The sequence below is a fragment of the Microtus pennsylvanicus genome, chromosome 8, assembly GCF_037038515.1.
Source record: "Microtus pennsylvanicus isolate mMicPen1 chromosome 8, mMicPen1.hap1, whole genome shotgun sequence".
NCBI classification, from domain to species: Eukaryota; Metazoa; Chordata; class Mammalia; order Rodentia; family Cricetidae; genus Microtus; species Microtus pennsylvanicus.
In genome coordinates this window covers 21293406-21365494 of record NC_134586.1, presented here as the reverse complement: position 1 = coordinate 21365494, position 72089 = coordinate 21293406, and positions in this window count along the sequence as shown.

The following is a 72089-nucleotide window of genomic DNA, read 5'->3' as shown; positions in this document are numbered from 1 at the left end:
TAATCCTGTTCTCCAGCATGAACCACACAGAGGAAAAAAACCAACTTTCTCCCCTTACATCAGTAAAGATGAGCAACAATTATTAGCCCAGGCATCTGCCATGGTCCAGGTAGGCACTCATACTGACCAGGTGACGGAGCTGCTGGAGTGGGAACCCAGGACTCACTTTATCACTCACCAGGTATGCCAACCTGGCCAAGTTTTGTTCATGAGTCTCAATCCTTTCATAATGTCATGGTTTTAGCAGAGAAGCCTGATACCTTTGAATGATCAAAATCCATATCATGGGGTCGGGAGACCCCATTCTCCACTGGCAAAGTACTTGGTGTAGTAGGACGAGGACCTAAGTTCTATGCCTCAGAACTCACATAACAAAAATACGGATGTGGTGATGTGCACCTGTAATGCCAGCTTGGGAGGCAGAGACAGTGGATCTCTCGGGCTTGCTTGTTGAAGCAGAGTTCCAGGTTCAGTGAGTGACTCTGTCTCAAAAACCAGGATGAATGGTTCCTCAGGAACAACACTTGAGGTTGTGTGAACGTGCACATATACATAACCAAGCATCAGCAGTAAGGGACAGGTGGCCACTCTCTGTCTGGATGGCCCATCTTCCCAAGAAGGACTTGTGCAGTGTTGACCAAAAGTCTCGATATGGAAAGCATCGGAAAACTGTACTGGAGCCCTGACTTCTAGGGAAGACGTGATGGCTGTTGCCTCCTGAAGTCAGAACATTTGTAATCACCCACAGGAGATACTCATGAGCCGGTACCTATTAACATTTTCTCATAGACGTAGTGGAACACGAGACCTGCGCCCGAGATTCTGGCCTCTATCTGCTTCTGTTCCATTGCCAAGCTGCACGCAGTCTGCCCCAGGTGCCTTTGGGAGATGCTCAAGTGCAAGCCTTTAGAAAGGCTGGGCGAAGTTAAGACTCAGGAATGCAGATGTGAGTCTCCATCCTTGTTGGGTGAACTTTTTATTGATATAGCCTCTTGGGATTTACCCATGCTCCTGTATGCAACCCCAGCAAGCTCGGTGGATCACCCAGCTGGGCGTGGATGGAATACTTTCTGTTCTGCTTGTGCTTTGTTTTTTGGTTTTTGTGGATCTTTCCAGGAAAAGTACCATAGTGTGAGAGTAGTCTGACTTAATGGAAAAGAAAAGAGTGCATGTTTTTAATCCCAGCAGTCAGGAGGCAGAGGCTGATGGATCTCTGTTAGTTCGAGGCCAGCCTGGTCTATATGATGAGTTCTAGGACAGCCAGGGCTATGTAAAGACCTTGTCTCAAACCAACCAACCAACCAACCAACCAACCAACCAACCAACAAACAAACACACAAGCAAAAAAATGAGGATAATATTCTTATTTTCCAGAGGAATTGAAAAACAGCACTGTCCAAAATGGCAGCCATCTGTGGCCATTGGAACAAGTAGAATGTGGTTGGTGAGACAGATATACCAGAAGTTTAAGTACATGCTAGGTTTGAAAGGCTCAGTAAGAAAAAAAAATGTAAATTAGTCCATCAGCAATTTTTATATTGACCCTGTGTTGAAATATGCTTGAGATACGGAATTAAAAAAGCAAAATTACATTCTAAAGTTAATTCCACCTTTCAAAAGGTTCTTAAATATATCTACTAGAAAATTTTGAATTAACTACATGGCTTGCACTGTGAGGTTAATAATATTTCAATGTGAAAGTGTTTCTGTAGGATGAAGGAAGCTGAAGAGACATGACAGCTAAAAGCAAGACCTGACCTAGACTTGACGCTCTGTTAGAGGAGGCAAAAATAGCATATAGGACTTTTGGGGGGTCAGTTGCCCAAACTGGTACTCACGCAGTAGACTAGATCAGAGGATTATGCCAATATTCAATTTCTGCTGTTCTGTCTGTGTGGGATTGAGATAATAGCCCTCCTGTTGGAGATGTATAGCCAGGTATTTAGGTTGAAGGAGTTTGAGAGCAGCTTTGCCCCCCACTGTTTCGGCAAAGGCTGTGATGGTGATGTGTAATGAAGGCTGCTGGAGAAAGCCGGTGATGAGGAAAAGGGGCGCCAGGCGAAGCTGTGTGGAATGTGGATGTGTTCTTGCTACTGCTTTTACCTCTCCAGGGGAGATGCTAAAGGAGGCGCACAGCTGAGCTGCTGTGTTTTCTTCCCTGCGTTTTTTATTCTCACAAAGGGCTCTCCTATCCAGCTCCTGTTTAAGGTGCTGGGCATTGTTTAGTTTCTTCTCCTGGTGCTGTGATAAATTACCCTGACAGAAGCAATTTTGGGGAGAGAAAGGGTTCCTTCTAGCTCACAGTTACAGTTACAGTCCAAGGTGAGGCAGTCAAGGCTGCAGGAGCCCCCTCTGTCTACCGTCAGCAGAAGCTACAGGAGCACACTGTGTCTACAGTCAACAGAGGAGAACAATACACACGCGCATGAACGTGCTCAGCTCACGTTCTCCACCCTTGCATGGTTCAGGACCCTTTAGGTCAGTAGTAGGAAATGTAGGCGTGTCTCCCAACATCAATGGAGACAATCAAGACAATCTGCCTGGGCAGGGTGGAGCCGGGCAGTGGTGGCACAGGCCTTTAGACCCAGCACTTAGAAAGCAGGGCAGTTGGCTATCTGTGAGTTCCAGGCCAGCCTGGTCTCAAAGCAAGGTCTAGGACAGCCAGGACTCTTACACAGAGAAACACTGCCTCAAAAAAACAAAACAAAAACAAAAAAGAAAGAAAGAAAAAACAGAGGGGGGGGGGGAATCCCCATCTTAGCTAGGGCTCCTATTATTATGATGAAACCAAGAGGAGAAAATGATTTATTTGATTTACCCTTCTCTATCAGGACAGGAATTCAATCAGGGCAGGAACCTGGGGACAGGAGCAGATGCAGAGGCTATGGAGGAATGCTGCTTACTGGCTTGCTCATCCTGGCTTTCTCAGCCTGCTTCCTTATAGAACCCATGACCACCAGCCCAGGCCTGCTCTACCCACAATGGGCTGGGCCTCTTGGCTTGTCTACAGCCTGACCTTACGGAAGATTTTCTCAATTGAAGCTCCCTTCTTTCTGCATTACAGGGTGCACCACCACACTTGGCTCCCACACTTGACTCTAGCTTGTGTCAAGTTGACATAAAACTAGCCCGCACATCACCACAGACATGCCTAGTGTCTCATCTCCTAGGCAATGTTACATTTGGATTTGGGTTGATTTTGTTTGTTTTTACACCTATTTGTTGAGTAGAGAGGTCAGAGGACAACTTGTAGCTCCTTTAGGAATTGAAGCCATCAGGCTTGGTGACAAGAGCTTTACCTGCTGAGCCATCTTTCCAGCCCTAGATTTTATTGACAATTAATCTACCCATCACAGGAGTCAATCTAGATTATTCTTTCCCCTCTGTTCAGCCTTCCAGCCATTCACAGCACATTCTTCATCCTTCTTCCTTGTGTCTCTCAGATCGGCCTCTTCCAATTCTCCACTCCTACCCCCGGGGACAGACTCTTTCTATCTCGCACCTAGTCATCTGAACTCACTTCCCAGCTCGCTTCCCTCCTGCAGCTCCCCCATCTCGGGAGTCAGAACCGACTTTTTTAAATCACCAAACTAAACAGGTTAGTCTGCTGCAAACCCACTGGGGGCTTCTCACTGTGTGCTTGCTGTGCTTGCTCCACAAGAGCGCTAAGCCGGACAGGATCCCATGAGGGCTTGGCACTTCTCTCTCTCTTGATTTCCACTTTAACTGATTCTCTCTCTCTCTCTCTCTCTCTCTCTCTCTCTGTCTCTCTCTCTCTCTCTCTGTGTGTGTGTGTGTGAGAGAGAGAGAGAGAGAGAGAGACAGAGAGACAGAGAGAGAGAGAGAGAGAGAGCCAATGTGAGCGTATGAATACACGAATACATGTGAACACACATGTGGGGGCAGAAGGCAAGCTCTAGGGCTGGTCTACTCTTTCCACCTTGTTTGAGGCATGGTCTCTTGTTAGCTACTGTGTGTGCTGGGCAGGCTTCTGGAATCCTCTTGTCTCCGTCTCCCCTCTCCCCTTAGGTGCCCTGAGTTGCTAGCATATCCTGATGCCTCTGGCTTTACACAGGGTTGAGGAGCTGAACTCAGTCCTCACACCTGTACAGCGAGTGCTTTACTGGGCCTGCTCCCCAACCCTTGGCCTTTGGATTCCCCCATCTCAATTATCCGAGAGGCTGGGATTACCCACCTGGCTTCACGCACACAACTGTTGCTGTAAACCACCCCCAAGGAGACCGTCACACTGCAACAGCAGCCTTCCTACACATCAGTACCTTCGCTATGGTGACTCTGTGACCTGGAATGCCCATCCCACTCTGTCCAGGAAGCGCCACTCATCTGCAAGAATCACTTCTCTTAAATGAGCAAGAACAGTAGAAAATGACATAACCAAGGACTTAAAATTGGTTTCTTTACGAGTTTCATTTTATTGCAGCTCATGCTTTGATGGACTTTGTTTAGCTTCCCCCCCCCCACGAGGTTGCTCAGGCTGACCCCTAGCTCCTGAGTTGAAGTATAACCCTCTGGAATCACTGGGCTGTGCCGCCGCCACACCAGATTCAACTTAACTATTTTTATAATGACATTTGCTATAATTTTTAGAATAAAAATTAAAGAATAAACCCTATCCCAGTAGCCAAAACTGAGAAGTGGGTCTTTGAATAATCTCAAAGGCTATTTATGGATTTTGAATGGGAAAAGCAGTAACATTGCAGAAAAAGGAACCTGGAAAACCCTCTTTAGCCAAGTGGAGTCACCTGGAATATTGACAGCCTGCAATCCCAGTACAGTAGGAAGAAGACATTTCTGCTGTGGCACTCTGGCCCGAAATGTATTTCCTTAGTGCGATCACAAGGAAACACCAGATGGATGGAGAGGAAGCACCTTCTACAGAGTAATATGGAGACAGGACAGAAGAGTAGCGATCCCGAAGCTAAAAGAAGAGGCTGAGGAAGTCCATCTGATAAAAGCTGCTTCGGGGCACAGGGTGGGTACTTGCTACACTGAGGCATGTGGAAGCCAGGGTGGTGTCCTCTGCGTGACACAGTCTAGGTACATGCTACACTGTGGGGGTGTGGAAGCCAGTGTGACGTCCTCCACCATCAATAGCGGGAAAAGCTGGGAAAGTCTGATTAAAGTCGGGAGGTCAGACAGTAGTGCTTCATCCATGTGGATTCTTTTGGCTTTAACCATTGTACTGGGGCTGTTAGTATCTAAGAATGCTGGATGAAGAGGATTGGGATCATTGTGCTTATTTGAAACTTTTGTATGAGATTATCTTGAAATTAAGTTAAAGAATAAAGTCTGCTTTGCAACATCACTTGAGAGAGAGAGATGAATTCAAATATCACTTGAAATAAAAGAATGGACTACCTTCTACCAGTAATTTTTCTATACCATGTATAGCACTTTAGAATGCTTACTGATATACTGGCTAGTCTGTCCCAGAGGTCCTGAATACAAGCTTGGTGAGTGTGTGTGTCTGTGTGTGGGTGTGCACACGCATGTGTGTGTGTGTCCGCTCATCTGTGTTGGCACATGTGCATGGAAGTAACTTCAGGGTTTTCTCAGGACATCTGTCTACCTTGTTCACTGACACACAACCTCTCCCTGGGACCTGGCGCTTGCCTACTTGCCTGGGCTGGCTCACCAGCGAGCCCCAGGGATACACCAATCTCTATACCACAACACTGGGGTCACAAGCATGTCACCATCACCGTGTCTGACTTCTTACATGGCTGCTGGGAACCGAACTCAGGTCTTCACACTTTACCAACTGACCATCTCCTCGGCCCCAGCTCTTTGGTGCAAGGTTTTGTGTGAACAGAAGTTTTCAACTCCTTTGGGTAATACCAAGAAATTGATTGAAAAGTGGATCATAGGATAACAGCTTGTTATCACCACCACCACCACCACCACCACCACCACCACCACCACCACCACCATCATCATCATCATCATGACTGGGACAGGGTCTCTCTATGTTTCTCTGGCTGGCCTAGAACTCTCTATGTAGACCAGTCTGGCCTCAAACTCACAGAGATCTGACTGCCCTGGCCTCTTGGGTGCTGGGGTTTAAAGAAAAGCCTGGAGGAAACAGGACGTTTGTAACACACTGCCAGACGATCTCTCAAAGCAGCCATGACGGTTTGCACCCCTACCAGGAGTGAGCAGACATCCAGTTGCATCCTCTCCAGTCCAGTACTTGCTAATGTTAGCTTGGATTTTTGTTGTTGTTTGTTTGTTTTTTGTTTTTTTCAAGACAGGGTTTCTCTCTGTAACAGCCCTGGCTGTTCTTAGAACTCACTCTTCAGGCTGGCTCTGAACTCACAGAGATCCACCTGCCTCTGCCTCTCATGTGCTAGGTGGAATTAAAGGCCTGTGCCACCATTGCTGGGCTAGTTTGGCTGGGCTAGTTTGGCTTTTTAATGGGTATGTATGTATGTGTTAGCATCTCACCGTTATTCTAATTTCTGCTTCCCTAGTGCCTTGCTGTAGAATATCTTTAACTGCCGTGAGTAGATTGCCGACCAAGTGAAAGCCAAGATGAGTTTTTTTTTCATCTTATTTAATTAACATGTTACTTTATTTTTGGGCGGCTTCATATGCACACACTTCCTTTTTTATTTTTACAATAGCCTTTTGAAGCTGCTCTGAGATAAAAATATCATCCTAATTTTATTCCTACTTTGGAAGGGCCAGCAGTGCCTAGCCATGGCTAGCCTGATGTCACACATAAGTATACCCAGGTGGCCAATAGCTCTTGCTTCCTGTTTCCTGCTTCTGGGCTCTTTCAATGGATCACCAGGTGGCCTGTCCCCCAACCCTCCCACTCTAGTCTTGCAGAACACAGCTGAGGACATGATACCAGCTTTCTCATAATCCCAGCCAGGCTTCCTGGAATCAAGGTGGGGAGCCGAAGATACCTCAGAATAGCTCAGGGGCCTGGCTCCACCCACAGGAAATCCCCTGGTCTGTGGCCCCTTGAGTGACAGTTTTGAAGGCTGCACAGTTTTGAAGCTGTGTAGTAGGACCTGCTCAGGACTTTTCTGGACCTTTCTCTTAAGTTGGCTGTGAGCTGGTCATGAGTGGAAGTGGGCCGTAAATTCTCTCAGTGGCCACGGCTTTTGCTTCCGGGGAATTCCACTCTCACCTTATAGGCCCCGTGCTTTCTTTCTTTAAAACTGAGAGGCTCGGCACAACTGTTAGAGTAATGAGTGTCTTGTTTCCCTGTGACTTCATTTTATCCATCCGTGGCCCACTCAGCCCGCTCCCTGTAAGCCAGATTGAGAGTCACCATTAAAGTGTTTTAGTTTCAGTTTCTGGAGGGTGAACGTTGGCTTCTTTTTCATCGTTTTAGATAACTGAGATGCGTGCGAGCAATGCAAAACTAGGTCTTTCTGTAAAGCTGGACGAAGCAGGCGAAGGCCTGTGGCACTCACGGAACCGCCGCTCTGTGAGGCAGGGCCCATCCGGCCTGGCATCTATATTTTGTGGATTACCGAGCCTGGCAGTCTCTACCCTTCATTCCCACACCTCCTCACCTAACCTGCAAGTGGGCAAAATGGTTCACCTGCTGAGAAAATGGATCCAGAGCCCCCACCCCCCCACCCCAGGAGGGAAGAGGGCTCTGGGGTCTTCTCCAGAAGAAGTCTGACTCCCACCTCTTCAGAGTGCGGCCTAGAATTCAGAGAGCGCCTTAGACTCCAGCTAAGCAAAGGAGTCAAGTCAGAGGGGCGGGAGCAGGTGCTTTCAGGGTCACAGTGTTGGGGCCACCTCCCCTCCCCCACATAGAGAGAACCAGTTACCAGGTTCCCTTGAACTTGCAGACATATGGAATATATGAACCTCAGAGAACAACGGTATTGTTTTGAAGGTTATTTCCCCTCCCCCACTCAGTGAATGATATCACACTGTGTGCATCGGTCTGCAACCGGCTGGTGTTAGCTTGGACTGAGGTGGGGGTTTTTCTGTGTTTTTAACTGCCACCTGGTACCCTATAGGTATGACTCTACTGTGGTTTCGTTAAAGAGAAATGACATTGGTTTCGAACGGGGTTTACGCTATCATTTATATGTACATTCATTAAAATAAAAGTTATGTGCTGTAAAATTGCCCACTAAAAATACCAGCATAAAAATCATAGAATCAGGCAGGCCTGTAAAACCCACGTGGCTTGGTTATAGAGGCCCAGTAATTGACACTCCAGGCAAGCAGCTCTAGATGGGAAGGTTGCCTCCGGGGACATTAAAACCTGTGTAGACTGATAACGTGGGCGCTACACATTACCAGTGTGCGGAGCTTCACAGCTGGCGGGATGGTGAGCCAGGTGGGCATAGGAGGAAGTGCAGGCTGCTTCCTAGGATGAGCCTCCCTTGGGGAGGGTAGCCCAGGTGCAAGGCTGCAATTGAGATTGTCTTAAAATAGAGCAAAGGGGTTCTTCCTGCTGCAGGGCGTTGAGCGGATGGCTTTTCCTTCTCTGCTGCTCCATCGCCCCCTCCCCCACCCCAGGCCCCATGCCCACCTCACTTCGAAAGCGCACCATCTCCATCACTACCAAGGTGGACTAGCTCTTTATCCAGAAATAATTTACACAAGTAACAAGAGCATGGTGCATACCTGGGGAGTGTTTGAGAAAAGGCAAGAAGGGAGAGGAAGGAAAGGGAGAGAAATAATCAAATAAGTAAGTGTAAGTATTTTGGGTGGAGTTGGCTGATCTACTGTTTGCCAAAGTCTGGAAACTGCTGAACTCTAAGCTGCTGGGATCTGCAAGTGAAAGATGCTCTGAGCCTCATGGGAATGCGAAGCTTCAGCTGTCCTTGGGCTTGGGGTTCCCGCGTGGGTTCCTCAGGGGCAGGTTGCCATCCTACCTGGTCCGAGCTGAAATTCATATCAGGTGCTTCCCCTGTGTGGACTTCCCTCCCTGTAAGGAAGAAAGATTATTTTAAATCTTGTTTGAATTTTGTGCTGTGGAAATTCCCCTCTGTGTAACTTCTCACTTTGCACAATTTGAAGGGGTGTGTTTGGAGGATTGAGACTTTGAGCACAGAGTGGACTCCAGGTTCCCGGAGCATCCAGCCCATTCTCTGGGCTTCTCTTCTTGTCTCTTTGGGAGGACTTTCGGATTGCTCTAGCTCTAGGAAGGTGAGACCGAGGGAGAAGGCAGTGGTCCTGGTCCTGCGGTTGAGTTCGGAGCCATCCTGTTACTTTGAATCCACCGCACCATTTCCTTCACTCAGCCCCTTCTACCTCTGATCTCTGGAGGTCTCTCAGGGAGTTTGCTTGTATATAGGCTGAGAATGAAGCCTAGCAAGTCTGTATGGCGTTATATCCCCAGTCCCTAAAGTCAGTTCAGTGGTGTTAGGTGTCTTAGGAGGCTTGTGCCCTGCTGGGCAGCAGGGCAAAAGTGACTTAGTTCAATGAGATTTGAGCCTAGATCTTCTGCACTAGGGCAAGTCGAGAGAGGTTAGCAAGCATCTCCACTTCAAAACAAAATGACATTGTCTTTGGTGTCGTGCATACTCAGGTGGAGTTGGGTAAATCAAGGCATGGTGCTAGTAACCCTCCAGGCAAGTTGCCAAATACAAGACCTTCAAGTCCCAGAAAGACTTGGGTAGACCAACAACACTGTCCCATTCTACAGTCTAGAAAAAAGTTCAGAGAATTGGGGGAAACTGTTTAGTCTCACACCAGGATTTGAACCTATGTCCATCCACTTGGAAATATCACGTTTTACTAGGCATAAAGTATGGAGTTAGAAATGGATGTGAAGTTATTCACTGATTCCTGCTCTCAGACTTTATAAATGATGTCACAATGTGTGGTTTAATTGAGTGAAACCAGTCCCTTTCTTGTCTGACCAAGACATCATGATTCTGTCTATGAAAACCTGGGGACTACCAGCAAAATTCCCCTTGAGAGCAGATGCAGAGTCCCTGGACTGGTGGAAGGCGAAAGCAACAGCTAATTCCCAAAACTGAAAACAGAAACATGTGGCCTTTGATGGCCTCAGGACCTGTCACCGCAGCCAATGGTCACGTCCAGTTGTCAAGATTTGTGGCATCCTTGTCCCAGAATCCTGGTATGGAATAATAGATGCCCAGCCCAGAGGCCTGTTTACCTTGGGGCAGCTCCGTCAAAGATTGAACTCAAGGAAATGGTCTTCCCCATGTGATAGTTATATGGTTACCCTACTAGATTCTTTCTCTTGATAAGCGTGATTGCAAGATGTGCAGAGGGTCTTCATCATTGGGCTATCCATCCTGAGTTACTCAACTATGTAAGGCCAAGGAACCACTCAGCATAGCCACTGACTTCCTGCAAGAAGTCCTTATGAATCTTGCTGTGACCTATGCTTCTGAGTCTCCATCCTTGAAGGAACACACTTTGTTCTCCTGCTCCCAGGTTCTGAGGGGCAGCTGGGCCGTTCACATGTTGCTGTTGGGCTCCGGACACCTCTGCCACATGCTTTTTGCTTCCTAGCTCCTATCTTCCTTCACTAGAGCAAAAGAGAAGGAACAAAGAATGCCTACAAGGGGAGCTCATGATTGAGACAGAGTGGAAGACCAGTAAAACAGGGAGACGGGAGTAAGACAGGAAGATTGGTGAGACTGTTGGAATTGAGGATCTAAAGAGGAAGATTAGAAAGATATTAGGTAGAGCTTGATGACAGGAAATTGAATCTATGCTGGGGGTGAAATTACTGGTAGCAATAAAATCTACTGTTTGACCAACCATGGGACTAGGTAGCTAGGAAGGGCAAAAGACAGGGCCATTGGAAAGAGGTGTCCAAGCAGCTATGCTTATTGCATTAAAAACCTTTAAGAATGAGAAGCTATAATAAGGACCAGAGCACAAATGTGAGCAATGAACTAGAATTAGAGAGAAATAACAGAGTGCGTACCAACCAGACCAGAAGGGAGAAAGGAAGATATGGGCACATGTCAGCAAGAACACAGCTCTTTCTTGATTTGAGGGTAGATTAGAAGAAAAGCTTGGCACCTGCCTGATGTGAGTTTTTCACCAAATACCTAACAAAAAAGTAATATGAAGGAAGAAGCTTCCTTTTGGCTCACAGTTGAAAGGAGTATGTTCCCTCCTGGGGAGGGAACATGGTGGTGGTAGTAGTTTGGCCATAGCTTCAACCAGGAAGGAGAAGAGGGGAGTATCAATGTTCAGCTGACTCTCCCTGTGTTTCTATTATTGAAAAGGAAACCAGCCCTGGGCCCAGTCCATTGAATGATGCTGTCCACATTTGATTATTACTTTGGTAAGAGGGGTCTAGTTCACTGGATGTGGCTCTCCTGTATTCCCAGTTTGTTGGAGAACCTGCATCATCCCTTCCTTAAATGTGTTTTGACACCCTTCACAAAGACTAGGAGGCCATAGCACTGCTGGCTCATTTCTGGGTCCTCCACACCACTCCCCTGGGATACATGTCTGTCTCGGTTCCAATACCATGCTGCTTTGTTACATTGGCATTGTTCTTTCTGTAGAAGACTACGTTGTTTAGGGGAGTCTTCTTTGTGTCTATGTGAACTTTAGGATTGTTTTCACTAGTCCTGTAAATCATGTCATTGGAAGATTGATGGGCATTGTTTTGAATCTGTGGACTGCTTTTAGCAACACAGCCATTTCAATAATCTTAATGCTATCGATGAATGAGCATAAGAGACCGTTCCACCTTCTGTTATTTTCTTCAATATCTTCTTTCATCCCAAGGTCCAAATCAGGAGCAGAAGGAGAGAGAGCCCGAGCAAGGAACTCAGGACCGCGAGGGGTGCACCCACACACTGAGACAATGGGGATGTTCTATCAGGAACTCACCAAGGCCAGCTGGCCTGGGTCTGAAAAAGCCTGGGATAAAACCGGACTCGCTGAACATAGCAGACAATGAGGACTACTGAGAACTCAAGAACAATGGCACTGGGTTTTGATCCTACTGCACATACTGGCTTTGTGGGAGCCTAGGCAGTTTGGATGCTCACCTAACTAGACCTGGAAGGAGGTGGGTGGTCCTTGGACTTCCCACAGGGCAGGGAACCCTGATTGCTCTTTGAGCTGACGAGGGAGGGGGACTTGATTGGGGGAGGGGGAGGGTAATGGGAGGTGTGGCAGGGAGGAGGCAGAAATCTTTAATAAATAATGTTATAAATGTTTTAAAGTTTTCAGTATGGAGCTCATACTCTTAAGCTTGTTCCTAGGTGGTTTTTTAAAAAAATTCTTTTGAAGGGTTACAGAGATGTCTCAATGTCAACTGACTGCTCTTCCAGAAGACTTAGGTTTGATTTCTGGCACCCATGGTGGCATGCAGCCACCTGTAAATCTAGTACCAGGGCACTCAATGACCTCTTCTGGCCTCTTTGGGGACTGCATGAATGTGGTGCACAGACAGACAGACATCTAGGCAAAACAGCCATATACATAGAAAATGGAATTTTCCTGGAACTAGCTCTTGTAGACCAGTCTGACCTCAAACTCACAAGGATCTGCCCACCTCTGCCTCTCAATTGGTGGGATTAAAGGTGTGCGCCACCACCATCTGGCTCACACCTGGTTTTTTGTTGTTGTTGTTGCTGTTGACATTTATTTCTCATGTGTGATGCTATATATGGAACCCAGGGCCTCAAGCCTACTAGGCAAGTAGTGGTCCCACTGACTCATCTCCTTAGCGCTCTCTCTCTCTCTCTCTCTCTCTCTCTCTCTCTCTCTCTCTCTCTCTCTCTCTCTGTGTGTGTGTGTGTATGTGTGTGTTCTGTTTCCATGTTTTGACTTGAAGGGTGCTAACTCACCATAGAGTTGACATAATATACACCCAGATATTTAGTCATTATATATGTCTTAAATCAATTTTCCAAGCAGAAGAATTAGTTCTTATTTCATTAGTAGAGTTGTCATAGTAAAAAAGAGTGAGTGTCGATTAGCCAGCTGGAAGCCATCTTTTCCAAAGGGGAGTATCTCCTTCAGGGACTCCTATCTGTGTCTTCTGTGAGGCAATGGAGTGGAAAGAGCAGAGCATCCCTATAAGGCAGGGGGTCTGAGCCCAGGCTTCAGAGAGTTTTGGGTTGGGCTGGGAAGGGTAAGCTCTGGCAGGAACAGCCAAACCCTGGGCTTACTGGGGGAAGCAGGTACGGAAGTAGGCTGGTGTTTCACTTTCAGTTTTCACTTTCAGTCATCTCAAGATGAAACCCAGGCAACAGTCAGAGCCGTCCACCAACAGTGTATCTCAGCCACAGCCCAGGCCTCCAGGAGGAACAGCAGAGTGGGCTGGGCAGTTGTTGTCAGATATTTCTGTCCCACCCTGTCCCACCCAGTCCTGCAGCCGTTCAGTCTCAAAGAAATACACAGAGGTCTACTGCATTAATTATAAACTGGTTGGCCTATTAGCTCAGGTTTCTTATTAACTCTTACATCCTACATTAGCTCATAATTCTTGTCTGTACTAGGCACGTGGCTTGGTACCTTTCATCAGAGAGGGATTCTCATCTGGTGTCCTCTGTGTTTGGGTGATGACTGCAGACTGTCCTTTCTTCTTCCCAGAATTCTCCTGTTCTCATTGACCCATCTATACTTTCTGCCTGGCTACTGGCCAATCAGCATTTTATTAAACAAGCACGAGAAACAAATCTTTACAGGGTAAAACCATTGTCCCACAGTAATCTTGCAGCTTCCTTGTAGCTCCCTTGCAGCACTCTAGCAGCACTCTTACATCTCTCTTGCAGCTCTCTTGCAGCACTCTCTTGCAGCTCTTTTAAGAGGCCCTGTCACCAAACACTTAAATGGTGTTTATGAATAGCCAACAGCATGCTTCTTGGTGGTGGCAAAGACCTTGAAATGCCATAGAGTTATGTCAATAAACATGGCTCTGGCCAGTACCTCCACCATGAGGCTAGACTCTCAGAAAGCTAAGGAATAGGCGAATAGGCTGGATCCAGCTGTCAAAGCCACAGCTTTAATCCTAGCCATATCGCTTAGCAAATTAAAGACTCGAGTAGTCAGAAAAAGAGAGATACAGTAAAGATAGTTTCAGACAAAAAAAGCCAATTTACATTGTGTTAAAAAAATATATGTAGGCTTGGGAGAGAAAAGAAAAAGGATAAAGTCCTTAAAATAGAAAAGAAAGAAAGAGTAGTCAGGTGTGGTGGCACACACCTTTAATCCCGACTCTTGGGAGGCAGAGGCGGACAGATCTCTGTGAGTTCAGGGATCTACAGAATGAGTTCCAGGACAGCCAAAGATACACAGAGAAACCCTGTATCAAAAAACCAAAAATTAAAAAGAAAAAGAAAAGAAATAGAGTTTAAAATAAAGCCACATAAAGATGGAAAATACACAGAAAGTCTGGGTAGTGTATATTATTGTATTGTCTTTGAATTGTTTGAATGCTGAGGAAGGAGCAATAGCTGCTAAAAGACATTTGGTTATAAATGTTGCTGGATTAATCCAACATATATATTTTGAAAATGCCTTGTCTTTAAATTATAAATCAAAACATATACTACTTTGGAGAAGAGGTTTTGCTTTTTTTTTTACACAGGAAATGAGAGGTCTATGGATCCATTCTCTGTTAAGAAAAATCAGGTTTAATCAAGGAAGACCTCCTGAAGAAATCTCCAATAGAAGCAGGTATCCCAGATGTCTAAGTTCTACATCCAGAACAGTTTCAAGACTGTTGCCTGAATGACTAAACCTCACAGAATATTCCAGTCAGGACTTAACCATAATTCAAAATTTTTCTTTAGGCCCTTGTAAGATTATCAGCACCTCCAATCAGCAGGAAGTAGCCTAGAAAACTATGCCCACATTCCCAAAAAAATGGATTATGGATGTTTTTCTTTGTTTAGAGTGTTGGTTACAAGTTGTATGGATAATGGTCAGGAAGAAAGCTAAACAAGGGAGATTCCTTGTTTTAAAAAGGGGGGGGGGAAGTGCTGTGGGACAATGGTTTTACCCTGTAAAGATTTGTTTCTTGTATTTGTTTAATAAAATGTGGATTGGCCAGCAGCCAGGCAGGAAGTAGAGGTGGGGCAATGAGAACAGGAAATTCTGGGAAGAGGAAAGATCAGTCTGCAGTCGTTATCCAGAATTGCAGAGGATGCAAGATGAGAATCCCTCACTGATGAAAGGTACCAAGCCACATGGCTAGCATAGACAAGAATTATGGGCTAATGTAAGATGTAAGAGTTAATAAGAAGCCTGAGCTAATAGGACAACCAGTTTATAATTAATATAATAGACATCTGTGTGTTCCCGGTCTAGGCAGGACAGAAACCTCTGTCAATAGGCAGCTGAGCGCAGGGCAGGAGGATCCGCATGTCAACAAGACTGTCCCAAACAGGCACAGTGGATCTACTTTGACACCAAACCTGGATGACATTGGGCCTGTCTCCAAGACATTCTACCCCTTTTATGCCACTCTGAAAAGGATCTGTACAACCATCATTTGGATCTTAGACACTGGCTGACTGTACTGGGTACCTCTTCCTCTTCCTTTTCATTCTCTGCCTCCTTCAACTCCTCATCCTTCTCTTCTTTCTCCTACTCAGACTTCTCCTCCTTCATTTCCTTCTTCTACTTGTCTGAATCTTCAGGGTGACTCACATAGATCCCCTGGTCCAGTGTCTCCAGGGCTTGGGGGGTGTCTTATTTTGAGTCACTGTCCTCAATCCCTCCCAGGTTTTTAGGATCTAAGATCTTCTACATTACAAGTGGGAATTTGATCTTGGTAGCCTTTAAAAGAAAGAACGAGATGAAAAGAAAAGAAAAGAAAGAAAAAAAGAAAAGAAATTTGAACTCAAAACAAAGAAGTAAGTTGCTCAGGGTCAACCAAGGAAGTTGTAGAAACCTGACTCTAACTCAGGGCCAGGGTGGTCAGTGTGCCCTTTGCCTGGGAAAATCCTGGTTTATGCCTGCTGTCTGTATAATTAATGGCTGACCCTTTCACTCTAGAGAATCTCGGATGGGATAATAAATTATATGGCTTCCTATTCAGACTCCCTAGCCATAGATCTGGCCCACTTTACTGGCCCTTCGCAAAGGTCAGTGAGGTGCAGATGGGAGGGGTCAGGGGAGACAGCCCGTATAGGACCTTTATTGAAGTCTCCCTTCTGCCTTGGACCGTGCAGTAGACCACTGGTAGGCTCAAGAAGGAAACAATAATGGCAGCAGTAACCCTGTGGCAGTTACGGCACCGTTGAATGCTTGACACCGGGTTCCCTATGTACCTGAGCACTGCCCACAGCCCACCCAGATAAGCCCCAACCCTAAGGCAGCCACCAGAGGCATCAGATGGAAGAGGAAGAGCTCTCATGCCTGGGAAACGTGGGGTTGTCAAACAATGCACCAGGACCCTAGGAGGCTAGCCAGCCAGCCTGGTCACACAGTATCAGCAACTTAGCCTCTGAGACTCAAGACATCTCTGAGTGATCTGAGAAAAGTCAACACTAGGATGCCCAGCTAATCATCAGTGTGAAGGAGCCTGCCTGCCTCCTCTAGGGACCTTAGGAACAGAAGGGCTCTATGTCTTGACTGGTTAAGATACAGCCCACCCGGAAGCAGGAGGCTGGAGGGGATGACCTCGGAGGTCCCTGCGAGCCTGAGGAAACTGATCATTGCAACTACATGTCAGGACCTGGAGCCATTCCCATTTCCTCTCTTTCACCTACGGGGCCCTTTCTCTTGTGTGTTTAGTAGGTCATGACCTTTTCCTGGGGCTCCCAAGCTTCTTTCTGAGAGTTACTTCTTCCCACCCACCAGCAAAGTCTTTCTTTTCCTGGACTGAGGGTAGGTGCAGTATAGGGGCTGTGGGTGTGTGCAGTATAGGGGCTGTGGGAGTGTGCAGTATAGGGGCTGTGGGTGTGTGCAGTATAGGGGCTGTGGGTGTGTGCAGTATAGGGGCTGTGGGTGGGCACAGTATAGGAGCTGTGGGTGTGTGCAGTATAGGAGCTGTGGGTGTGTGCAGTATAGGAGCTGTGGGTGTGTGCAGTATAGGAGCTGTGGGTGTGTGCAGTATAGGGGCTGTGGGTGGGCACAGTATAGGGGCTGTGGGTGGGCACAGTATAGGGGCTGTGGGTGTGTGCAGTACAGGGGCTGTGGGTGGGCACAGTATAGGGGCTGTAGGTGGGCACAGTATAGGAGCTGTGGGTGTGTGCAGTATAGGGGCTGTGGGTGGGTACAGTATAGGGGCTGTAGGTGGGCACAGTATAGGGGCTGTATGTGGGTACAGTATAGGAGTTCTGACTGTATACAATATAAGAGCTGTGGGTGGTTTAATATAGAACCTGTAGGTGGATGTAATATGAGACTTCTTTCTCTATATTCTGTATCCTCAACATAAATCTGGGCATTCCAAGACAAGTTAGGATTGTTTGCTGTGTGTTTTTCTGAACAGGGAGCAGAGAACTGTTTTTAACTTAGAGCCCAGATCTTTTCTAAAGCCTACCCCATGCAAATGTGCCTCCCATAACCCTGTAGGTGGAGGATGGGGCCTTAGGTGCTGCCCACCAGGTACTTGCAGATGTTTCTCCATGGCAGAGAATTGGACAAGGGTGTCCCTTGAAGACAATCATTCTCCACATATACCTCTTATGCAGACTGATCAGAATGAGGAGACATCGTGAAGCCAGGGATCGCAGAGGGCCCAGCCAACCGAGGTTCTTGGAGTCTGCCAGAGCAAATCCCACAGTTCAGTGGAGGGAAAGACATCTCTAGCTATAAAGAGAGGAGAAAAGGGTGAAGGGAGATGCTGGGGAGTGTGAGGGAAGAGGAATGCATGAGTGTGCCAAGGAGAGAGAGAGAGAGAGAGAGAGAGAGAGAGAGAGAGAGAGAGAGAGAGAGAGAGAGAGAGACAAGAGGCTGGTGGTGTGTGGACACTAGCTAGACTTGTCTACATTAATCTCGGAGGAGCAGAGAGATTCCTTGGGAGAGCTCCTTGTTGCCCCAAATAGTAAATGGAAGGGTGGAAGCCAGGAGAGGGTAGAGGAAAGGAATACAAACACCATGTTACACTGTTTTTGATTTTAACTGCTAAATATGGACCAGTGTCCTGCATGGTAAACACAGGCTCCACCCTTGGGCTACACCCCCAGCTCGCAACAGGCATTCTTGATTCTTGAATCAACTTCTCCACAGCCTATCTCGTTGAGAGGATCCAGACACAGTCCCCAGAAAGAGGACGGTTGGACAAAGGGAGAAAAGAGTGTTAAAATAACCCGTAAGAGTCTGGAGAGACGACACAATGAGTAAAGCAAGTATCAAGACCCGAGTTCGAATCCCCATAACCCATGCAAAGCTGAACATGGTGGTACACATTTATAATCCGTGTTCCCACCAGGAGGTTGATATTGGAGAGGACCTTGAATCTAGTAGTTCAACTAGTCCTGTGTACATGGTGGTAAACAACAAAGTGAGCCTGACTCGGCCATGGAAGGCAAAGATAGGTAGTGGAACCGGTCTTCTGACGTGTACCTGTGTACACACAACACACATACACACACACCATAGACATACAGACAAGGAAGAACAGATTTAAAAAATAACCCCCAGGGATGTGCATCCAGTTTAACCCACACAGTTATTATCATCATCATTATCATCATCATTTTATTATTATCATCATTATTATTAACATTAATTTATTAAATGTAATGGTGCTGAGAGTGGAAGCAGCCTTTTGTATGTCGAGCACACACTGCTCTGATGATCCACATGGCAGCTCATATCTACTGTTGTATGTGTTCTATACACAGCACCAAGTGTAACTAGGGTGAATGAGATGCAGGGCTAGTCTTGGGGACATGTTAAGTGTGTTCAATAGGCATGCATGGGTGTTTGTGTGTGTGTGTGTGTGTGTGAAGTTCAGGGAGTTTTGACATTCTTTCTAGAAATGTAATTTCTAGAAATGTAATTCATTTTTTAACAATTTGTGTTTATTATTTTAAATTATGTGTGTGTGTGTTTGTGTGTGTGTGTGTGCATGCGTGCAAGTACAGATGATGGCGAAGCTGGAAGCACCAACGGAGCCAGAGGTTCTGATTTCCCCGGTACTGAAATAATAGGAATTTGTGAGCTGCCCAATGTGGGTAGTGAACTCAGGTCCTCTGCAAGAGGAGTAAATACCCTTCACAGTTGAGCCATCTTTCCAGCCCTGCTGTGACTTGTTTTTGAGAGCCACCTGGAAAGTCTAAAGAGCTAGAGGATCTTTGGCAAGCCAGTATGTGATGGTACTTAGACCATCTCAGGCGAAACCGGTCCTATCAGGCCATTCTTGGGGTGGAGGTGGGGGATTGGCTCTACTAGCAGGACATAGCTGGAATTAGCAGGAAACCTCTGTCCCCATCCTCTACAAAGCCACCCTCTGTCACCCAGCACCACGGCAGTGTCAGCAGCAAAGCCCATCCTTGCTCTGCTGTTGAAGGACTTGAGATTTCATTCTTTGTTCCTGATGCTTATATCATTCCTGGAAATGGAGACAAAAAGAATCCCCGGATGAAATAACATGGGATTCAATAAATTCTCCCTTCTCCTATTTTTAAGGAGAATTTTCCTACATTGGGCATTTTGTTTCCTTTTGGTTTTGCCTGCAGGACTTCTCAGAAGCTTTAACATGTAAATTCCTAGAGGGAGGCCATAGGAAACCGTATACTTGCTTACGCTGGTGGAGCTTCTTACTTTTTGCTAGTACTTTGGGCTATTTTGCTCCCATGACGGAGTAAGAAAAGGCCAGGGTGTGAGTGTAGATCTCTGGGACCCTCCTGGGAGGTCTGGATCTCCAGACAGCCATCCCACCTGCTCCCTGAAGCTCTTTGAAAACTCTTCAACTGGATTAAGGATTTGATTAACTCGCCTTTGTCCTTTGGGATTTGACCTGGGGTGAATGGCTCCATTTCTTTTTGGCGCTTCCATTTTCTCCTCATTGAACTGGGATAATGGGCCCCAGTTCATTCGTGTCTTCAGGGGCTCTCTGACCTCAAGCATCTCAGGCCTGTGTTAGAAGCATCCACTTCCTAAACGGCTGTAATGGCTGGAAAGTGCTGTGGGCAGTGCCCTCCTTGGGCACAGACTCTAGGTCGCCTCAGCTTCTTGCTGGAAAGATCACGGAGTCCTAAGTCAGGGGATGTGGCCACTTTTCTCTCTGCCATTTTCTGGTGGCCTGTCCAGCCGCTGAAGCTCACGGGGCCATTTCCTCTTTATTTAAAACAATAGGGTTAACAGGCCGAGGGAAAGTAGTTACAAAAGATGTTTTCATGGACTCTCGGTTTTCTGCATTGACACAACCCTCCACCCACCACCACTCCACATTCCCAGCACACACACATACACACACACACACACACACACACACACACACACACACACACACACACACACTGGCTGAACTCAACGTGGCACAGAGGACCCAAATAATGGTGTTGGTTTTCCATCTGGGGCATGGGTGTGAGCCTAGGAGGTTCTGAAAGCCTACCTGCACTGTGTGGAGAGCCTCGGCCTTCTGAATACTGATATGGACCATTTCAAATGTTGAAAGAGCGTGCACAGGCTGGGGGGGGCGCATTTTATGAGCTAACCAATTCATCCATCATACAGAACAAGCTCATGGGACCACCCCTTTGGATTCTCAATGGAGGGCTTAGAAACACTCATTTTTTACACTAGGTAAGCTGGGGTGGTGGGGGAAGGGGTGCATCTAGGCTGACAGGGAGCCTCGGTGAATGGAGGGTGAAGGAAGCCGGTTGCAGCAGACAGACCCCCCCCCCAACACAGCCCTGGGCAGGAAACAGGAATGCTGTTAAGTGAGGGTCCAGCCGGTGGCTGTCTCCATTCCAGCAGCAGGACCACCCCGAGAAGGTCTAGAGAGCCCCCATCCATCATGGACAATAGTTGGCTTTCTTCCCTCCCCATTCATATCCATAGCACAAAAATGTGCTCTGCTAATGGAAACCTGGTGTGGGCCCTCAGAGGGTCTTGGCAGTGAGCAGCAGGGGACTGTGCCGGTGTGTGAGAAAGAAAGCAGAGAGGGAAGGAGGAGAGGGAGAGGGAAAGAGGCGGAGGAGAGCCTGATCCACCCATCTCTTGTCCAGGGACCCTTATTAATGAGAGCTGAAGTTCTGGCCTATGTGTGGTCCAGTGACTGCTGAAGTCACCCAGGTCCCTTGCTCTCCCCTGGTCCTCACTGATTTCCAGGACGCTGGTGTGCCTGACTGGTTGGTTCTTTGCTGGAGAGAAAAAAAAATGACAGAATATCTGCTCTGGGCTTGTGCAAGCATGCTGCCAACTTTGGGGACACTAGCTTTAGAGCAATGCATTTTCCCTGTTGGAAAGGAGAACTGTCCATCAGCGGCCCCTATCCAGCCACTCTGATGGCCAGCGTAGACTGTCAGGCTGACAGAAGAGACAGCCAGTAGCGCTCGTATATATCTGGATAAAAACCAAGTATGGGGTATGTAGTGAGCTCAGGCCCTAGGCTCAAGACATCTGCCAGGAACTGGCTGTTTGACCTTAGTGAGGTCACTGTACTTCTCTGGCTCGCAGCTCTGCTGGCCGAAGACAAATCTGAAGGTCTCCATCTCGGACCTGGGCTGGGAATTTCATCCATTGTACTTAAGCCTCATGAAGAGCTGAAGAGTCGAATCATGGTGCCTTAACTCTCTCTTTTATCTTCGTTGCTTGTTTTAGTACGCATTTAAACACCCCCAACCTCTGCTCTTTCCCAGCCCCCTCCTTTCTTTGCTTTTAGTCCCTCTCTCTGGTCAGAGCTGAAGAATTTGTGAGGGGTGGTGGTGGTGGGGGGAATTCAAGGAGAAGATGTCTTGGCTGGGGGCAGGGAGGGGAGGGGAAGGAAGGCTGTGGGGCTTGATCCCTCTTAAATCATTCCAATCCCTTCCTTCGTACTAAAAGGTAGATCTGAATAGCCTGCTTCTTACACCAGGTACCGTATTTGCTGGCATAGGCGAAGCTGCGGGAACAGCAGAGGTGTGCGGTTAAACACTAAGCCTCAAGAGAAGCCTCAGGGAGGCCCCTGCTCCCTCTTCTCATTAAGGCACACTTTAGCCTTGAGTTCCAGTCGCTGGGAGTCCTGGGATGGTTAGATGGCCACACATTTGGGGCGGAAGGGACATGGGACTTTCTCGGGACAATAGAAGTGTCATTGTCGCCTGTATGATTCCAGCGTGGCTTGGAGACTCTGCATCTTCTATGACAGCATATACGGTAACAGGCATTCCAGAGGCCCTGGCGAGTCAGTCAGGAGTTTGGCCTTTCTGCTTTTTTCTTTTAAGAGAAGTTTGGGTTCTCTGGGGAACTGCAAATCAGCCACAGTCCCCCCTGCAGTCTTCCCCTTCCTCATCCTCCACCCACAGTGACCTTGGGGGTGACTTAGGTCGGCCTTGGTCCTCATCCTGCTATAGTTCCCCAGGGAGCTGGGCAAGCCGGTGTTGAGCAACACAGACCACTTTGAGGTGAGAGTGGTTGAATTGGGGAGGGGTGTGAAGGAGAGAGGAGAGGGTGAGGAGAGAGAGAAACCTGGCCTGGTGTCTCCCTTCAGAAGGACAGCAGGGGGAAATGGCAGTACACATCTATGAGGCAGGAAGGGAGACGAAGACAAGAAGATCCAGACTGGGTGACCCTCCCACTCAGGCTTCTAAAGTCCCACACAGCGTAGGCAGTCTCCTGTTTTCCTCTTGCTTCGCTGTTACTTTTTCATGGGTGTCTATGCAGTTGCATGCACGGGGGTGGGGGTGATAGGCACATGTGCCCGTGTTCTTGTGGAAGCCAGAGGACAGCCTTAGGTGTCATCCTCAGGAATGATGTCCTCCTCCTTTGAGACGGGGTCACTCACCGTCTAGACTGCTTGGCCAGAGAGCCCCAAGGATCCTCTTATCTATTCTTCCCCAGAGTCTAGATTATAGACAGGCCCTATGCCTGGCATTTTAATATAAAGTCTGGGAACTGAACTCAAATCCTCACACCTGCAAACAAACACTGTACTGAGACCGAAGTGCCCCGCAACCAGCCTCCTCACTCCCCTGTCCTCTACCCGTGCATCCTGGTGCAGGCAAGGTCCTTTGTCCCTTAGAGACTTCCAATGCTGGCCATCCTTGCTTCCTCTAGCTCTGTTTCTTCTTTACTTATCCTTCATTTCCTCTCTTTTGATTTAATGCTAGATTGTCCTAAAAGGCAGTGGGAGAATCAGGCGGGAGTTTTGGAAGGATGGTGTCCATCTTTGGAGGACATTTCTTGATTGGAGCCATAGAAATATTCACCCAATTCCCTTGATGGTGGAGTCCAATCCAGATGTGGACAGAGGTGAGGAGAGGCAGATTAAAGTAGCTCCTAGCTCAAGCACTCACAGGGTTTTCTCCAAGCACCGGCTGTAGGCAGGTGGGGAGCTGTTGCTCTGAAGATAAGTATGACCGTCGAGCTGGATCTCCCATCTCCAGGGCTCCGGTCCACATCAGCATTACATGGGAGTTCTCAGAAAAGCAAGTCCTCAAGTCCCACCTTGGACTTGCTCAGCTAGAAAGGCTGGTGGGGAGTCCAGAGACCTGGGTTACCCCTTCTCCAATCTCTGAGGAGCCCTGCCCTACTCCAGCGGACTTCGTAAGGCTTCCCTGATAGACGAGAACTAAGAGGCTCACAAAACCACTCAAGGTCTATTCTCTGGCTCCAAGCTTCCTCTTTCGATGCTTCTGCTCCAGGAGGAAGTTGTGTATTTGTCCTCAGTAGACCCGAGTGTGGCTGGCTTTCAGAGGCAGTTGTCCTGGTCATTTTGGCCTTTACTTCTCAGAATGAGGATGGTCAATCACAACACATTTTGCTTTCTATTCCTTTTTCTCTCCTAATTGTTTCAAGCTTTTGCATCTTCCTCTCCCTTGGCATCCTGACATAGTGCCCTCCTGACTTCGGAAAACATCTTACGTGGACAAGGGTTTCTATGCTTTGAAGACAGACTAGCGAGAAATGCAGACGGAAGTCATAGTAGGTATTCGTTGGGTACAATGAACATAATGATCTAGACGTTTTAGGGTAGCCTCAATTTTACACACTACACCCCTAAATCCATCATCTCAGCGCTGGTATTGTACTTGTAGGCAAACTTTTTAATTTTTGGCTTTTGCTATGACTCCTGGGAAGGTGATTATTGTATTATTGGAAGACAGCGTGTTGAATTACGGGAGTATATATCTTTAACAACTGGGGAAATTACAACAAGGATATCTTTTCTGGAGGTGGGTTATCCAAGAAATAAGGGACCTTTGGAGCACTGGTGCGTTTTCATTCTGATTATTTCTACCAGTAAGAGGACATTAGCAAGTTCCTTAACGTTTCTGTCATTCAGAAATCAAGACACTTCCTAGCCCCTGTGGGGTAAAGACAGGAACAGTTCAAGGTCACCATTGACTACATATTGAGTTCAAGATCAATCTCAAAAAAAAAAAGTTGGAAAAAAGTTGGACCACATTTTGCTTTTTTTTTTTTTTTCCTCTTCCAGTCTTCAGTTTTGAGATTGGTAGGAGTGGCCTGCTGGCTTTACAAATACAGCAAAGTACTCACTCAGGAATGAGGGGGAGAGGCTGGGTCCAGCTCAGCGGCTTGTGCTGAACACACGCTAGCCCCTGGGTTCCATCTCCAGACCCCAAACCAAACAAACGAAAGAGTGAGGATTAAGGAAATAGAAAATTGTGATTTCATTTATTATTTGAGTGTGTGCGCATGCCATGCATGCGTTACCATGTGTGCATAGGAGACAACTTTTGGGAGTCGGTTTTCAACTCCTACCTGATTGAGGCAAGGTCTGTTTAGTTTCTGCTCTGCTGTGTTATATGCTCTAGGCAAGCTGGCCTTCCGGTTGTTGGGTCATTCTCCCATCTCCACTCCAAATCTCACCACAGGAATATCGGGATTACAGGAGTCCATTACTGAATCCAGCATTTACATATGTGAACTCAGGTCATTGGGGTTGCACACAGCAAGCACTTTTACCCACTGAGTCATCTCACTGGCCCGAACAGAGAGATTTGCAGCAAACAAAAGCCAGGCAACTTTGTTTCAAGAAGATCTATAATAGGGGCTTTCTAGACTGTTCCAGCTAGTTTTATCTCAATTTGACATAAGCTAGAGTCCTCTAAAAGGGGGAAACCTCAGTTGAGAAAATGAGGGACCAGTCAATTGTGGGCAGGACCATTCCTTGGCAGGTGGTCCTGGGTGCTATAAGAAAGCAGGCTGAGCAAGCTATGGGAAGCAAGACAATAAGCAGCACCCCTCCATGGCATCTTCATCGACTCCTGCCTCTAGATTCCTGCCCTGTTTGGGTTCCTGTCCTGTTCCAGTTCCTTCCCTGACTTCCTTTGATGATGAACAGTGATGTGGAAGTATAAGCAAAATAAACCCTCTTGTTCATGGAGTTTCGTCATAGCAATAATAATCCTAAATAAGACATGGACTGAGATGTATTTTCAGAAGGAGGAATGCAGATGCAAGAAAACAGAATGGTGTCTGAAGGAGAAGGGACATGTGAGCATAAAACACAGCGGCGCCAACAATGAGCTGCGGGTAGGGTAGTCAGAGAGCAGATCCAGCGGACCATGGGCGTGTGAACAGCTGGAAAGAACAGGAGCCTTTTCTTGATGGGAATATTGATTTCAAGTTTCAAGTTGAAAATTTACTTAAAGAACAAATGGGCAGGGTGGAAAAATGTTTCAGTGGTTAAGAGCACTGGCTGTTCTTTCCGAGGGCCTGCTTTTGATTCCTAGCACCCACATGGCAGCTCACAGCTGCCTCTGACTCCAGTTCCAGAGGATCTGATGCCCTCTTCTGACCTCCTTGGGCACCAGGCACGTACCTCACACACATACATATATGTGCAGACAAAGCACATAAAATTGAAAGAAGAGGAGGAGGATATATGGAGGCATACAGCTTCCAAAATAACAGAAAAAAATATGGAATCATTTTTGTAATAATACCTTTAAAAAGGGAAGAAATAAAAAAATGAAAGAAATTTGTGATATTATCAGGGATAATGAGATGCAAATAGGTTAAGCACTTTCATTTAAAAATCAGTTGGAACTGTTGGACAGGGTTCTTCTGCAGAAGAGCAAACCCGGCTAGATTTGCTGTGATCATTACATTTCTGCTGTTTTCTAAAGTCACACTGAAAACTTAGACACCAAAGGGTTGAAGGCAAAATCACGGGGAAGGAGGCAGCTGGCAAGTGGCATAGAAAAGGAAGACATGAGTGGTGTTACCACCAGACAAAGCTTACTGCCAGGCAGGAAGGGTTATTAGACAAAGGATTGGAAAAGGGGGTGGAGAGAGGACTCAACAATTAAGAGCAGGGGCTGCTCTTTCCGAGGACCCAGGTTTGGTTCCCAGCACCTACTTTAGGCAACTCTCAACTGTCTGTAACTCTAGTTCCAGGAGACCTACTGTCTTCTTATGACCCTGTGGGCACCCATGCACATTCCTGTAGTCGGTAAACACACACATAAAGCAAAAATAAATCTTTATAACAAAAGATGATCCTGCATGAAGAGCAACATTTAACTTATCAGGATTTAACAATAGTGATCTTGCATGTAACCATTAACACAACTTAAAACATATAACAATAAAAAATGAAGAACCATAAAGAGAAACTAAAAAATCTGTATGGTGGTGGGAAGCCTTAGTGCCGTCTTTCAGTGTTTGATAGAGCGAGCACCAGAAGAAAGACAGAACGTGGGTCATTTAAACAACACAGCTAATGAGCATGAGCTAATGGAAGTGAACTGAATTCTGAGCCTGAGAAATGGAGACGCGTCTGTTCAGGTACATTTGTATGCTGTCTACATGATCCACCTTAAAGCAAGTCTCTGCAACTTTTAATTGCTCTTCTGCAAATGAGAGACTTTGACTATGAAGAAATAAAATAAGGGATCAGCAACAAAAATGGCTCAAAAAGTCCCATACTGGGAAATTTAAAGACAGGCTTTAAAGCAATGCCGATAACTCCCAGTGCTATAATAGAAAAGAGGAAGCAAGCACTGGTGACTGAAAAGGATAACGGTGAAGGCTAAATTTTAGGAAATGCAGGTACAGCAGTGGTCAGAGAAAAGGAACAGCTTTTGAAGACAAGCAGAGGAAGCCTCATAAAAGCATCAGAACGAACAGCATAAGGTTTCAAAAGCAGAAGGCATAGATGAATATTGGTCAGAATGAATGAAGTAAAGAAAAAATAGAGAAGATTACCAAAGCTCAAAGATGTTTCTTTAAAATGGTAAATGTGGGCAGGCCGGATGGCCCAGCAGGATAAAGCACATGTCACTAAGCCCAATGACCCGAGTTTGATCCCCGAGACCCACATGCTGGAAGGAAAGAACCATTCCCTGCAAACTGCCCTCTGACCTCTTCCACATGTGCACGGTGACATACATGTACATGCAAATACACATAAATGAAGTAAATAAATAAGTGTAAGAAAAATTTACATGGTAAATGTGTTCAGTAGCAGGCAGCAACAGCAACTGTGAGTTAAAGAAACAGGGCAAAGGAGAAGAAAGATGTCATTATTCACTCTGAGCTGAAGGGATCGCCCAGACATATGTTGAGGCTTTGACCCTAGTTCCTGTGGAGGAACCTTAGAAGAGGTGAAGAGACCAGATGTAAGCCTAGGAGGTCAGCTGTAGTGATGAGGCGGCGAGCAGGCCTGCTTTTTATCCCGCCCAGCTCCGACATGGTTAGCTTTACACCCAGAATAACAGCACACAAACTGTATTCATTTAAACACTGCCTGGCCCATTAGTTCCAGCTTCTTATTGGCTAATTCTCACATCTTGCTTTAACCCATATCTAGTAATCTGTGTAGCACCAAGAGGCAGTGGCTTACCGGGAAGATTCTAACCTTTGTCCATCTCGGAGAGGAGAGCTATAGCATCTGCCTCACTGCCTTCTTCCTCCCAGCATTCTATTCTGTCTACTCCACCTATCTAAATCCTGCCCTATCAAAAAGCCAAGGCAGTTTCTTTATTAACCAATGAGAGTAACACATAGACAGATGACCCTCCTCCATCAGTCAGCATGTGGAGTTGCAGGGAGGGTCTGGGGGGATGCTCTTGTAAGTCACAGAGCACCGAAGACTGCCAGGTCTCCTCAGGACCAGAAAAGACCAAGCCCAAGGAAGGCAGCGACAACACTGGTCATTTGATTGAGATTTATAATCTCCAGGACCATGACACATTTGTGTCGCTTAAGCCATCTAGCGTCTGTTTCCTTACCACAGGAGTTTTAAGGAATTCATGTGAGAATAAGGCAACCTGGGATTAAAATACGACAGAGTAACGTGCCACCCAAAACTCTCACACACTCAAGGACATATGTACTACACACACGTGCGTGCGCGCGTGCACTAAGAGGAACAAATGGCATCTAGCCAAAGAAAGGATTACTGTTCAGATGTACGAAAGTCTCATCAGAGCCGCAAGGAGCACACAACTTAGCAGGAAACTTTACAGAGCACAGGCCGGAATTTTGTAGGACGTGAAGACTGATTGGCAAAAGAACCAACAAAAAGGATGCAGGTCAGTCGTAGAGTGCTTGCCTGGCGTGTATAAGGGAGGCCTGGCTTCCCTTCCCATCCCTTATCTTGTCTGTCTAAGACTTAACAGGCTCTTGACTGAAGGTGGAAACCGAAGCCGAATGAATTTTCACGATGGGGGTTCATGACTTGTGAGGAAGGACGGAAGCCCTGGCCCTGTACTCTTGGCCTAGAGTTTGAATACCAGTTTCTGATCACTTAGGATGGCCTTTGGGGGTTGCGGTGATCGAAGGTATAGAGACTGTAAGCAGAGGGAGAAAGGCACAGACTCAGTTCATCGTCTCTCAAACACTGTTTTCACACCTACCTTGCGGGACCAGACAGCCGCAACCAGAGGCCAATAGACAGGGCTCATGCTTCCTTTCCATCTCGCCCTCTGATGGGAAGAGGGCAAGTAGTATCACAGGCTCAAGTCTTCCTTATAGGGGAGTCCCAGGCAGGTGGCTGTACTGACCCCTCTACCCCACTGACCTACCAAAGTTGGGGAAAGAATGTGGGCTGTGGAGACAGCCAGTTTGAAATCAAGACAGGGCTTTCCCACTGCATGCCCTTCCGTAATTCCTTGGCATCAGTCTCTCTGGTCTATGTAAATGGGCACAATGCATTGGAGGAAGTGGCTGCACTGTGCTCTGAGTCTGCGCAGAAAGGCAGCCTGGAGGCTTGATGGAGGTGCGGGGAAGCCTGGGCTCCCTGGGAAGCAGCTCGCCCTGATGTGACTTTGTTCTGTGCGAGTCATCCTGCAACCTATCTCTACCTTTAACCCATCTCTACCTAAACGCTGGGTCTCAGCAGAGGCCCCGAATGGATGGGGGTTGGGTGAGGAACAATCACTTACCCCGTGGCCAGCTGTGGCCATACAAATGACTGACATATGGGCTAATACTCATTTCTTCTCGAGGACCAAGTATTTGGGAACTGAATAGAATGACTAGTAACCCAGGGGCTCAGTAGGTCCATAATGACGTCAGGTCTGCGTATCAGAGCGGCTGAGAACCCAGGAAAGACTCAGTCTGTGCTGAGAGCCCAGCCCGCTTCCTTGGTGACATTGGAAGGCTGAAGAATGTGGGGTCTTGTGTCAGCAGAGGCTGGTACGGTAGCCACGGCAGTCTCGCTCAGGAGCACGAGGGGGACAAATCACTGGATGGTCTAGTGCCATGAGAGACACAGCTGACTTCAGCACCAAAGTCCGCTTTGCCAAACAGTGTTCTGGGTCTTCGCTGGGATTCCCTCGTGTATTTTCACTGTGATCCACCTCTTTCTTAGACTGACCTTCTGTCCTGCGCACGAGCTGTCACACCTTCATGTACGTGTCAAGGAATTGTTTGCTCGTGTGGCTGCTCAGGTATGTCAAATGTTCGTTTCTTTGTTTCCCTCTCTAAGAGGGAATGGAACTATTCTTTCATTCCCAAATTCAAATCCTCATTACTGAGTAGATGGAAAAGCGCGTACCTCAGAGTCCAGCACAGGGACCCTCCATCCCTTGGATGTCCTTTGTCAGTGTCCTCTTTCCAAATACAGAAAGGCTTGTTCATTCATCATGCAAGTTATGTTTCAAGTTCACTATGTCACAGTGTGTGTGCATACACATGTGTGTTCTCAGAACCATGCAGGGTGCTGGCACGATGCTGGAGGCTTAGATGTTCCTTGCCCTTGCCATTTTCACCTACACTTGGAGACATGTCCCCAGGTGTCCTCTTAAGAATGGAAAGGGAGCCTGTAATACCCAGTGCATTGCCTGCTGAATATTTATTTTCATCTTTTAATCGGTTAGGGACCAGCACAGCCACCAAGGCCCCAGGACAGCAGGACAAGATGGGATTCAGGAGTTTGCTGGGGATGTCAAAACCAACTTCCTTTCCTCACTGACAAGGGATGGAGCCAGGGCTTTGTACATGCTAGGCAAACACTCTACCATGAGATGCCCACCCCAGTCTTTGGGTTTTAGAGACGGGGTCTCACTATGCAGCCTAGGCAAGCGCCCACCTCACATACCTCTTACCTCTGCCTACAAAGTACCACACCACCATGCTCCCAGAATGTAAAATCCTCGACACATCCAATTCATCAAATTCTTACAATAGCACTTTAAATAAGCAATATGATTCCCAATTTATAGCTAATACAGCAAGACTCAGAAGGATTATATTAAAAAAACCAAGTAGGGCTCACACCTCTGGTAACATCAAACCCTGGAAAGTCAGGCTTGGCCACTTTTCTTCCATTGCTCTGTCCTCATCACCCTAGAGGCAGTGGGACTTGCAGTCTCCGAGATGGGACCCCAAGAGGGGTGCTGAGCCTACTCACCTTTCTCTCTTAGCTCCTTCAAAGGTGATTTCCTGAGGCCATGTGAACTGTGACCTCTCCCTGACCTGCTGGGTCAAGGCTAGTCCAGAGCACCCCCTTACAAGACCCCAATACCTATTTGTAACCCCATCTCCAGTCACAGCAGCTTTCCCGAAAATGGTCTGCCTTCCTTGGCGTCTTGGATTTACTGTCTTCTCTGGCACCAAATGTCAAGTCCTTTCCATCTTTTGGCTGAAGATGGTCACTAGTCATCAATGAAAACCCTGTTAGAGTTCCCCTACCACCTGAAGACCAGGCCTCACCACACAGCCCTCTCTGAGAGGCCAGCATGTCCCCTTGGTACTTACTAGCCACTCAGTTTTTAAAACCACCGAGAGATCTAGACAGCAGAGGTCAGGTGAGGTGTGTGGAAGCAGGAGGTGGAGAGTTCAAAGCTAGCCTTTGGGGTCTCAGCCTCAAAACATGACTAAGTTCCAAACAAATCAAATACGTGTGGTTTTCTCAGTGTGTAGTATATGCCGAGGCAAATGCCTTTTTACGTGAATAAATGATGGAAATGAACAAATGAAGGGGAAGGGTAGCCGTTATGGCAGGGTAGAGATGGCTGCCTGGGTCATGGTCTGGAGTGGAGCAAGGATTCAGGAGCACTTGGAGAGTTTGTAGTTCAACTTACACATTGAGTGGATGAACTTTGGAGTTGGGCGGGCTTGACTCTCATCTCTGCCATTCAGCAGTGTGCTTAACCTCTCTGCAGCCACATCTGTAAGAAACGGATGAACCCCGCTACATGGGGCGCCTATCTATTGTGAGGAGTAAATAGGATGATGTGTGCAAGCATCAGCCAGAGACAGATAAAGATGCTTGGGGTGGGTGGGGGGGCACTTTTATACAGCGCCGTTCCACTCTAACCCTGTGACCATCGATATTGTCATCGCCTGGGTAGAGAGAGGCATTCTGGAACCCCACTTCAGTCAGGAATCCCCCAAGTTTCTGAAACAGAAGGTAACAGCTTGCCGGCTGGGTGGTGGCTGGGTGGGGCGGTTTCATTGAATGTTAATGAGGGGCGGGGAGGACAGTAGCTGGACCGTTGGTTTATTTCAAGGTTGCAAGACCTGCAGCCATCTCTTCCCACAAGCTCCCCTGGCGCTAGCCAGATGTTTCCTCTTTCTCACTGTTGGTGGGCAGCTTGGGGGTGTGGGGGATGGGAGAGGGAGGAAGTGAAGGCAGGGGAGATTCCTTACTGGAAGCCCATCTCTCTCCTCCTGGGGTTTGCTGCCCTCCTGAAATTGTAGGACGCCCTGATGGATGTATATTGCATGGCCAAAGCCAGGGTCAAGGAGAACCTGGGGCAGTGAGGTGGGGTGGCCATTTTCCTGGAGGAGCACCTTGACAGGGATCTTAAGGGATGCTAAGACTTCCTATTTCTGTTTAACCTAGGAAGAATGGGAGAAGATAAATGTAGCTCTGTGTGCGCGCGGACGGACATACACACACGCATGCATGCGCACTCACCCGTGCATTCATGCATGGAAGCCCGAGATCCACGTAGCTTGTCAGGCTTAGCAGAGTCTCTGCTCCTTATTTTTTGAGATGTCTTTCACCAAGCCTGGAGCTCCCTGACTGAGCGGACTGGCTGGTCAGCAAGTCTAGGGATCTGCCGGTCTCTACCCCACACACCAGGGTTAAAGACATTTCACCCCATTTTCTAGGTGCTGGGAGTGGTAACTTGGGTTCTCACACTTGCATCACAAAAATTACCCATTGAGCCATTTCTCCAGACCTCCAAAATGTCTCTTTAAGGTGTCTGTACTTCTTGAACAACCCCAAACATAGGGTAGGGAGCATTCCAGACATTTCTGGCATCACAAGGGCATTGGGCTGGGGTGGGGGTGGGTGGGAGGGTATGGGGGGGTGCTGGAGGTCACCAATGAATTCAGGAGACTGGAACTCATAGAATCCCTTCCCATGCTCCCCGAGAGGTCTTTATGAGTGAAAATCACCACCAGGAAGGTGTAATATCAGCAAGAATGAGGTTTCCCGGGGGCACCATCAGCAGGGGGTGTTAGCTACAGGAGGGGAAAGTACCACAGTGACCCTCCACCTGCTGTGCCCATTGAGGGCACCACCTGCGCCACCTCCGGGATTGCTGTGAAGTTATTGTGGGTGCTCACTACGCATTTCTTGGCTGTGACTGGGGTTTCTGGGAGTTTCACATCTCCATCTCCCTCCCATGGACCCTCTTGACTTTGGGTTAATCATGGCTACTAAGCTCCAGTAACTCAGGGAGTAGGTTCAGCTGTGGCTGGGATTATGGTGGGCCTCCGGCTTTCTAATTCTAACAAAGAGGTGTCTCTACTGCCCCTGAGACCTGAATAGCCCTGCATGATCATGAATTGTTCCCCCTAGGGGAGGCCAATATTTAGCTTCAAAATGACACTATGGAATCAGCCTTTGCCGCCTTCGCTTCTGAGCACCTACTAGGGGCTAATTTTACCATCCCAAGCCCAGAGGGGCTGGAATAGAGAGGGCTGCAGGGTTAGAGAGAAAGACACAGAAGCAGAGAGATAGAGACAGAGAGAGATGGAGATGGAGACACAAAGACACACACACAGACAGAGAGAGGGAGAGAGAGAGACAGAGAGAGACAGAGACAAGGGGAGGGGGGAGGATGGTTTTCAGGCTTAGGAAAGGGAGAATGCTGCTTTTTTTTTTTTTTTTTGCATGAATCTGTCTCTTTTTTTTCTTTCGTTTTTTGGCAAACCACAGACCAGCTACACAGTTTTTGGCAGTTTCCTGAGGATAAGCTTCGTATTTGAGACTGGGGGCGGAAAAAAGGAAGAGTGGGAGTCTGGGGAAGAAATGAGACAGAAAGTAGTTGTTCGCTCTCCCGTGAGCAGACAAGACACACACACACACACACACACACACACACACACACACACACACACACACACTACTCCTGGCAATAAGGAAGTGAGACTAGATCTTTTTCATGAATGGGCTCAGCTCAGCCTTGCTGAGCTTCCGCTCCCCCATTCACCAGCATTCAAATTTCACCTTCTGACCATCCAAGACAGCTGGCTGCTGGCCCAGGCGCTGGGAGCTGTTTGAGATCATCCTCCTGCCCACAGGAAACTGGGCGCTAACAAGAACCTTCCTTCCTGCGCTGCTGAATCCAAAGTGACCGGGATGTTTCCGGAATACCGACCTGAGGGGCACTGGCCCCTGGATGCCCCTGGCCCTCCGCCACTGTCCCCAGGATTTTGCTCATCCCTGGGGAAGCTCAGAAATTCCAGCAGGCTCGCGGAGGAACGCTCTGCAGGCGACTGTAAAGGGCGCAGACTCTCTGAGTCTGTTAATGCCTTCCTTGAAACCAAGCCAGGGGAAATGACAGTCAGCATTCTGGAGGGGACACTCACGGTCCTTCCCATGGCTGTGTGGGGGCAGTTCACTGTGCTGTGGCCTGCCGGTATGCTGCTCTTTCCTGTCAGGTGGGAACCGCATGAAGAGCAGGTAGCAGTGGCTGCCTGAGTCCCTCGAAGTCACCCTGAGTGTCCAAGGGGTGCCTCTATGTTCACACAGTGGGAAAACCCCAGCTGGAGTTTGCCTTATTTTGCTGTGTCTCAGGGTTCTCCTTTCTGAAGGGACAATCATAAAAACCTTCCCAGCAGTTACTACAAACACAAAATGACCTGAGGCAGAAGATTTGGTTTCTAGGGTAGCGTGACATACTGCTATGACATGACATTCACCTTTAGGAAAGACCCTCCCCCACTCCTGCCACTGAGAATGGGCAGACTAGTTGTCCCTATTAAGAATGACGGCTCCCAGCAGGAGTGGTTATTACATATGTGTGGCCAGAAGGGGGCGTCTTCGTTGCCTGTCTGATGCTAGGACAAAATGCCCTGATAAGAACCATTTAAGGAAGGCATCAAGGCAGGGAGGTCGTGAGCTTGAGGCAGCTGGTCACATTGCACCCGCAGTGAGGAACCAGAAAGTCAGGTCAGTGTTAGGTGGATGGTACCCAGAGGATAGTGACACTAACATACAGGGTGGCTCTTCCCACCTCAATTAGCCTGAAGAAGAGCATGCCTCACAGTCAGGCAAAGAGGGTAGCCTAGTCTAGGCGATAGGCGATAGCTCACAGGTGTGCCAGGGGCTAGCCTAATCTAGGGGATAGCTCACAGGTGTGCCAGGGGCTAGCCTAATCTAGGTGATCGTTCACAGGTGTGCCAGGGCTTAACCTAATCTAGGTGAGAGCTCAGAGGTGTGCCAGGGGCCAGCCTGATCTAGGTGACCTCTCACAGGTGTGCCAGGGGCTAACCTGATCTAGGTGACCTCTCACAGGTGTGCCAGGGGCTAACCTGATCTAGGCGATCGTTCACAGGTGTGTCAGGGGCGTGCCTCCTTGGAAATTCCAGAGCCTGTCCATCAACATTAACCATCATCTGAGGAAGATGGCTGGAGTCAAACAAGGATCCGTAGCTTGGAAAAAAAGGAAGAATAAGACACTATGGGGGGGGACGTTTTTCTCTTTCTCCTAGCGTCTCTTCTGTAGTCCTTTGTAGTGGAAGATGAAGAGGACACCAGGTCTCATCCCTTCCTAAATGTGTAATGTCTTACACAGGCTCCTTGGGTCACATCAGATGCATTAGAGAGACTCCTAAACATTCATGTCTTATAATGCTTGGACCAGGAGGCAGGGGTATGGCTGAAAAGATCTTTAGAATGCTTCCCCACTTCTAGACCAGGAGTCTCCTGAAGGCTGGACCCAAGGCAGAGATCTGGGGCTGCCTTCTACCCTGCACAGCTGCGGAGCTGTGGGCCCAGCTCTCGGCACCGTGAATGGACTTGAAAATACCAGGGGCTTTGTTTGACCACATTACTCATAGCAAAGGAACGGCGTCCGTGGCCCTGACCTTCTAGGAATTTGTTGTTGCTGGAGCCATCCTTGTCCCTGGGCCCATCTCCAGTACAGAGAGGCTCGGAACAGAGGCACACTGCAGGGTGAGCCCAGGAGAGATTGGTGCAGCTGTCCCCTCCTCCCTTCTTCCTTCTCTCTCCCTCTCTTCTCTCCTTCCTTCATTTTTCTTCCCTCTCTTTCTACTTTTTTCTCTCTCTTTCTCCCTCCCTCCTTTCCTTCCTTTTCAGGGTCTCCCTATGTAGGGCAGGCTGACCTTGAACTCACGATCCTGTTACCTCAACCTCCTGAGTAGTAGGGCTGTTGATGTGAGACACACTACCCAGTCCGGGTTCTTTTTTTCACCGAGTTATATTCAGCTTGCAGCCCTCTCCGGGCCCAGTGATAACTGGGATGGCTTCAGTCTCATTTCCCTACTCTCTTCCCGCCACCTCTCAAACTGAGAGAGAGGGCAGAACTGCTCCATGACAGAAAGACAGAGGACCAGGGACTGAATGGCCAACACCACTGGTTTACAGCATTCTAAAAGGGTGCCCGCTCCTACTCACCCATGCCAGGGACTCTGCCTTCTCAGCTCCATTCCACTTCCCACTCCCAGCTGCAGGGTGCACAGGGTCTCTTACAGCGCCCTTTGGGGAGCCAACGCCTTAGAGATGATGATGTTATTCCAAGTTTCTGGAGGTGCAGTTGGCAGAACTGGGGATTCAACTTCATGGCTCCATGTGGGTGAAGCTCTCCATCTGGATAAAGCCATTCTTACGTTCTTGTCTGTTGCCACTAGATACCGGGAGCTCATTCTCTAAAGAAGCTGCAAGAAGGTCTAGGATGGGAGAACTTGTGACATTGCCTTTTGAGATCCTAGAGGCCACAGCAGTAGAAGGGACTCTGGGGATGTCTAAAGCCATTCATCCTATAGAAGCACTTTCTCCAGGCCTCTACTCACAGCTATAGAATTCTCCTAGCTGCACGGTGGTGGCTATGGCTACTGGAGGCTGCCTCCCAGGGCTTTTCTTGCTACACGGACCACAGTACTGCTTCTCTCTGGGATGTCTGCACCTACACCCATATCTCCAACCTTCGGGTCAAAACAGCTGTGTTTCCCTCCGCCCTTCTTGCTTCCTAGCCCTGTCTGTTTTGCCCCTGCTTCTCTGCCTGTCTGAGTTCCTAGACCACCTCACAGATAGCAGTGGAGACTCAGACTGCCTCGTGGTTACCTGCTATTGCTATTGAAAGAAAGGTCTCACCTTGCTTTGGGACTGTGGCTTCCTCGTTGCAGGGTGCGTCTCTTTTGCCGATGTCTGCCCTCCACTTACTCGGTTCTACCATTTCTGATATACAGACACAGGGGCCTGAAGCTCTGAGCTGGGAGCTTGCCTGAGGACCAAGCTGCAACGCCCAAGCCTCAGCAACACTCTGGTGTCTTTCAGTAAAGCTTCACCTGTGCTTGTGTGTGGCTTCGTGTGTGTTCAAAGTACCCAATCACATTTTAAATCCTAAGAAAATTAGAATTCCCGTCAGCCAGTCCCTACAGCAGCTGTCTTTAGTCTTGAATAAAAGTAAACAAACTCATCCTACCTCCTAAGGCATCAGAATTTGTGAATAGGCCCTGCAGAGGGCATGAGGGATAGTGAGCCAAGATATTTGATGCCCCATGGCCCCTAGGATAACTTCTCAAAGTTCCCTCTCCCCTTCCGATCAATACCTGGGCCCTCTGTAAGAGCAACAGGTGCTCTTAGTTACTGGCCCATCTCTCCATGAACATCTTCATACCGTATGTTCACTAATCAGTCAGCAGGATGGTTAAGTGTGGGCAATCCCACTGTAAGTTCATCAGGAAGTGGCAAAGGCCATTGTCCCATGATTACTTGTCACTAAAAACCCTCTACCCATCTGGATGAGCCCGCATGACCTAGCTAAGGATACAGGGACAAATCATATTGTCACCCACGGACATGCAGGAACACTGTTTGTCTGGTAGACACGCTTGCCAAGGGGGAAGTTCATTCAGGTTGTACCTGTCCCTCATTGTGAGCGCTCTGGCTACCGGAGAGACCGCTACACTGAGGACCCTCTTTACTCCTAACCCTAGCAGAGACTAAGCAAAGCTGCTTTTGAATGTGAATGGCCTTTCTGAAACATGTAGTTGATAGAGGTCTTGAGTTTCAGGGATTAAGAAGCAGGGGCACGTGAGGGGAAGAGGGTGGGAAAGAGTTTTGCAGGAAGACACTGTAAGAGACTCAGAACAAATGGATACAACTGGTTCCATGGCCCTCCTTCCTTCCCTGGATACGTGGGGGCAGCTCCGGCATTGCCCCTGCCTCCTTACACACCTAGATTGGAAGAACACTGTTTTCACGGGTTTAAGGGTGACGGGATAAAGGTGACACATTTTAAGTCTGAGAGGAAGGAAACAGAGCGCAGGTCCCGAGGGGTCAGTGAAGAAGTGGGGGACCCAGGGTAGACAGTGGCTCCTGGGTCAGTCTCCCAGCTTTTTTAGAGGTTTGTTGGTCTTGCAGCTGGCTGGATCTGCAGCAAGTACAGCCTCACAATCTCTTCTGTACCCTGTCCTCATCTGGGCCTCTGTGGCCTTCAGCTTCTCACACCTTCCCCTTGCCTGGTGGGAACAAAGCAAGAGTGTGGACAGTGTGGAGGTGCACCCCGGGGTAACAGGAAGACCAGGCAACCCCAGAATTGCTGGATGGAAGAACAGAGCCCTTCCACAGCTGAAGGGGCGGCTCCCAACCCTGCCTTCTCTCTCTTCCTTGTCTCCTTCCTTTTGGGAAGACTTTACCCTACCCAGTAATGAAGGTGGGACCAGAGAACCACCGGAAAGAGGGCAGTTTTCTGACGTGCCATCTCCTCGTTGACCTTGCAGCTCTTACCCACCCTCCATCCCAGGCTCCACACAGCCATTGAGAGGGTGTGGAAGACACTGAGGCCCGTCCTGTACCCAGGAAGCTGCTCCTGCTCTGCAACATCTATGCTAGCTCCCTGTGCTTGCACGCTGAGCCCCTGCTTCATCCTCCAGCCTCATTAGAGTGGGATCCTCTCCCCAGTGTCCCATGTGAGCCCCACTAGGTCCCCTGCCTTGGGGCTTTTGTGCTGTACTATTCTCTCTTCTAGGAACCTGGGACGCAGTGTCTCAGCCAGCTTCTCCTTAGCCCGAGAAGGCCTCTGGCTCCCAGACTAGGTTCAAACGCTTGGGACAGTTTCTCAAAACCCTCTTTTCACTTCTGTTAGACAACACCTGTCATGGATGTGCCTCTTTCTGTTAAGCTGTTTTTAAAATGGTGTTCTCACGGCTGCTCCCTCTCTGCCATCCCTCCTTTTCTCTCTCCCTTTGGTTGGCCATCTTGGACCCTAGGATGCTCCCTGGCTCTTGTGCACACTTGCTGAGTGACTGCAGGAACCAGGTTGCCCAGGGTGGATGGACTTTTTGAGGGTAGAATCCCATGAGCCTCTCCGCTGCATTCCTTCAGGAAGTTCAGAGCCTGAATCACGGAAGGCCCTGTGGTGGGAATGAGCTCACTCCCCAGGGCAGCCCGGTAGTCTAAAGAAACAGCCTGAGCAATCAATGAATCAATCTATCATGTATATAACATCTATTATCTATTAGTGTTCAATCAGTGTTTCATTTATTATCTATCTCTTATCTAATCAATTTATCTATCATCAGTCTAATCAATCAAATCATCCAACTGTCCATCTATCCTCTATCATCTTTGAATTAAAACTCAGAATGTTTATCTATATATTATCTCCTGAACTAAAGAGTTTGGAAGGGACACAGCAAGCCACCTCTGGGAGACAAAGCAGTGGCAGTTCACACCTGCTGTGGGTGTTCTTTTGAAATGAGTGTGCAGGGCTTGCCACTCTCAACAAAGCAGAAGACATGTACAGTCAACACTTAGAGCTTGGTAAATGTGTATTGAAAGTAGAAACGTGTCAATGTCTCTAACCTGTTCTAAGTCACTGTCTTAGTTAGGGCTTCTATTGCTGAGACAAAATACCATGACCAAAAAGCAAGTCGGGGAGGAAAGGGTTTATTTGTCTTGCATTTCCAGATCAAAGTCCATCATTGGAGGAAGTCAGAACCGGAACACAAGCAAGACCGGAACCCGGAGACAGGAGCTGATGCAGAGGTCATGGCTTGCATAGTGTACTCATCCAGGACCACGAGGCCAGAGATGCACCACCCACCATGGGCTTCGTCCTCCCCAATTGATCGCTAATTGAGAAGATGCCTTACAATTGGATCTCATAGAGGCATTTCCTCAACTGAGGCTCCATCACCTCGGATGACTCTAACTGTATCAACTTGATGCACAAAATCAGTCAGTACAAGCACCGAGTAGAAGGTGACTTTTGAGGGGAGGAGCAATAGTCATAAAGCTTGAGAAAGAATTTGGAGTGGATTCTCCCAGGCAAGAGAAGGCCAAGCAACCGGTCTCTGTAGCTAGGATGTTCTCCGCTCCTCTTCCTTCAGCAGCATTGGAGGAGACTCGAAGGGACTGTCCGCTGATGACTCTTAAAAATAAGTCTCGATGACAGAGTCCCATGTTATTCTTGGCATGGAAGTTGGAAAGAGTTCAGAGAGTTCACAGTCATGTTTCTATAATAAACCCCCGGGCAAACCTGCTAATGTGAACGAGGTTTCCCAGCATGGCTTCCACAAAATGCCACTCCTCCGCTAGTCTTGATATAAATAGGGCCATGCACGAAGATAGTCATTAAAAATGAATGCATTGGTGCTGGAGAGATGGCTCAGCTGTTTAGAGCACCAGCTGATCTTCCAAAGGACCTGGATTCCAGTTCTAGCACCCGCAGGGTGGCTCCTAACCCTCTGGAACTCCAGTCCCAGGGGCTCCAATGCCCTCTTCTGGCCTCTACAGGTACTGCATGCAAATGGTACGTAGACATGCATGTAGGCAAAACACCCACACACATAAAAAAAAATAACAAATTCAAAAGTAATATAGCTATTTCTAGCCAAAAGTCTTAATTGGACTATTTGAGAAAAATGCAGAGCCTCCCAAAGTATAAGAAATAACATTGGGATCCTGACATAGGGTATACATGGAATTCCAATACTTGGGAGGTGGAAGCAAGTCTGGGCTACACAGTGAAATCCTGTCCTAAAAACAAGTTACTAGGGAGATGTCTCAGAGATGCACATGCATTAAGAAATCAGATCCCCAGCACCTACTTGACAGCAGGGTTTGGTGGTGTGTACCACCTGGGCTAGACCAACAAGCAAAAGGGCCACTGACGTCCCTTGTTTAGTCTGCCTAGACAGTTGGTTCAACAAGAAACCCTATCTTGAAAAGTAAGGTGGAGAGTGGTGGGGGAAGACACCCAAGGCGGGTGCGCGCGCGCGCGCACACACACACACACACACACACACACACACGCATGTCCTCCACAGTGTACATTTGGTAGTTTGAATGCAATTGGCCTCCATGATCTAATCGGCAGTGGCACTATTAGGAAGCGTGTCTTTGTTGGAGTGGGTATGACCTTGTTGGAGGAAGTGTGTCACTGCGGGGCTGGGTTTTTTGAGGTTTCCTATGCTCAGGATACCACCCAGCGTCTCAGTTGGGTTCCTGCTGCCTACAAGACGTAGAACTCTCAACTATTTCTACAGCACCACGTCTGCACGCATGCCGCTATGCCCTCTGCCATGATGATAATGGACTGAACCTCTGGAACTGTAAGCCAGCCACCCCAGTTAAATGTTCCCTTTGTAAGAGTCACTGTGGTCATGGTGTCTCTTCATAGCAGTAAAAACCTAAACTAAGAGAGCACATAATCATATGAACATGTATGAGAGAGAGAGAGAGAGAGAGAGAGAGAGAGAGAGAGAGAGAGAGAATGAATGTCTGCATATACTGTATCCATTTTTATCAGATATAGATATACCAGAGCATCACTATTGATATGGTCAAAACATAGAATATTCCTATGTCTTCTCAGGTGTCCAGACTGTTTATTTTCTTAACTATTTTTCTCTGATTGCATCCTTTCCTCAACCTCTGGCATCTACTAATTTTTTCCCTCCATTTCTGCGTCCCTGTTTTTTCTCCAGTCAATGTAAATATCTTGCAGGTTATTGTGACTATCAATAGGTTCTCCCTTTTCATAGCTGAGTTGTAGCCCCTGGTGTGGATGTGTTGAACATCCCTTCATGAAAGACACCTGAATTGTTTCTTGTTTGAAGCTATTGTTTAACTGCAGCCCACCTGTTTGTTTAGACTCCCTTGGAGCATCTCAGCAGCACTGTTAGCTTTGCTATCCAAGTCTTACACACGGTGTGTTCAATCTGAGTGGTTCACTTGAGGGAGCAACTGTACCTCGTACTATTGTTTTTCTTTTGACTTGGGTGCCCACCTAAGTCTTTCAAAGGTTTATTGTTGTTACGTTTAAAACACGTGCATGTGTGTCTGTGTGTTTATCTGTGTGTGGGTTTGTGACTGTGAGTACAGGGGCCCTAGGGGGCCAAAGACCTCAGATTCTCTGGAGCTGGAGTGACAGTGGTTGTGAGCCACTTGTTGCTGGGAACCAAACTCGGGTCCTCTGGAAGAGCAGCAGCCGCTCTTGAACGCTGAGCCTCTGCTGCAGCGCACAACATTCACGTGTTTATTGGCAGAATAGGAGCACAGCGGACATATCCATAGCCTCTGTGTCATCTTGCAGGCTTGTTGGGGTTTTCTTCCTTGGTAATCAAGCCATCTGTAATACAGACTGCTTCCTTCGTTTCTGGGATCTTTTCTTCCATTTTCTTGCCTTATTTCTTTGGCCTGAGTTTCTGGCATTTTGTTAATTTGGTGTCAAAAGCAGGCATATTTGCCTAGTTCTAAACTCCATGGAATGCGTTTCTGTTGCTTTTTCTTCTAAAGATAATAGTACCTGTAGAGATGACAGGTGTGTACTAAATTTTTCAAAGGCTTAAAATAACAACAACATGGTCTTGTAATTTTTCCTCTTTTCCTTAATAGAGTTGGTTACCCAGATAATTAAAAAAAAACTAACAGCCTTGCTTTCTAGGAATAAACCTCTTTGGGTAGGGTATGTAATTCTTTTTACATGGTGCTGAGTTTCCCTAGGGTTTTATTGGGCTCCTGTGGATTTATGTTTATTATTGACATGAATTTTTGTGTGTATTCTTTTGCTAGTTTAGGTCCGGGGGTAACAAGCATCTTAAAATGAGCTGCCAAGGACTGAAAAGATTTATAGAATTAGTATTAATTTCTCTCTAAACATTTGGTAGTATTCTTCAAGAAAATTTGTGTCTGGAATTAAAGTTTTGTTTTATGAAGGTTTTAAAATTATGAATTTGGGGCCCGTGTTATTGCTCAGCGGGGAGAGGTTCCTGTTGCCAAGACTGAGAACCAAGTTTAGTCCCTAAGCATATGTGGTGGAAGGAGAGAACATAAATAAATAAATAAATAAATAAATAAATAAATAAATAAATAAATAAAGCAAATAGATGAATGAATGAATGTAATAATGAAAAATGTTAGTTTAATTCTTGATTTGAAAAAGATTTTATTTCAATGTGCACATATGTCTACGTAAACCACACACATGCAGGAGCCCAAGGAGGCTAGAAGAGGGTATTGGGCTCCCTGGAGCTGGAGTTCCAGAGAGATGTTAGTTGCTATGTGGGTGCTGGGGACTGAATCCAGCTCCAGGAGCAACCAGCGCTCTTAACTGCTGAGCCATCTTCTCAGACCCTGAATTTAATTCTCTTAGTAGCCACACTGCTCTTCTGATGATCTGCTTCGTATTGGGTGAACTGTGGCCATTTGTGTGTCTCGAGGCATTAGTCCATTTCAGCTAGATTGTTGGGAGTAGACTGGTTTGAGCCATTCTGGTGTCCTCAGAGTCTTGTAGCGACATTCCTGAGCATCTTGATGTTGGTCACCTGTATCTTCACTCTTTTTCTTCCTCTGGCAGGCCCGCCAGGGGTCTCCCGGTCCTGCCCCAGTCAGCCCTGTACTCCACGGACCTTCCTGGGTCTCTTTTCAGACTTCTTCCTTCCAGTGCCACTGACTCCATGCTGCAGGTCACACTCAGTTCTTCAGGGGGACGTTGGGTTTGGTGTCTACGCATTTTCCTCTTCCCCATGTGAGCCTGTAGCACTGCAGCGTTCTCTTTCAACTTAGAGGATGCATGGTATTTTCATCTTCTTCCAATTCGATGTATTTTTGGATTTCCCCTGAGACGCCCTCTCTTCCCATGGACTGGCTCATCGGGGTGTGCTATCCCCTGCTCTTTTCTTTCTCATCCCATTGCGCTTAAGAACATCCTATTAATCCGTGTCTTTAAAACATCCTTAGATGGGTTGCATATCGCTTGCATGAAAGCCTAACAACACTTGGGAGGCTGAGGCAGAAGGCTTGCTGTAAATTCAAGAACAACTTGGGCTAGAGCGCGGGATTCTGTTTCATTGAAATCAAAATGAAACAAAACTCTCAAGCCAATTTGTTAAGGTTTATTTTATGAACTAGATGATGGTCCCCACTGATAGGCTTACTTTAAAGTCTCCTATTCAGTGTAATATTTTACACTGATTAATTAGGTATGTACAATAATAGCCCAATATATAGAAATTTGACAAATATAATGTGAAAGTTATAGGAACTAGAAAAACATCCAGTTTCTGAACACATCTTCTTTTCTTTTTTGAAGAACTTGTAATGGGTACCCTGAAGGAGAACTTTCAAGGGAGAATAAACTGTGGGAGGTTTCCCACCAGAAAAGAAGCTGCTCATGAAATGTCAGTGTAGACTCTGTGTATTGGCCGATACTTGTTCGCATTTCTGTGGGCCAGAGTTGAAAATGTGATGTCAGAACTTTATTTGAAGCTGAGTGTGTTGGCTCAGCACTTGGGGACACTGAGGCAGGAGGATTGTGAGTTTGAGGCTAGCTTGGGTATAGAGTGAGACAAATTTAAGTTTTAGAACGTCAATATTCACACTACTCTGGTTTAAACTGCATAGATAAGCTTTTGATGACAACTATTGGATTGTGACTTACAAGGTAATGAGGGAACACACAGTGTTCCAGAGTTCATGGAGAGGGGTTTGGGGAAGCTAGTGAGACCTGAGAAGTGTGTTCTAGGATCTTGTGCTGAGGTCGGTGAGACAGGATGGGCCGCAGGGACTAGGAAAGGTCTTGGTGAGGTACCCACCATCTCAGCCTTCTTCCACTCATTCACTTGTGCCTTCTACTACACGACTGCACTGGGTACCTCTGACCATTCTGTGCCCACCCTTTCCTAAATGCTACGACTATACTATCTGAGGGTCTTCGCGGTCCTGGGGTAAAACCAAGGATCTCAAGGCATGTCGTGAAAGTGCTCTGCCACCGAACCATTCTCCCAGTCTCAGTGCTAGACGTGAATGGATGACTCGGCCACTGAGAAGAGCGTCTCCATCAAAGGACCCTTGGGGAGCAGCAGGCGCAAAAGAGCGTCTGGCCTTCCCCATTCTCCAATCTGAAAGTTGTCCAGGTCAGCAGATGAGACCATCTGGGCACCGTTCTTTCTGTGTCTGTGTGTTCTTGTGAGTGTGGACATGTACGCAAGGGGATGTGTGTGTGCCGAGCCCACAGGTTGATGTCAAGTGTCCCTCTCAGCTGCTTTCCACTTTACTTTTTAAGATAATGTCTCTCTTTCTTTTTTGGTTTGGTTGTGTTGTTGTTGTTGGTGGTGGTTTGTTTGTTTTTCAAGTAGGGTTTCTTCTGTAGCTCTGGCTGTCCTGAAACTCACTCCATAGACCATGCTGGCCTCAAACTCAAAGATCCACCTGCCTCTGCCTCCTGAGTGCTGAGATTAAAAGCATGTACCACCACTGCCCGGATGAGACAGGGTTTCTTAATAAACCTGCAGCTCATGGATGGCCGGTGAACCCCGAGGATCCACACCTAGCACCCCTGAAAGTACTGATGTGCGCCACCTCCCCAGGTTTTGCTTTTATTTTTAAATGAAAGTTCTAGGGATCTCATGTTTGTACAACAATAACTTATCTACTAAACTATCTCCCCAGCCCTCAGGGTGTCAATCTTATAGCCCATAGCCAGCCTTAGGTTGGTGCTGCCTCCTGCGGCACCTTCTGCTGGTTCCTGCATCCATGGCATATCTGCTAATTCACATACGAAGAGGACTCACACGTCACCTGCTTGGCGGATCTCATGACTGTAAGTCAGTTGCCAGCCTGCAACTCAGTCACAGAAGCTCGGCTCGGTTGGCTCACCATAGAAGGCTGGCTTCTCATACTCTCTCCTTGCATCTGGCACTTATCCTCAAGGAGGCAACGTGGTGTGGCCAGGTGGTATGGGGAGCACTCGGTGAGAACTGGGGGATGGAATCTTGTCCCAGAGCTAGTCCTACATTGCTTTCACTGAGACCTCTCTTTTCTGAGACCAACATCTCTGTCATTGAATTGCATCTTCACCAACTTTCTGGTTTTGATGGTTTCCTTTTCTACTTAAGTTTGGCTGTTCTGGAACTGGCTTTGTAGACCAGGCTGGCCTAGAACTCAGAGATCCACTGCCTTGCCCCCTGGAGTGCTGGATTTAAAGGTGTGTGCCCTATGATTTTCTTTAATTCCTTTTCACAAACTGGAAGCTTCATTAGGTGGGGTCTCGTCCTGAGCTCACCACTCCCTTTATTCCATTTAGTGCCGGGTTTTTCCTTAATCTGTGTATTTTCTTGAACACAGGATTTGGCCCTATTATACTTCCCATGCCCCCTTTCTCCTCAAAATGCACATTGTGCCTTTTTCCCTGCTCAGACTGCTCCTTTTTATTATAAATCTAAATAAGACTGGTCACTAGTAGCCACATGACACAGTCACTGCTAGGCTGTTTTGAAATCTCCTCTCCCAATGCTGTTAGTCCAAAAAGTCTTCAATTTAGCTTCAAACAGTTTTTTGTTTTGTTTTGTTTTGTTTGAGAAGGGCAGAAAGCATCCACATTCTTCACCAAAATATCCCAAGAATGATCTCTCGGTCACTGACTAATATTCTTCACCTGTGAGATCTCTTGCGCCCTGCCATTATAATCTGCTTTGCTGTCAACACCGCTGTCAACCACAGTCCTACTAGTATGGCTCCAAGTGCCACTTAAACCGTTAGTGCTTTCCTAATCCAAAGCCCGCATTCCACCAGGAAACACGGTCAGGTCTGTCACAAGTCTACCCCAACCCTGGTACCAGCTTCTGCCATCTTAGTTAGGGTTCTGTTACTGTGAAGAAACAGCATGACCATGGCAACAGCCTTGCCATGCCTGCCTCTCCCTGATGCCTTGATGCCAGAGTCAGCCACTATCCCTGGCTTGGGATCACCCTTGCCATGAGCCACTCCCACCGCTGTCTCCGAGGGTAAGGCTGTCCCTCTTGAGAACTACTGACTTGCTTTCTTATACCACCAAGGACCACTGCTCAGGGGTAGTACCACCCGCCGTGAGCTGGGTCCTCTCACATCAATCACTTATTATGAAAATGTTTTACAGACTTATTTACGGAGAAGCTGATGAAGGCCTTTTTCTAATGAAACTCTCTCTTTCCTGAGAACTCTGGCTTGAGTCCAGTTGACAAAAAAAAAAAAAAAAAACTAAACAGCACGCTACCCTACCCCATCCTCAGAGAGCCTGTCTTAGTTATTTTTCTCTCGCTGTGAGAAAACGCCACCACCAAAAGCATCTTGGGAGAAAAAGGCTTATTTCCATCTATATGTCCCTATCACAGCTCTTCACGAGTGGCAGTCAGGGCAGGAGCTCAAGGTAGAAAATTGAAGGTGTGAGCTGATGCAGAGGCCATGGAAGAATGCTGCTCACGTCCTTATGGCTCACTCTTCCTGCGTTCTTATAGCACCCAGGACCACCACCCATGGGTGGCACCAACCACAGTGACCTGGGCCCTCCCACATCAATCTTCAGTCAAGAAAATACACCACAGGCTTATCTAGTGGGGCATTTCTCACTTAAGGTTCACCCTTCTGAAGTGACTCCAACTTGTGTCAAGTTGACACAAAACTAGACAGTACAGAGGCCATCCCACAGATCTAGAATTTGAGACATTATTGGTTAATAGGACAACTTCTTTTAAAGATTTGTTCATGTGAGTGAGTGCATGCATGCGTGCATGTGTGTGATTGTGTGCATGTGCGTGAACATGTGTGCACGTGCATGCACATGTGCGTGTGCATGTGAGCATGCATGTTGCATTCGTGTGCACGCACATGTGTGCTGTGTGATTGCAACATTCACAGAGGGCAGAAGAGAGCATTGGAGCCCCTGGAGCTGGGATTACAGTTGGTTGTTCTCCATCCTACCTGGGTGCTGAGAACCAAACTCAGGTCCCCTGCAAGCAGTGCTCCCTCCTAACTGCTGAGCCATCTCTCCAGCTCATGGCACAACTTGATAACCGCCAGTCCTAGGCAAGAGGAAGACAAAATTCTCTCCATTCACGTACTTACGGAGGAGGGGCATCATCAAGGGCAGTGTGTGTATTTTTATCCCTTTTCATTGGAACCAACCAAATGTAGAAGTGCATGTTTATTTTTCAACACGAGTCAACATTTGAGTTGAACTAGCTGCCATCAGGTGGGAAAAATCATTTGTGGCAGGTATTTGGTTTTATGGTTTTCTTTCTCCTTCCTGTCTTCCCTCCCTGCCCCCTTTAGACTTACATATGGAAGTACTTAGGGGCAGAATGACACACAGTGGTAGGAATTTTTAAAAAGGGCTGTGCTGGTGAGGCAGCAGAAACAGACACATACATCACAAGATGCTGGTGATGGTTGACCTGGAGGGTGGGCGCCTTTCTGCTTCTCGAGAGTTTTCTGAATGTTTGAAAACTTCCATTATGAACAGTGTTTCCACAGAGGGCTGAGGCATGGTAGCAGGGATTCAGGGTCAGGACGATAAAGTGACTTCACAGCGTGCAGACCTGAGTCTGTGAGCCTCGTGTGATGACTGCGGGGTGTGCTCGAGGAAGTCATCCAGGACAGGTTCCGGTGCCCACGCTGGGTGACCTTGGACGCCATCTTTCTGAAGTTCTTGTTCTGAGGGGAGTTGATGAGGGATAGTAAACCATTCCATGTGAAAAATAACCAGCAAAACAGGAGCCCAGAAAAGGGTTTCAAAGGAAGTCACCAGAGTAATAAACCCCAGACCCAGAGGCATCAGAGAAATTTGTCGTCAGCCCACACATCTGATGTTGGGTTTAGAAAACCAAGACCCTGGGCTGGAGGTGAAGTTTTGTGGGTAAAGCCCTTTCCTGGCATGTAAGAGACCTTGGGTTCCATCCATAGCCCTGAAAGAAAAATCTCAGAGCAGGAAGAATCAGAGGGTAGCTCTGCCCTGTGACTTCAACAGCTTCCTGCCTGGTAGAGAAGTTGCTTGGATACCAGTCAGGGAAGTCAAGGACTAGCACCCTGAGGTGGTGAGGAGCAGGGTGGAGGAGGACAGGAAGAAGGCTCCTGGCCCCTGCCTCCCTTGCGTATGCAGCTCTGAGGAACACACATTGCTACTTGAGTCTAAATACGTAGTGTGTGCTGTTAAGGCTCCTTCTCCAGTCCGCCCAGTGTTTCTGTCTCACGAAGCTCAGAGTCCCCAAGGCAGGGAGTGGAATCATCTTGACTCCCAAGGGAACCTGGAGCCATGGAATCATTTTTCCCTAGAGAAAACAAGCTTTCTGGAAGCGAGAGAAGGTAACCGGAGAGGCAGAGGGCAGAGGGGGACTTGCAGGGGTCATTTAGTCCATCCTCCGGCCTCCCGGCTGGACTAAAACTAACCTGTTCCAGATGGCCACAGTTCCCTATGCACTGAGGACTGCTGTGAGGGCCCCGCCCCCTTGGAGCCTGGTTCAGCTGCAGTTCTGGAGGGGGCTAGGTTCACAGTGTGATGGCTCTCTCTCACCCACCACCGGCTTGCTGCAGTTCCGCTTGCTTCCTGGGTTTAAATCATCCCTAGATAGGAACAAATGTCTCAGGGCCAAGAGCAACACAGTCTCAGGTCTTTAAAGAGGTTTGAAGATATCTCAGGGACTGGGGCGATGGCTCTGCGGGCAAAATCTTTGCCAGGCAAGTGTGAGGACCAGAGTTTGAATCCTTAAAATACACACAGAAGCTGGGCAGGTGTGATGCCCCTGGAACCCCCACACGGGGGAAGGAGAGACAGGGTATTCCCCAGGCAAGCTGTGTGGATCCACTAACTGGGTGAAAGCTCGGGTGGTATGAGAGACCCGGCTTCAATGAATAGAGCGGAGGGTGATCAAGGAAGATACCTGATCATCAGCTTAAGGCCTCCATTGCATGTATACATACATGTACCTGCACACACAGGCGTGCCCATACACATGCGAACACACATGCAGACCACACACATAAACATATGTTTCAGAGCATACAGAACCAAGAGCCTATTTTAGGAAGGGAATGTTGAGACAAGGTCTCATGTAGCCCGGGCTAGACTCAAACTCGCTATGTAGTCCAGGCTAGTCATGGTCCTTCTAGCTCCACCTCCTGAATGCTGGGATTACAGGTATGTACTACTGTGCTTGACTTCAGCAGCCAACTGTTCTAGTTTCTTCTTTCTTTTTTAGAGGGCACAGTGTGAAGTATGGGCCCCAGTTGGGGGGGGCATTCCCATGGGTTCCACCTCCCCAGGACTGGAACTGCCCACTTGAAGTTTCTCACAGGCTTTCAGTCAACTCCTTTGAGCTCATGTGTGTGCTTCATCCGGTCAGCATCGTGTTCCCAGGTATTCAAGCAGAGTGCGGCAGGGGACGATATTCATTCTTATCTTCAACTGAATAACAATTGATATTTTCACAAAGGGTAGTGAAGGAATGTTCCAGAAACAGTAAGGAGGAACGGGACTATATGAAAGCCGTGGGTCTCAGCTTTCCCCTCTCTAAGTCAGTGTTCCCAATGGTCCAGTCCACTATTCTTAGGAGAGAAAAGGAGATGGGGTTGAACAATAATACATTTTCAAACCTAACTCTTCAGAATCAACAACTAACAACAAATGTGTCGTGCCTACATTGCTTCTTCCAACTCCCTCAGTTCCTTGGAGACGACCATGGTGCTCTGTCTGAACCATCCCCTCAACACGATTGCCCGAGTATCTCCTGCATAGACAACTACTTGAATAGTGAGGGAGTCATGGAGGGATGAAGGAGGAGAGACATCATTTGGTCTGGAATCTGTCCTCCCTCGACCTACAGTGCAAAACTAGTTTCAGCCTCGCAGGGGACCCAAATGGGCAGCTTGTTTTATGAGTGTATATGCGTATGTGTGTAGTATGTGTGCATTTGTGTGTGTGTGTGTGTGTGAGAGAGTATGTGTGTGCCTGTACACACATGGAGACCAGAGGTAGATGTCATGGGTCTTGCTCTATCACTCTGCATCCGATTCCCTCGAGTCAGGGTCTCCCACAAAGTCTGGAGCTAGGCTAGTGGCCATCAGGCTCCTAATGTCCCCTCATCTCCACTTTCTATAGTACGGGGGTTACAGAAGCACACGGGGCCACTCCTGGCTTTTTATGTGAGCACTGGGGGTTTGAATTCAGGTTCTCACACTTGTAGATCAAACACTCTTATCCACTGAGCCATCTCTCCAGTTCCAAAGATCAACTATTGAAAACAGTGATGATCCAGGGAGCACAGACATTCCAGAGAACAAACGGGGTTCAGAGACAGTTTGCCCTGAAACACGTCTTCTGCAGTTGTTCAGGCCTCAAAGAGGATCAAATGTGAGTGATCCCTATAGGCAGGGGCTCTGGGGCCTTGTTTCAAAACTGTCTAAGCTGGCTCACACACAGAGAACTTGCCTGACATGAACAAGGCCCTGGGGTTCTATCACCAGCACTGAGTCACCAGAACACATAATCCCAGTATTTGGGGTGGGAGCTAAGAGAAGCAGGTTCAATGTCATTCTCATTACAAAGTGAGTTCAAGGCCAAGCTGGGCCACATAAGACCCTGTCTCAAAACGAAGATGATGATGATGGTGGTGGTGGTGGTGGTGGTGGTGGTGGCAACTCTGAGCCTCCTCCAGCTGGCTAGGAATCAAGAGGCAAGGGAAGAACAGCTCAGCTTTCTGTCATCTAAAAAGTCATTGTCCAAGGCCTCGAGGGATGAATCAAGCTGCGGTGAAGTCACCAATGACCTAGATACTTGTGAGTGAACTGATCTCTTTCCAACATGAGACAGCCTTCTTGATGTGAGGCACCTTCGGGAAGTTAATGGCAATCTTTGCAAAAGAAGCTGTTTCTTACATTGCCTGGGAATGGCTGTAATCACATTGATAGCCATCCCTGGGAAGGACCTGGCAGAGTTAGTGTTGAAGGGAACCACATGAAGGGGGATTTAGAAAGAGGGTTTTAGAATTCAGAGGAGGGATGTCTCAGAGCCAAAGGATGGAGAAATGGCTTTTATGATACCAGATGCAGGGATGATTAGATTACCTCCAAAGGCCAAACCTAACCATATGAGCCTTTATAAAACTGTGCAGGAAAAATGATCTGTAGATGAGTCAACTCTTGATTATTTATCCTAAGATTTCGCACATAGCAAAAACTGTAACCCACGTGTTGTTTTCTCCAGCGCATATTTGGACAATTTGTATATAATTTTTCCTGCGGCTCACTGCTCACTAAAAATTCTCAGGATCTATTTTCAGTGGCCTCTTCCCCTTCTAATTATGCCCTGTGAGCAGGGGCTTCTGGGTTTTATTACAAGCTGGGATGTGGTAGTTCTGAGCTCACTGTCACTTACACACAAAGCCTGATGTCCGGAATGAAGAGCCCTGACTCTTTAGTCCCAACCCTGTTCAGGGTGTGGTTTTGGCAAAGCTTTTTATTGTCCCTGGGTGTCAGTTTGCAAGTCTGCCAAAATGAGGATGGCAATTCCAGCCTTCCTTTGGTACCTCGGGGGTTTTGGAAGAACAATGTCATATCCTTATGAAAGTGAGTATGGTGTAGATGGCACGGGATGCGCTTGGGGCTACACCTTATTTCCTGTGCCAGACGGCTCATCCCAGCACAATTCCTATTTGTGTATGTGCGCTTGTGTGCTGTGTGTGTATGCGCGCGTGTAGGTGCATGTGTGTGTATGCGTGCGTGTAGGTGCATGTGTGTGTATGCGCGCGTGTGGGTGCATGTGTGTGTATGCGTGCGTGTAGGTGCATGTGTGTGTATGCGTGCGTGTAGGTGCATGTGTGTGTATGCGCGCGTGTGGGTGCATGTGTGTGTATGCGTGCGTGTAGGTGCATGTGTGTGTATGCGTGCGTGTAGGTGCATGTGTGTGTATGCGCGCGTGTAGGTGCATGTGTGTGTGTGTGCGTGTAGGTGCATGTGCGTGTGTGTGCGTGTAGGTGCATGTGTGTGTGTGTGCGTGTAGGTGCATGTGTGTGTATGCGCGCGTGTAGGTGCATGTGTGTGTATGCGCGCGTGTAGGTGCATGTGTGTGTATGCGCGCGTGTGGGTGCATGTGTGTGTATGCGCGCGTGTAGGTGCATGTGTGTGTATGCGCGCGTGTAGGTGCATGTGTGTGTATGCGTGAGCCTGTGGAAGTCAGAGCTCAACATCAGGTTCTTCCTCAGTGACATTTATTTTATTTTATGTGTATCAGTGTAGGCTGCATGCATGTCTGTGCAGTGCATGTATACGGTGCCCTCAGAATTGTATACAGAAGATGATGTCATATTCCTCGGGATCAGAGTTACAGATGGTTGTGAGATGCCATGTGGACACTGGAAATTGAACCTGCGTCCTCTGGAAGAGCAGCCAGCACTCCTAATTGCTAAGCCATCTCCTTGACCATTTTTTTTTGTAGGATCTCTCAGTGAACCAAGTGGGTTATGCTGGCTGGCCAGTTAGCTCTAGGGATCATCTTCTCTCTGCCTGCCCAGCATTTGGATTACAGGTGTGTCCCACTCCATCCAGCTTTTGTATGTGGATACTAAGGATTTGAACTCGAGTCCTCATGCTTGCATGGCAAGAACTTTACCAGTTAGGTCATCTCCCTAGCCCCTTATTTCATTTTGATAACTTTATTGTAAATGAACCTATAGATTCTTTTCAGGGTGGAAATTCAATGATCTTTGCAAACTTTTCTGAATCCTGTTTTATACAGAGTAACTTAATTCATCTCTGAGCCTATCCTACTCTACAGTGGTATGATGGTTTGGATCTTACATATCTGTAAAGTGCTGTGAAATAATCCTTCTGTATGTTGTGGATATGTATTACTCTCATTGGTTAATAAAGAATTGACTGACTGGTAGCCAGACAGGAAGTATAGGTGGGACAACCAAACTAAGGACACTGGGATGAAGAAGGGTAGAGTCAGAGGAGTCACCAGTAGATGCAGGGAGAAATGAGATGAGTCTGCCATACTGAGAAAAGATACTGAGGCACATGGCAAAGCAAAGATAAGAAATATGGGTTAATTTAAATGTAAGAGTTAGCTTGTAGCAAGCCTGAGCTACTGGCTGAGCATTTATAATTAACAATAAAACTTGAGTGGTTATTTGGGAGGTAGCTGCTGGGAAAACTCCACCTACACTGAAGGTAACCTGTGTTGAAGGCTTAGTCCCTAATCTGTGTCCCTGGTAAGTAGTATGGAACCTTTAAAGGGAAAGGCCAATGGGTGAAAGTTTGGTCATTGGAAGTGTAACCCTTGAAGGGTGCTCCCCGCTCCATGAGGTGAGAAACTTCGATCTGCTGCATGGTACCTACCCAAATGTTTTGCCTCCCTACAGAGCAAAAACAATGGAGCCAAACAACAACCATGTGTGTCCTGAAACTTATGAAACCCTGAGCTAAGGTACATGTCCCGTGTCTCCTCACAGTTTTTATGTTTTCTTCTGTGAGACAGTATTTCATTATGTAGCCCAGACACTCACTCACATCCTCTTGACTCAGGCTCAGGTTCCCTAAGCTGTTGTGGTCATTTGAATAGGTATGGCCCCCATAGGCTCAGTGTTTGAGTGCTTGACCAAAGTGGGTGGCATTATTAGGAGGTGTAGCCCTGTTGGAGTATGTGTGGCCTTGTTGGAAGAAGTGTGTCACTGTGGGGTGGGCTTGGAGGTCTCCTATGCTCAAGCTATGTTCAGTGTAGACAGTTCACTTCCTGATGCCTGTGAATCAAGATGCAGAACTCTCAGCTCCTTCCCCAGTACCATGTCTGCCTGCATGCTGCCATGATGATCATGGACTAAACCTCTGAAACTGAAAGCCACCCTAACTAAATGTTTTCCTTTATTAGAGTTGCTGTGGTCATGGTGTCTCTTCTCAGCGATAGAAATCCTAACAAGACAGCTGGGATTCCAAGTGTGTACCACCATAACCAGATGGTTTTTCTTCTGCTTAAGTTATTTGTCACAGAGATGGGGAAGCCAACACATGTGGGGCAGAGACACATAGAGGTGCAGTGTGAGTGCTTCTGGAAAGATCTCCACAACATGGAAGTCAGTGGTTCCTTGGCAGCCACTGATGTACTGCAATTATGGAGAAGCCGAGTCTTTCTAACTATCTTAGCTGGAGACTGAGGCACTCACACATCTGAAACCAATCAGGCACCATGGGCTTCAATCTGCTCTTTCTGTCACAATTTCCCCCAATCAAATTCTGCTTCTTCTCATATAAGCCACAGGAAAACAGCAGCTCAGAGATTGGAAACTGCCCCACAGTGTGTGGCACAGAATGGTGCCAAGAGCAGGTCAACGGGGCCTCGGGAAGTTCCTTCTTGGCCCTGTGTAGATTCCACACCCTGTAGCCCTGTAGGTACTGGGGGGGAATGGCTGGTCTGGATGGCTCAGTGCATACAGCATGCAGAAGGTAGGGAAAGTTCTCTAGCACTACCATTCTGAGTCTCCATGAGCAATAGCAGCATCCTTATTAATTAGAGGATGGTACATTCTAACAGCTGTCCCAGCCTAGGAGGTGGAGGAGGTGCTGGACCAGAAGACACAGCTGTCTGTGCAGGGGCTCCTTCCCACCCTCTGCGACCACTACTCTTCCTAAAGCACAATCGGGAGACCCGTGGAGATGCATGCATCAGAGAGACCACCCTGCTTTAGGGAAGCTGATGGTGAAAAGGGAAGCTGTTGGAGGCATGGGGAGTCTTCAGTCCTGCTGAAGGTGAGCGTCGACTGCAGGTGGATAACTGCTCTGGGTTGTTCCCCACTTTAATCGGGCTCAGGATTCTGGTCTTGGGCTCAGGGTGGCACTGGCAGATGCCTAATTTATCACGTAACATACTCACTTACCCTGGAGCAGGGATAAGAATGCAACTTACTGGCCTGCAAGATGGCTTAGCAGGAAAAGGTGCCTGCTGCCAAGCCTAGAGGCCCGAGTTAGACCTCTGAAAGGAGAGGACTGACCCCTGCAAGATGTCCTTACTTCCACACATGTATCATGGCATACCTGTGCATGTACACACACATACACACACACACACTTGGGAGGCAGAGAGAGAGCTCTATGAGTTCGAGACCAGCCTGGTCTACTTAGTGAGCTCCAGGGGAGCCAGGATACATAGTAAGACCCTGTCTCAAAAAAATAAAACACTTAAAAGAGGATACCTCTTTTTTGCATTGTTGGGACAATCAATGACAATAAAAGTATTTTTTTTTTTCCAAATTCCCAACACAATGCAGATCCATGGCAGTTCATGGCATTAGGACATTAAGAGTCAACAAGCAAATGTCCCAAGCACAGGGGGATGGAACTTGTGCTTGTTTGGCACTGTGTCTGAGCCGCAGAGGGAGAGGACACATGAGCACCCCTGAGGAACCGCACTGATTGTAAGGAGATAGCGGAGGGCAGTGGTGGGGGTGGATTGAGACGACCAGCATGGCAGGCAGGAGGCCTCATCGCAGAACAAAGTAATTCATGATGCAGAAGGCGCATGCTTAGAAGGGAAATGTGTACCAGACAGATCAGGGAGGGCCTCTCACAGGGACCAGAAACAAATTCCCTTGTCCTGCTTGTACAGGGGACATGAGATGGCTGTGTAGTGACTGTCAAGTACGTACATGGTGGACTCTTCCGGAGCCCAGCTGCGGCTCTCTTGTGCGTCTTTGAGGCAGGTGGGGACAGAACGGACGGTGTCTTTGGTCAGACCTCTAGACACTCTCTGTATCTTGCTGAGCATTCTGCCAGGCTAGGACAAGGTTGGGATGACCAGGTCTACTGCCACTGACCCTGATGGCAACTGGACCAGGCAACTGAATTGCTACCACATTGTAGTTTGCATAGTCACTGTCCCTTTGGCACATGTGCTAAAGCCTAGGTCACCACCTGGTGGTACTATTATAAAGATTCTGAAAAACTATGACAGGGTGTGCTGCCTGGAGGAAGTAGACCCTGAGGAGGGGGACGGGCCTTTGGTAATATCTTTGCTCTGGTCATTTCTGCCTCTCTCTATTCTTTGTCTACTGAGTGATGAAGATCTTCCTCTGTCACATGTTCCCACCAACATGGCGTTTCTCTGTATACAGGGTGCAGAGCAGCCTCAGATCACAGAGACTTTGGGTTAAATTTAGTACCATGTCACTGCCCTGGAGAGATGGTTAAACAGCTAAGAGCACTTGTTGTTCTTGCGAATGACCCAGGTTTGGTTCCCAGAAACCTACACGGCAGCCCACAACCACCTGCAACTCTAGTTTAGCCTCCAAGGGCACCAGGCATGCATGTGTTGCTCATATATACCTGCTGGCAAAACATTCATACACATAAAAAGAAAAAATAATGAATAGTGTCTCCCCTCGGGTCACTTCTGCCAGGCATGTGGTCGCAGAAGACAGTAACATTAAGTGATACAGCAGGCACTCTGAGTTCTGGGTCAGCCTCCGAAACAAACCTGCCTCAAGACTTGTCTTTTCTTGATGACACTCATCATCAGGCTGTGGGGCCTGGGGTACCAGGTGTAAAAGGCTGCCAGGTGACCATCCCTGGAGAAAATGCTTTGCAGAAAGAAATCCGAGTGGAAGGGAAGGATTTCGTGGAGGGGAGCTCTGCGTCTTCCCACACATGAGTGGGGGGAGGGGAAAGGGAGGGAGAGAAGAGCAAGCGCAAGCACAAAGGCCCAGCAGAGCCTTGCAAAGTTTGTTTTCAACCCTAGCCCTTTATCTTGTGTCAAATACATCCCCTGGGAAAAGAAAACATTTCTCGGGGCAGTCCTGGGGGAGCATTATTCCTTCTTGCTGTGATTTACACTGAGGCTGTTGGGGGATGCCTGCATGTTCACCCAGGAGTATAAGGGGCTCGTGCTCTTGCAGGGGAAGTGAGGCCTCCGGGCTGTGTAAGAACCTGCCCTCATCTCTGCCCTGAATCTGCTCTCCAGCTCCCAGGAACCCAAATTTTGGTGAACTCATTACAATTGAAAGGCTCTTGTTATGAATTTTAAGGGCTAGGTTCGAATCTTAGCCCTGCTGCTAAATCACTGTGATGTCTCAGTATTCCATGGCTACAGGATGGAAGTGTTCTGCTTGCCTCATAGGATTATCATTACAATCCAGTGAGCGGGGAGAAAAAAAAAATGTGGCATTGACATTCCAATACCCGTGGCTACTGATCATTATCACAGATGATACAGGAAAGACTCAGGGCCAGAGACAGATGCTGAACTGCAGCCTTGTCACAGCACATGTGTGGCCTGTGACTCTGACATGCCTTCGAAGTGGCGCTGATCCTATACGCCCCATTTCACGTGCAGAAGAGTCAGTGAGGCCATGATGAAGAAGAGGCTTTTGTGGCGACCTGTGGCATAAAGTGATGTGTCAGCGCCGTTGTGAATTCTTCCCAGGGTTGGACCAGTTCAGAGGACAAATAGTAATGTGCAAAGAAGGATACAGGGTGGGTGGCCGTTTCAGCGACCTGGCACCCTCAGAATACTCTCCTTGTGAGAGGAACTCTGCTTGACACTGCCCAATCCATGGTGCACACTCTCGCTTTGGCTGTAACTGGGGTACGGAAGTGAACATTCACTTCCAGCTTGTGGAACTGGAAAGCCCCAGAAGCAGGAAACACAAACCTTAGCAGAATCTCAGAGTAGTCACCAAACACTTCTCTTTCCTTCTGTCCTAACTAGCAGAGCCCTATTTGAGGAGGGAGCAGAGGAGCGCGCACACAGAATGAATGTCCTTTTCCATTTCCAGGTGCAAACATGGTGGCCATGTGGCCCCTTGGACCGGAGAGATTTAAGCAGAAGCTCCCAACGGAGCCTAAGAAACTTTCCCTATGCCTTTTGCTCCTCCGCCTCATTTGGCTAATGTCTGGAATGCAGCACGGTGCAGCCGTGACAACCCCAAGGTTGTAGGGGCGATAGAATGAGGGTGGCGGCACAAACTGGAAAGGAGCCTGGCATGTCAGTGACGTTACAAAATTGCCAGCCTGACCTTAACCTGCCTCCCTGTAACTCTCATATAAGAAAAAATAAAATAAAACAAGAACAACAAAAACAACAACCTATCTAATCTGATTTCTTTTCTCATGATCTCTGTTACAACAGAAAGGGAGCACTGGGCGGATCCCAGACCAGCGCATTTACTGATGAAAAGGCTGAGGTCTAAGGAATAGCACTCAGTGGACAAAGCAAAGATGAAGCATGCGCGTTAGGCCTCCCACTTCCAGGAAGCGCTCTACCGCTGAGCTACATCCTCAGCCTCACCTCTTACTCTCTGAAAAATTCATCTACAATTATATTTATTTATTTAGTGTTGGGGTACAGGTTTGGGTGTATGCTTGTTGTGTGAGTTCATTGAAGAGGTGAAAAGGCAACTTGTGGGGGTTTTCTTTCCATCTACCAAAGTGGGTCCAGGAGGGGTTTGAACTCGGGTTTTCAGGCTTCATGGTAAGAGCCTTTACCTAGGGAGCCATCTTGATGGCCCTTCCTTTATCTATTTTTTTTTTTGAGACTAAGATTTTCACCAATTTGTCCGTGTAGACCTTGAACTTTTTAGCTCTTGAATAGTAGTTACTGCAGGCCTATGACCCTGGACCCAGCTTTGCACTGGTGTTTTTTTGTTGTTGTTGTTGTTGTTTTTGTTTTTTTGTCTGTTGTATCTTTCTCAAACAAAGGACCAACCCTCTTGGGTTATTTCTGGGTGGGGAAGGTAGCAAGGCACTCCAGTTGCCATTTTTCAGTTCAAAACAACATGAAAGATCCATTCTCAAGGTGAGTGCTCTGAAAGGCCTCCAGTCTCTACATGAGAGAGGAAGAGAGCACGGGCCAGCAGAGGCAAGCAAGATGCCACCCCCAGAGCCAACTGCACTGCTGTGGAATGCCTCTCCCTGACACACTACCTTTCCCTGAAGGAAAGCCACACCCGTGTCATACCAGCAGGGCATACATCCCTTATCTCTCGACGCTCTGGGGATAGAAGCTGTATTCTGGATAGCCTCAGCACACTTGAATAGCCTGCGCATTCTGAGACCTCTACATGGCCAGAGGAAGTCAAACCTCACTTTGGAAATACTAGGGAGATTGGCAAAGCTTACATTTCTCAAACAAGACTCTGAACATGGCTAGAAGCTGGCATTGAGCCCTTCCAGCCTGATCCACACGGGGATCCTGGGCTGAGTAAGGCACCATTTATGTGACATGACTCACTATGATGCTAATCTCTGAGTAAGCCCACTCCATGAACTGACAGAATGGAGTGCAGTGGTGATATCATGGAACAGGGCCTGCCTCTGCAGATAAAAGGGACTGAAGAGCTCATGTGATTACCAGTGAGTCTGTAACCCTCCAGTCCTCTTCCAAGTGCTTGCAGATTAAGTAAGAGTACCCTTTCAGCTATTTAAACGAAGCGTCTCAGAACACATGTGGGCATGCTGATGTTTGCTCTGCTTTTCTTCCACCCGAATCTGTGAATCCAGGCTGTCTTGATGACTTCCAAGGCACAGAGCAACCCAGCTCCTCAGTTCTGTCTTACGTTGACCTCTCACTGATGTTTTAAATGCAACCCTCAATTCGAGACTGTACTGTTTAAATACAAGGAATCCTAAGAAACACCAATTCCCGTTGGTGCTAAGTCATCAGTTACTTAAAGAGAAGTATTCCTTACGCTTCCAGAAAGGTGGAGTGAATGTTTCTTTACCTCACTGGCTAAAGTACGATGAAAACCCTGGGCACTGTATGTAAGAAAATGCTTGATGATTTCCAAAGGTGAAGACTGATGAGTTTGAAAGATGGTAATGACGATGCTGATGTTGGTAACTATAGTGATAATGATGATGAGCACAATGATGATGATAATAATGACAATGGTAGTGATAAGGATGACAATGATGATAATGCAATGATGACTATGATGATGATGACAATGGGCATGATGACAGTGACATTGATGGTGGCGATAATGCTGGAGAGTGTGATGGTGATGATGATGATGATGATGACAATGGTGATGATGAAGACAATGATGATGATAATGATTCTGACTCATATTCCAAACTTAGAAATATGACTAGGCTAACCGAATGATAATAAAAGAATATTATAGACATCTCTACACACATAGTTTGAAAACTGAGATGAAATGGATACTTGCTTGATAAGATAAACTAATAATATATTAAATGTGGAAGTTATATATATATATGTCACATTAAAATAATAGAATTCATAATACTAAAATTTCCACAAAAGGAAATCTCCAAAATGCAGATGGTCTTACTTGAGAATTAAATAAAGCAATAGAGAATAATATAAGCTCAATATAATCTCATCTAAAAGCTAAAAGAAATAGAAATGGTTCCAATACATTATGAAGCTGCTATCATCCCAAGAGCAAAACAAGATGAACAAGCAAACCTACTATAGTGGTGTGAATAGAAATGGCTCCTATAGGCTCATAGATTTGAATGTTTGGTCACTAGGGAGTGGCACTATTAGGAGATGTGGCCTTGTTGGAGAAAGTGTGTCACTGGGCATGGGCTTTAAAGTTTTAGGAGCTCAAGCCAGGCCAGTAGTTCTCTCTCCTGCTGCAAGCTGATCCAGATGTAGAACTCATAGTTCCTTCTCCAACACCATGTCTGCTTGCATACCATCATGCTTCCTGCCATGATGGTAATGAGCTAAACTTGTGAACCTGTAAGCCAGTCCCAGTTAAATGTTTTCTTATAAGAGTGGCTGCGGTCATGGTGTCTCTGCACAGTAATAGAAACCCTGACTAAGACACCTACAGATCAACATTCTCACCATAACAGATACACAATTCTAAATGTGATGTTAGCAAAAAGAATAGAGGAATTTGCTCAAATAATTGTATGTCATGACCAACTGGTGTTCATTCTAGGCATGTAATGTCAGTTCAATATTTGAAAATCAGCCAGTCTATCATATTAACAAGCAAAAGAATAAACATCACAGGATCATATCAGCTAATATAGAAAAATTATTTGGTAAAGTTTAATAATCATGTTAAAAACACTCAGAAAAAAAATAAGAGAACATAGTTAACTTGATTTAAAAAAAGTACCAGCGGCACTCTAACAGTGTTTCACATACACATTCTCTGTGTGTGCTGGTAAGTATCATTACTGTTTATGTCGTACTTACAGTGAACAAAATGGAGTTTCTCCCATGAGAACTAGAGAGTGACTAGAGGTGTGGCTCAGGAGTTAGGAGCACTTGCCGGACCCTGATTCACTTCCCAGAATCCACATAGTAGATAAAAGCCACGTGTGGCTCTAATTCCAGGATATCCAATGCCCTCTTCCAGCCTCCATAGATACTAGGCATGCATGTGGCACACAGACATGCATGCAGGAAAAAACACGTATATGCATAAAATTGAAATAAATGAATCCTTTAAAAATGCTATAAGGAAACTCATTGTGTATAATTAATATATGTGAACAAAAATTTTTAAGTAAAATGTATTAATGCATCTAAGCTGCATTGTAATCTAACCTCCTCTACCGTGACTGGGCTCAGTGCTCTTGTACTTAGATCAGCAGTGTGACCATTTGTATTACATAAAGTCCAGCTTGTAAAAAAAAGTGAGTAATTCATACAGTTTACAGATACCATTCTGAGAAGCAAAAAATAAAAACCACCATAGAGGTGCCAATTCATTAATTCATGTAAATCAAAGACTTTGATACTTAGGTTAGCATAGCCTGGGGGCAGCAGGATCCAGTGTTAACTGACATCGCTACCATTTGGTGACAATGGATTTAGGCATGAAACTCAGTCTTCCCCAATGCCACTTTCATAGCGGATAGAGTAGAGCCAATTACACCCGTCACCAAGGACTTACGAAAGATTACAGAAGATTAAGGCAGTAATGGACATGAAGCATCACGTCAGGCATTTGGCCTAAAGTAAGCCTTCATAAATGCCTACTTTTAAAGGTGGCTGAAGAACGCAATTTGATGCGCTCACGCTATGCTTAAATGAAACCTGCAGGCCATCTAAAGAAGAGTTCACAAACGGGCTGAGGTGCATCAATCAACCATTTCCAAATCCGCTGCCAGTCTCCAAAGCCCTGCAAAGAACAAGCCGTGCGTTGTCGGAGAAGCCTTGGCGTGTCAGTTACACAACTACTTTGATGTCTTTACACCGTGTCCCTCAGCGGTGGCTCACTCAATGGAGCTTAGCGTCTCTGCCTTTGTTGAGGCAAAAAGGAGTCACACATATTTAGAAGATGACACTCAGCTTTTGCCAAAGAAAGGAAAAGAAAATTCCCAACTCGGTAGAAGGATACAATATGATAGAAGTTTTGACAGATACATTTCTGACCTATCTCACACAGAATGGCTCAAATATGCACACTTTGAAAAGTTTGCATTTTTAAAAAGAGCATTTTAAGATTAAAAAGAATAATCACCATTCTTCACTGAAGTACTCCCTCTGATATTGTATAGAAAGCCTCATAAGTTCAGGGGGAGTGGTCTACAGCGCACCGAACTAAGATCTGTAATATGCAAGGCAATAAGAAGTAGAAAGGTCCAATGCAAGAGAAGCTGCAGGTTTCTTGTCTCTAGGTAGGTAAGCGACACCTTGGGAAGTTCCCAGTCATAGTTAGCTTCAGATGTCACCTAGGCACAAACCTAGAGCCTACTGGGGAGAGGAAACTTTAACTGAGGAATTACCGCCATTGGATTGACCTAGGAGTGGGTTTAGTCCACTGTGGGCAGTATGAATCCTAGGCAGGTGGGCCTGCCCTGTGGAAGGAAGCCAGTAAATAACATTCTGTTGTAGTCTCTGCTTTAGCTCCTGTGCCCAGAGCCCTGACTCTGGCTCCTGCCCTAGCTTCCCTCAGTAATGGACTGCTACCTGGGAGTATAGCATGATATCAACTCCTTTCCCCCACACTGCCTTTAGTCATGGAGTTCATCAGAGCAGCAGAAAACAAACTAGCACCTCCTAGCCCTATTGTAACCACACTGAAACGATAAGCAAACAGAGAAGTCTGCTCCTTTCCCAGATCTGAAGGGGGGCAAGGTTGCAGAACAAATGCTCTCCCCTAAGAGAATGATTCCCAGAATCCCATCTCTCAGACCCCAACCTCTGCGGGAACCAGTGCCAGAAGAGAAGGACCTGCACTGTGGAGCGGGATCCCAAGGTTCCCATAGAGGGCCCCAGCCAGAAGAAGGGTGCCACTTGCAGGGAGCTTTAGCTCTGGGCCGTGAATCTGGTTCTCACGGTGACAGTAGAAAAAAAAATCCCCTCTGCTCTGGTCAGAGGGAAGAAAAAGAACCATTGTGAAGGTGTCAGAGCATCCACCTCTTGACGAGGCCTACCCTTAGGAGAAACTATTTAATCAAAGCCCAACTGACCTGGAGTAAGGAAAATAGTCAACTGTAGCCCCCTCTAGGTTCCCTGTCCTACCAGGAGGAAAAGAGAGCTGAGATGCTCTGCTGAAGCTTCAAGTCTAGGGCATCAGCTCACCAAAAGAGCAAGACCCAGCTGTGGGAATACAGATTCCCCCACAGCCCTATGACTCCATCACCCGTCTTGAAGACCAGCCGACAACACCCAGCTCCTCACACTTGAAGATCATAGTGAAAATCACGGCACACTGATAGACACCCGGCTTTGGGGAGAGAGCAATTGCCTGAGCAGGGTCAGATGTATTAGGTTGGAAATTTCCAATGACTTGATATGCCAGGGGCTCCGACAGCTACAGTAGACACCATGGGAGAAGAGATGGAGAGTAAGCAGAGGCAGAAGGACTAAGTTGTGGCTGGTAAGGTGGTCCCCAAGCCTGACAAGCTGAGTTTGGTCCCTGGAGTGTGCATTTGCCCATATCTTACCGTGCAGAGTGCTCACAGACTGGATCTCAGCTATTGCATTCTCTATGTTCATGCAAAGTCCTCATCTAAACATTTATAATGGCTTTGTTCTTAGTGGCTGAGACATACACACAGAGAAGATGTCCTCCAAGAGGTGACTGGGCCAATAAATTGGGGTATGCGGTGATACTGGAATATTATCACAGTGATAATGGAATACTCCTTCCATCATGAAGAGACATGGACAACCCCTCGGGACATGTTCCCAAGTGCAAGAGATCAGTCTGGAATGCTCATGTGCTGTACAATTCAAACCTCATAACGTCCTAGAGGTCACAAAACTGTGGAAGCAGTAAAACGATCAGTGATTTCCAAGGACTGGGGAGGGAAGGAAGAACAGAAAGCCAGAGAAGTGTTTTAGAGAAGATTCGCGATTTCTCTGTATAATGCTGACATGGTGGGCTCAGGTCATTTCCACTTGAACAAAGTCCTAGGATGTGCACCAAGTCCTGATGTCACTGATGCAAGTCCTAAGTGACAGAGGTGTGTCATTGCGCTGAGTGTGGATATTTATTGACAGTGGGAGAGGCACTGCCTGCGTCGGAGCAAAAGGCACATGGGACCTCTCCTCTTTCCTCTCAGTTTCCTGGGAACCTACAATATTCTTTTAAAAACAGCGTATTTCTAAACAAAAACTATTCGCAAAGATACTTTACAGGGAAAGTGATGCGATTGGCTGACGAGCCCTTGAAAGGATGCTCACAACCTCATGAGTCAACAGGAGGCACAAATTCAAACCACAGCGGAGATACCATTTCACACCTCTGAGATGCTACTATGGAAAGGGGGTACGGAAGAACAGGAGCTCAAAGGCATTGTTGGTGAGAACAAAAACTCAGAACCGCTTTGAAAAGTTTGTCAAGTTTGCTTAAGGCTGTTACCATACAACACAAAAAGTCTACTTTTAGGTATTTATCCAAAAAAAAAAATGAAAGCATTTGTTTGCACAAATAATCTTAGTAGATTTATTTGTAATAGTCCCACTTTAAAAATATCTACCAATAACAAAGAGGTAGATAAATTGTGGCATATTTATAAAATGGAGTACTACTTACTCAGTGATTAAAAAAAATCAGTATCTGTAACCATTATGGTAAATCTCAAAGATATGCTATATCAAAGAAGTCACACAGAGAGTCTAAACAAAAAATGATTTATATGAAAGTATAGCTCAGACAAATTAATCAACAATGAAAGGAAGGAGCAAGCCTAGTGTTCAAGCTTCTGATGACAGGGGTTTTTGACACTGAGGCAGGAAGACTGCAAGTTCAAAGCCTGCCTGCCTACAGAGCGAGGTCAAGGCCAGCCTGGGCAACTGAGCAAAACCCTGTCTCAACGAAGCACGAGCAAGGACCTCAGGACCGCGAGGGGTGCACCCACACACTGAGACGATGGGGATGTTCTATCGGGAACTCACCAAGGCCAGCTGGCCTGGATCTGAAAAAGCATGGGATAAATCCGGACTAGCTGAACATAGCGGACAATGAGGAAGAATGGGAACTCAAGAACAATCGCAGTGGGTTTTTGATCCTACTGCACGTACTGGCTTTCGGGGAGCCTAGGCAGTTTGGATGCTCACCTTAGGAGACCTGGATAGAGGTGGGCGGTCCTTGGGCTTCCCACAGGTCAGGGAACCCTGATTGCTCTTCGAGCAGAGGAGGGAGGGGGACTTGACCGGGGGAGGGGGAGGGAAATGGGAGGCAGTGGCTGGGAGGAGGCAGAAATCCTTAATAAATAAATAAATTAAAAAAAACCCTGTCTCAAAATGAAAACAAATTGCAGAAAGAGTTGGGGTAGCTCAGTGGTATAATCGTGGCCTGGCTTACTCAAGGTACTTAGTTCCACAAAACAGACAGGCAGAGTCAACAAAAAAGAGAGCAGATTCATGGCTCCCTGAATCCGGAAATGGAGGGCGAGGTGTTGATATGCGTGATATTTGGTCTAAGTACTTGGAGTGATTCTTGGTAGGCTGTACATTTTCGTGGTGTACAGGGCACTTTATGTAAATATGCCTCACTAAGGTTGCTTTAAGAACCTGAGCCCTGGGAGGTGGGATGGCTCAGTGGGTACCTGCTGCAGAGCCTGAAGTCCTGAGTTCAGTCCCTGGGACCCACATGGTGGACGGAGAGAACCGATTCCCACGAGTTCTCCTCTGACTTCTACTTGTATGCTGTGACACATGTACAATCGTACACACATGTTGTGGCTGCACACATACACGCTAAATAAATTAAAATGTAATACTAATTAAAAAAAACCAAATCTGTACTTATTCCAAAAATAAGGCAAGAGGCCTGCGTGTACTCCTTTGGAAATTGCCAGACCAGGTAGGCAGTATTCTGCAAATGTTTAAAGCGAAGGTATTTGTGTGTGTGTGTGTATGTGTGTGTGTGTGTGTGTGTGTGTGCGTGCACGCTAATCACTTTTCTTTTGCAGTGATAAGACACCATGACCAAGGAAAGTTGTGGAAGAAAGAGTGGTTGGGAATTATGGTACCAAAGAGATAGGAGTCCATCATGGCGGCCGGCATGGAGAAGCAGCAGCATGTTGAAAGCTCACACCCTCAACCATGGCCATGTAGCAGACAGAGAACTGGAAGTAGGGAGAGGCTAGTAACTCTCAAAGCCTAATGATAGACTTCCCCCAGGGAGGTGGCACCACCTCCCCAAATAGTGCCCCCAGTGGAAAGGAAGTACACAAATACCTGAGCCTATGGGGAGTACTGTCGTTTAGGTTTTCACAGGGCTGCACGCCACTCTGATCAAGTCAATTCTTCAGTTGAGGGTCCCTCTTCCCAGGTGACTAGGGGTCAAGTAGACAGATGAAGGATGACATAAGGTGTATCTTTTTATTGGAGCGTATCATGGTAGTGGGGTCTGGAGAGGGAATGTACAGTGCTCAACCTACCGCACTTAACTGAGAAAGTCTCCCCTGATCTTCCCCTTCTTCCCCTTGTGTGTTTCCTGCCTTTGCCAGATTGCCTAGCACCAGATGAGTGCATGAAAAGAAGTCCATTAATATTTGTTTGTAGTCGTATTTAATTAAAAAAAACATTAGAGTTTCGTTTTAAAGATTTAGTTGCTTCTATTTTATGTGAATGAGTGCCTGCATGTAGGCATGTGCGCTATATGCAGGCAGTGCCTGTGGAGGCCAGAAGAGGGCGTCATAATCATTAGAACTGGAGTTGCAGATGGTTGAGAGCCACTGCATGTCTTCCAGGAACCAAACCCAGGTCCTCTGCAAGAGCATCATGTCTCCTAACTGAGCTGTCTCTCCGGCCCTCAGATGCTTTGGAGTTTTAATTAGCCTTTATAAATTCTATCTTGCCAATGGGCATTTTTTCAACCTCAGAAGAGTTTTTCCTTTTCAGCATCTTCTTGAAGTCTCCCGTGCCTCACCCCCACCACGTGTTCTGTAAGCTAGTGTAAGCTCTGCTCCTAAGAAGACTGTCTTCGGCAGCAGCTGAGACCTGGTTCCTTGTGAAGGTTACTTGTGAGGAGTAGGACCCTGCTGGAGACCAGGAGTGCACCACTGATTAGAATGGCCGGTCGGAGACCTGTGGGGTGACGGAACTCTTCTACAATACTGGGGAGGCAGTGATCTGACTCTGCATTTTCGTAACCCTTAGAACTGCACACCGTGATGAGCTGGGTTTGCTGTATGCAAATTCTTCAGAAATCAGTGAGGATGTGGGGTGACTGCAGATAGGACATTTTGAGTAAGGAACCCAAATACATCAAAGACTGTGGCATAACCTCACCCAGAGGAACTGGGGAGCAAAGGACAGTGCCCCTGCAGCCTTGCTGGAAATTGTAAGTGTAGCAAACTGTATGAAAAGTCTTATATTGGGTTGCAAAGTTGGTTCTCACAGAGGCATAGCTTAGAGACTTTCTACACATGCTTAGTTACACTGAGCAAAAAGGTAAATAAACTGGACAAGGAAAGCCTGGCTTCTCAATGTTAGAGAAAGAAGGGAGATGTTGGAAAGAAGTCCAGAAGGTAAAGGCAATATGCTGAATCAAGGAGAGCATAGCAATAGAAATGTTTGCTTATTCCGTGTTTAATAGATGTGGTTAAGTGAAATGCGTGCGCGCGCGCGTGCACACACACACACACACACACACACACACATACACACACACTGGAAGCTGAGATGCTTCAATGGCAACAAATACAACTAGTGTGTGGGTCCTTGTTTTTTAAATTGAGTCTCTGGGCAAATGACTGGGAAGTGGGAAGGGAAGGGAAGGAAAGGGAAAGGAAAGGAAGGAAAGGGAAGGGAAGGGAAGGGAAACAGGACAGGTCAAAAGGATACAGATGCTGACCTGAAAAAGCTTCTAATAGCCCAAGCTAGAACAATTTAAGGAAATAAATGAATAAAGAAAAAATGTGGTTCTGATCCAAAGAATAAAGTAATTGCGCCCACACTGATGTAATGAGCTGAGTTCTGCCCTGGAAACATCCGTCCACCAGAAGCTGGAAAGGCGACCCTCTTAAAATTGCATCCTTGAGTATGCAACCACTGAAAGACTTTGAGATGGAATAGCCCTTTGTGTGGACAGTGACAGGGGCTTGGCACAAAGAAGAGGAGAGGACAGATGGAAGGAGACCGAGAGCTGCCACTACAAGCCAGAGGGTGACAGGTAGCATTGTGCAGGCACCGATATCTTAGCATTGACAAGTGTGTTACAGTTGTGTAAGATGCCACATAGTATGAGGCTGCGGGAGAGGCCTATGGGGATGGAGGCCTTTTGCCCATCATTGCAGCATTTTGGCAAATCTAAAATGGTTTGAGAATCTCAAAGCTAAAAATGGGAAAAACAACAAAACAGAAAACAGCGTGTGAGAGACCTAGAAGCAAGTCAGTCAGCATTTTCTCTACCTCTGCTTTCCACCCTGTGGTTTTACTTCCTTTCTCTGAAATGGAAGAGACTCTTTCCTCACACAGTGTGCCTCATCCCCCTCCTCTCAAGCCCCTTCCCAAACTACTAAACAAATGCGTTTTGAAGACCCAAAGGGAAATAAAGAACTGAATGGTGAACACGCCAGTTGTGGTCCCATGGGGGCATCTGCGGTCTGCTGGAGACACAGTCCAAAGTGTGGAGATTAGAAAGCGTGAATGTTTGCCCACCTCAAGGGCGACACCCACACAAGCAGTATTTTCAAATAAAGGTTCAATACTTACTCCAACTCCTGGTCCTTCACCCACCAGCTGGCTAATGAACGGAGCCAAGGTTTCTTGTCTCTGTCTTCTGACTTCCCAGCCCACATGGGCTGCTGGTAGACAGGCCACTGACTTTCATTCTGATTGGCATGCAAGAAAGAAGAGCACTGTCTGAGAGTGGGGTTCCATCTGACCCCATTGCGGGTACACTCAGCAGGGTGGCGTGCAGCTCATATTCACTAGTAAGGGAAGGGGGGTGACACTTTGTAAGGCTGCCAGAGCCAGGGTAGAGCCACTGTCACTCATCCTGCACCTGGGTCTCTCCTGCAGGATGGTGCACGCCCCTGGCCCAGCCTGGGTATCCACTAACAGGTGAGCTTATATTAGTCACTTTCTTTATCACTGTGAAAAAGCAAACACCGTGCCCCGGGCAGCATATAGAAGGAATGGTCTATTTGGCATATGGTCCCAGAGGGATGAAAGTCTGCTATGGCGGGACAGCATGGCAGCAGGCATGCTGGATGGAGCAGAAGCCGAAGGATCACATGCAGGGGGCTGAACTGAAAGTAGGAAGTGGAAAGAATGAACCAGACATGGTTCATGACTCTTAAATCTCAAAGCCTAATTCTTGAAACTATAGTGTCTTGATATCATCTTTAGCATCCACAGGGCCGTGTTCCTTTTAAAGGTGGGGATTCCCTGATCATGACTCTACTGGGGGAGAGGTTGGTGGAGGTTGTGACAGTCACTGGTCACAGGAGTGTACAGGATGTGGTAGCCTCACGGGCCCCAGGCACAGAAATGTCTTAGGGTTCTGGAGGAGATACTGGGGGTCAGAAGAGGAGGCTGGAAGGCCCAGTTTAGAGAGTGGTCAGTCCCGGGAGCTATCTACTTAGGAGAGAATTCCTTCCCTGGATGTTCCCAAAGATGCTGAAACCAAGAGCGTGCGGAGCCAATGGGACAGTGAGAGTAGGAAGGAAACGCAGACCGGAAGGCCTGGAAAGCAAAAGTTGCTGAGGGGAGAGAGAATCAGTGTGTGCCCTGGAAACACATTGCTGGCCTTGCCTAACTTCCACCAGGCCGGGAGCACTGAGTATAGTCAGAGACCCGTCAGGGGGTCAGAGACACCTGCCAACACCGGGCTGAAAGGACACTGTTGTGCCTAGAGCTGGAAGTGTCCCTCCTCTTCCTCTTACCTTTTTGTGTCCCGCTCATCCCTTGAGAACCAGACCTAAATGGGCTTTCCTGCCAACTGCCCTTCCTTACTATCTCTTACTGCCATTTTGCTTCCCGTCTTGCACGTTGACGGGAAATTCCTGACAGGCAACATCATATATTCACAGCCCATCTCTCATCTGGAGAGAAGACTCCTGGCCTTGGGTGCTTTCATCATCTTCATGGCCTCCAGCATGCTGCTGGCCTTACTGAAATAGGGGCACCAATCTAGTGGGTCAGTTGGTTCAGCAAACCCAGCTACCCATCCATTGCAAATACACAAGTGCCTTTGAATGGTAAGCTCTCTTAGCATGGGACAAGTGGGACATGCCCTGGACCAGTTGGATCTGCTCACCACGGAGCTTTCTAATGCAAAAAGGAGGCGTCCACTAGGGATGTAGCTCCGTTAGTAGAATACTTGTCTAGCGTGTATAAGCCCCTGAGTGTGATCCGTGTTCAGGGCCATCTGAACTTTGTATGATGCTGTTCACCTGTAATCCTAGCGTTCCGGAGGTGGAAGAAAGAGGCTGAGAAGTTCTAGGTTGTCCATCCTTGCCATTTAAAGCCTGTCTGGGCTATGAGAGACCTTGT